Below are 61,437 nucleotides of genomic sequence, written 5' to 3'. Positions count from 1 at the left end.
TATGTGTATATGTTGTATTTATAAACATTAATCAAATCGGTATTCTACTTAACCAAATTTTTATTTGATTCCTCAACTGCCAGAATAATCAACAGATTACTTGATTACAAAAGTAAACGTTTCCAACATTCCTAATTAACACAAACACAATAATAATTAAAGCTGCAAGCAGCCTCGGGCGGCCCTCGCAGCAAGCGCCGCTCCGGCCTATTGGCCACCGCGGGGGTTCCGGCCACCGCAGAAGCTCTCGCTCGGTTTCCAGAGCCGCAGCCCGCTCCCCACCGCAGAAGCTCTGCCGCAGTTTCCAGCACCGCCGCCCGCTAGCCACCGCAGAAGCTGTCGCGCATTTTCCACGCCCGTCCACCAGGCGACACGCGTGAATGCGTTCGGCAGCGCTCCCCGTCGACCGTCAAAAAATCTGGCGCAGATCGGTCGATGCATCGAGGAGACACAGCCGATGTATTAACTTAGGGGGCGCAGTGGAGCCAAATTACATTTCAAACCCGTTGGGCTCTTTAGAGGTGAACAAAGGTCATACATATCCAGTTTGGCGCCAATCGGATGATCCATGTGTGAATTAGAGCCAAACGTATGAATATGGCGAGGGACTGATATTCGCCATTTGGCCACGCCCACACGGTTCAGCCAGCAGCGAGCATTGACAGAGTTTATCATCCGAATCATCTTGATTAGGTCAAGAGAGCCATAAACGGAGCTTTCCAAGGAAAAAAACGGCACTTCCTGTTCTGAGGGGGCGGGGCTTAGATGACGTCATAATATGATGACATAGGGTCGTTAAGGATCCCACCAGGGTCACTCGTGCAAAGTTTGGTGCAGAAGCTATCGACCGTTCACAGTAAAATACAAGACTTCCTGTTGTCAGAGGGCGTGGCCTACGTAATGTCATCATTTGACCATTGGATATTATTCTACACAAGAGGATGATCAATAACTCAAACTTTGGTGTCTCTGTGAGTTTTTGTGTTAGAATTACAAATTATTTAATTTTTTCCTCTTTAATTCAACATTGAACTGTCATTCCGTAGGGCAATGCTGCCCTCTGGTGTCGAATTACTGAAATTACTGAAATGGTTTCATTATTTCAGTAATTCGACACCAGAGGGCAGCATTGCCCTACACATGACAAAATAATCCCCTTTGTAATTGACTGTGTAACATATTACACAGTCAATCACAGGGGATCTTTGAGCCTTGCTAAACCCCCTTCAACATGCTCCAAAACTCACCAATTTGATAACTTTAAATCAAACATGCCTTATGATCAGACTGACCAAGTTTGAAGTCGATCAATCGAAATCCCTAGGAGGAGTTTGATCAAATACGAAGGCTGTAAACGTCAAAATCGAGGTCAAATGAACTTCAATCTAAAATGGCCGACTTCCTGTTGGGTTTAGAGCATGGCTCTAAGAGACTTTTTCGTACGTCCTGACAAGATACACATGTGTACCAAGTTTCGTAATTCTAAGTTAAAGCATGTCTTGGGGCTGATTTTTTAAAATATTCTATGGGGCCCTATAGAGAAATTAGGCCACGCCCTCGAAGGTTCGCTGAGGATTCCTGTTTGAGGATGGATAAGGAAGCATCCTAGTGAGTTTGGAGCAGCTCACCCCGAAACTGTGGAATTCAGAGCCAAACGAAATTCGACGGCGTTCGCAACGCTGCCACGCCCACCTGCTTCATCGCAGCCAGTCAGGGCTTGAATCCACAACACACCAACATGTTTTCTGTCTCTGGACACAGTTTCATGTTGATTAGGTCAAAGGGCTAAGATAGCGACCGTTCACAGTAAAACATGACACTTCCTGTTCTCAGGGGGCGTGGCCTAAGTTATGTCATCATTTCACCACAGGGTATTTTAGGACACCCGATGACGATCAATCACTGAACGTTTGGTGCCTCTATGTGTTTTTGTATAGGAAATATAAGAGTTTCGTGTTTCATGGCGAGTAGGTGAACTTTGACCCTTGCTAACCCCCCTTCAGCAAGCTCTTACAGCCACCGTTTTGATAACTTTAAATCAAACATGCCTTATGATCAGACTGACCGAGTTTGAAGCCGATCAATCGAAATCCCTAGGAGGAGTTCGATCAAATACGAAGGCTGTAAACGTCAAAGTCGAGGTCCAAAATGGACCTTCAATACAAAATGGCCGACTTCCTGTTGGGTTTCGACCATGGCTCTAAGAGACTTTTTTGTACGTCCTGATAAGATACACATGTGTACCAAGTTTCGTAATTCTAGGTTAAAGCATGGCTTGGGGCTGTTCATTTAAAATACTCTAGGGGGCCCTATAGAGAAATTAGGCCACGCCCACCAAATTTTGTTATGAATTCCTGTCGGTGGGTGGACAATGCTCCTCCATGGGCTGCCACCTTATCGTGGTGGAGGGGTTTGAGTGCCCCAATGATCCTAGGAGCTATGCTGTCTGGGGCTTCATGCCCCTGGTAGGGTCACCCAAGGCAGACAGGTCCTAGGTGAGGGACCAGACAAAGTGCAGCCCGAAGACCCCAATGATGAAGGAAAACCTTGGACTTGGTGTTCCCTCGCCCGGACGCGGGTCACCGGGGCCCCACTCTTGAGCCAGGCCTGGAGGGGGGGCACGATGGCGAGCGTCTGGTGGCCGGGCTTTTACCCATGGAGCCCGGCCGGGCTCAGCCCGAAGAGGAAACATGGGCCCCCCCTCCCATGGGCCCACCACCCGTGGGAGGGGCCAAAGGGGTCGGGTGCACTGTGTGATGGGTGGCGGCCAAGGGAGGGGACCCTGGCGGTCCGATCCTCGGTTGCAGAAACTGGCTCTTGGGACGTGGAATGTCACCTCTCTGGTGGGGAAGGAGCCGGAGCTAGTGCGTGAGGTCGAGAGGTTCCGGCTAGAAATAGTCGGTCTCACCTCGACGCATGGCTCTGGTTCTGGAACCAGTCTCCTTGAGAGGGGCTGGACATACTTCCACTCTGGAGTTGCCCAGGGAGAGAGACGTCGGGCAGGAGTGGGCATACTTGTTGCTCCCCATCTCGGCGCCTGTACGTTGGGGTTTACCCCGGTGAACGAGAGGGTAGGATCCCTCCGCCTACGGGTGGGGGGACGGGTTCTGACTGTCGTTTGTGCTTACGGGCCGAACGACAGTTCAGATTACCCACCCTTTTTGGAGTCCTTAGAGGGGGTACTGGAGAGTGCTCCTCCTGGGGACTCCCTTGTTCTGCTGGGGGACTTCAACGCTCACGTGGGCAACGACAGTGAGACCTGGAGGGGCGTGGTTGGGAGGAACGGCCCACCCGACCTGAACTCGAGCGGTGTTCTGTTGCTGGACTTCTGTGCTCGCCATGGATTGTCCATAACGAACACCATGTTCAAGCATAAGGGTGTCCATATGTGCACTTGGCACCAGGACACCCTAGGCCGCAGTTCGATGATCGACTTTGTCATCGTTTCATCGGATCTGCGGCCGTATGTCTTGGACACTCGGGTGAAGAGAGGTGCGGAGCTGTCCACTGACCACTACCTGGTGGTGAGTTGGCTCCGGTGGCGGGGGCGAAAGCCGGTCAGACCTGGCAGGCCCAAACGTGTTGTGAGGGTCTGCTGGGAACGTCTGGCGGAATCCCCTGTGAGACGGAGCTTTAACTCCCATCTCCGGCAAAACTTCGAACACGTCCCGGGGGAGGTGGGGGACATGGAGTCTGAGTGGACCGTGTTCCGTGCCTCCATTGTCGAGGCGGCCGATCGGAGCTGTGGCCGCAAGGTTGTCGGTGCCTGTCGCGGCGGCAACCCTCGAACCCGTTGGTGGACACCTTCGGTGAGGGATGCCGTCAGGCTGAAGAAGGAGTCCTATCGAGCCTTTTTGGCCTGTGGGACTCCGGAAGCAGCTGATGGGTACCGGCGGGCGAAGCGGCATGCGGCTCGGGCGGTTGCTGAGGCAAAAACTCGGGTGTGGGAGGAGTTTGGAGAGGCCATGGAGAAAGACTTCCGCACGGCTTCGAGGCGATTCTGGTCCACCATCCGGCGTCTCAGGGGGGGGAAGCGGTGCAGCACCAACACTGTTTATAGTGGGGATGGTGTGCTGCTGACCTCTACTCGGGACGTTGTGGGCCGGTGGGCAGAGTACTTCGAAGACCTCCTCAATCCCACCAACATGCCTTCCACTGAGGAAGCGGAGCCTGGGGACTCTGGGTTGGGCTCTCCAATCTCTGGGGGCGAGGTCGCCGAGGTGGTTAAAAAGCTCCTCGGTGGCAAGGCCCCGGGGGTGGATGAGATCCGCCCGGAGTTCCTTAAGGCTCTGGATGTTGTAGGGTTGTGTTGGTTGACGCGACTCTGCAATATCGCATGGACATCGGGGGCAGTTCCCCTGGATTGGCAGACTGGGGTGGTGGTCCCCCTGTTCAAAAAGGGGGACCGGAGGGTGTGCTCCAATTATAGAGGGGTCACACTCTTAAGCCTCCCTGGCAAGGTCTATTCAGGGGTCCTGGAGAGGAGGGTCCGTCGGATAGTCGAACCTCGGATTCAGGAAGAGCAGTGTGGTTTTCGTCCTGGTCGTGGAACACTGGACCAGCTCTACACCCTCAGCAGGGTCCTGGAGGGTGCATGGGAGTTCGCCCAACCAGTCTACATGTGTTTTGTGGACTTGGAGAAGGCGTTCGACCGTGTCCCTCGGGGAGCCCTGTGGGGGGTTCTCCGGGAGTATGGGGTACCGGGCCCTTTGATACGGGCTGTCAGGTCCCTGTATGACCGGTGTCAGAGTCTGGTCCGCATTGCCGGCAGTAAGTCGGGCTCGTTTCCGGTGAGAGTTGGACTCCGCCAGGGCTGCCCTTTGTCACCGATTCTGTTCATCACTTTCATGGACAGAATTTCTAGGCGCAGCCAAGGTGTTGAGGGGATCCGATTTGGTGGCCTCAGGATCTCATCTCTGCTTTTCGCAGACGATGTGGTCCTTTTGGCTTCATCAGATCGTGATCTGCAGCTCTCGCTGGATCGGTTCGCAGCCGAGTGTGAAGCGGCCGGGATGGGGATCAGTGCCTCCAAATCCGAGGCCATGGTCTTGAGCCGGAAAAGGGTAGAGTGCCTTCTCCGGGTCAGGGGGGGTGTCCTGCCCCAAGTGGAGGAGTTTAAGTATCTCGGGATCTTGTTCACGAATGGGGGAAGAAGGGAGCGGGAGATCGACAGGCGGATTGGCGCAGCGTCTGCTGTCAAGCGGGCGCTGTACCGGTCCGTCGTGGTGAAGAGAGAGCTGAGCCAAAAAGCGAAGCTCTCGATTTACCGGTCGATCTACGTTCCCACCCTCATCTATGGTCATGAGCTTTGGGTCATGACCGAAAGAACGAGATCGCGGATACAAGCGGCCGAAATGGGTTTTCTCCGTAGGGTGGCTGGGCTCTCCCTTAGAGATAGGGTGAGAAGCTCAGTCATCCGGGAGGGACTCAGAGTAGAGCCGCTGCTCCTTCACATCGAGAGGAGCCAGTTGAGGTGGCTTGGGCATCTGGTCAGGATGCCTCCTGGACGCCTCCGTGGTGAGGTGTTCCGGGCACGTCCCACCGGGAGGAGGCCCCGGGGAAGACCCAGGACACGCTGGAGGGACTATGTCTCTCGGCTGGCCTGGGAACGCCTCGGGATTCCCCCGGAGGAGCTGGAAGAAGTGGCTGGGGAGAGGGAAGTCTGGGCCTCCCTTCTGAAGCTGCTACCCCCGCGACCCGACCTCGGATAAGCGGAAGAAGATGGATGGATGGATGGATGGATGGATGGATGGATGGATGGATGGATGGGTGGACAATGATCCATCCTAGTGAGTTTGGTGCAGCTGGGCCCGAAATTGTGGAATTCAGAGCCAAACGAAATTCGACGGCGTTCGCAACGCCGCCACGCCCACCTGCTTTATCGCAGCCGGTCGGGGCTTCAATCCACAACACACCAACATGTCTTCTGTCTCTGGACACAGTTTCATGTTGATGAGGTCAAAGGGCTAAGATAGCGACCGTTCACAGTAAAACATGACACTTCCTGTTCTCAGGGGGCGTGGCCTAAGTGATGTCATCATTTGACCATAGGGTATTGTAGGGCACCCGATGACGATCAATCACTGAAAGTTTGGTGCCTCTATGTGTTTTTGTATAGGAAATATAAGAGTTTCGTGTTTCATGGCGAGTAGGTGAACTTTGACCCCTTTAACCCCCCTTCAACATGCTCCAAAACTCACCAGTTTGATAACTTTAAATCAGACATGCCTTATGATCAGACTGACCAAGTTTGAAGCCGATCAATCAAAATCCCTAGGAGGAGTTCGATCAAATACGAAGGCTGTAAACGTCAAAATCGAGGTAAAAAATGGACGTTCAATACAAAATGGCCGACTTCCTGTGATAGTTGGCTTATAACATTAAATGTAAGTTCTGAGTCTTTTGGTGAGCTCTACAAGTGTACCAAATTTCATGTCTCTACGATGAAGTACGTTCATACCATTGTGTCAACAGAAAATTGCTAGTTGCCGGCGTTGAGCAATTTTCTTTGCGATTTTTGCGACAACCTTAAAATTCTAAATTTTGAATTTTTCTAGTCGTGACCGCCAAGTTTGGTGAGTTTTTGAATATGATAAAGCCCCAAAAAGGCACACGAAGAGGTGGGAAGAATCGTAATAATAAACAGTACAGATACAATAGGCCTTCGCAGCGCTTTGCTGCTCGGGCCTAATAAACAGTACAGATACAATAGGCCTTCGCAGCGCTTTGCTGCTCGGGCCTAATAAAACAGTACAGATACAATAGGCCTTCGCAGCGCTTTGCTGCTCGGGCCTAATAAAACAGTACAGATACAATAGGCCTTCGCAGCGCTTTGCTGCTCGGGCCTAATAAAACAGTACAGATACAATAGGCCTTCGCAGCGCTTTGCTGCTCGGGCCTAATAAACAGCACAGATACAATAGGCCTTCGCAGCGCTTTGCTGCTCGGGCCTAATAATAAACAGCACAGATACAATAGGCCTTCGCAGCGCTTTGCTGCTCGGGCCTAATAAACAGCACAGATACAATAGGCCTTCGCAGCGCTTTGCTGCTCGGGCCTAAATATCTCTATAAAATCAATTAATGATTTGAGCTGTGTGCTCTGGCGCCCTCTTCTGGTCAGCATCACGATCACAGTTCATAAACCATCAGTTCCTCTCAACCAGAGTTTAAAGATTTTTGGTTCTGAACAATGAGAATACTATTTTTAAGGTTGCAGGATTGATTTAGGAGAGTTTTAATGCAAATACATCCAGAGATGATGCTTCTGTTGTTTTAAATTTACCGATGGTGACATGAGCTGCATTTCTCTATAACTGCGCAAATTGGAATTACAAAGATAAACTTGCTTAATGGAAACAAGGCAATTTTTGAAAAAAAATAAATAAATTGCCCTAGTCATGTGATCCACAACCGGATGTTGCTACTGAGGGAAAAGACGAAGACAACAGGAAGTGGTGGTGGAAGAAGGCATATCATGTTTTTTCTAATGACTTATCAAGAGAACAAACTAATTCACTTGCAATTTTAATTGTGTTTCTTATTTAATGGATAGGCTGCAATTGCAATTTTTTGTAAAAAAAATATTTGCGCCCATTTATAATGAAAACGCAGCTACAACCAGAAGACTGCGTCCTTCTAGTGGGGAGCCATTGAAAAAGGAATGTCTTGTCTTTTTATTCATGTTTTGAATGAATGAATGGATCAAGAGAAAAAACCTCCAGATGATATAAAACAGTTTTTATAAACTCTTATGTACAGGTTGTTAGTAACAGTGGTGAACAGAGAGGAGGCGATAGAAAAACACTAGTTCACTGAAAAAACACAAAATCTTACAAAGTAATTTTGTCTAGTTTCTTATGCAAATATTTCAGTTGCAACAAACTATTAGGGCAACTTTAAGAACATAAAACAAAAGTCATCACCAGTTTAGAGTTGCTTATGAACATTAATAACCGGAACATTAACCAACATATCTGATGTGTGGATGATTTACATGACGTAACATGTGATGTTACCATTTCCACAGGTGGTGACGCATTACGTGTTTATATTTGTTTGTTTTCATGATCCAAAGCAGCTTGAAAAGTCTTGTTGCTGAAATAAACTAAAATAAACTTGATTACTATTACAACCTTATACTAGTAATATGACTTCATTTTATTCACTTCTTTCGACTTAATTCTGGTAATGTTATGACTTTATTCCTGTATAATTTTGACTTTATTCTCATATTATTTCAGATTTATTCTTATAATTTTATGGCTTTATACCTGTAATATAATTCTTTTATAGTCCTAATACTCTGTCGTACTTGGTAGACTTAAGATAAAACAAAACTAAAAACTCACCAGTAACTTTTCAGTAAGATATAAGAGTTTGTTTTAAGTTAATAATTCCTTAATATTAATTTAAAAAGCACTAGTTACACTGGCGGACTGTTTTACTTATAATATGGGGAAAAAAATCTTGTTTTAAGTGAAATTATCTGCCAGTAGACCTACTAATTTTTCATCAGTGTTAAAGAATTAAGACTTAAAACAAGCTCCCTTATCTTGCTGAAAAGTTTCTGGTAAGTTAGTTTTGCCTTATTTCAAGTGCACTAAGATAATTACAGTAAAAACTAAACAGTAATACTTGTTAATATTTAGTGATTTTTGCAGTGTGAGCTCTCGTCAAACGAGCCTCATTAGAATAAAGGAACGCTCTGTGAAATTTTCAGAAGCCCAGCCGCTGGTCTTTGTCAAATTTACCTCCATCTTTCACATTATAATCTAAAATACTTGTTAATATTTTGCATTGTTCTCTGTCAGTAAAGGTTCGGTGTTAGGAGTCGGTCAGGGTCATACTCCAGAGGCAGATGGGACTGTGTCTGCTGTAAGGTCGTCCTCCCAGCACCAGCAGCGTGTCAGGCAGGTTCTTTAAGATGTCTCCGTCTTCCTGGTCGAGCAGCAGCTCGTCGGCGCAGCTCCACTGCCTCCTGAAGGCTTTATTCTCAAACGTCAAGCTGTTCTCCGTCAGCTGGGGATCAGGCTTAGTGTCGCTCTGTGCGTCCACGTCTGAAGACATTTTGCTGAATGTCTTCATCTCTATGTCCGAGTGGGAGTGGGAGACGGGGAAGCACTTGTTTTTGAAACGTCTGGGTTTGGCATCCTGCGGCGTCGGCTGCAGGGCCGATCCGGAGCCGCCGGTGTCGGGCTCGTAGCTGCGGCCGAGCCCGGCGCAGCAGTGGTGAATCCGGTCCGGAGCGTCGGAGCCTGGGAGCGAGGCCACCTGGCTCCAGGTGTGGGAGGAGAAGCTGTACCTCCACAGGCTCCTGCTGGGAAAACCCTGGCTTTCACCGCCTCCGAACAGCAGCATGCTGTCCCTGTAGGCCACGGCGGCGTGGCCCATCAGCCGAGGGGGGCCCGGCCTGCGGAGCACAGGAACAGGAGCCTCCATTAATCAATTACTAAATTAGTCGACAGTTATTTCAATAATCTAATCATTGTGATTAATCCTTTCAGCCCCACAATGTATGCACAGCATTGATGCGTATGAAGAAAGAGAAGTTCTGTTATTATACACAGTGGGACTAGAGTATAATCCAACCTTTAGTTACTTTGATAGTTTAATAAATCAGACAAGCTGTTAACAAACACCAAACTATTTGGAAGACCAAACACCTCCAGCTAAATGTTTGCTTACTTTGCATTAGCCACTAGGGAGAGGCCACAGGAGATTCAAAGATTTATCAAACATGCACTGCAAGAATACATGGGTTTAATTTAACATTAATATTTAACTTTAATTTATTTGGTAGGAAAAATAACATTTCTGTAAATGTGACAGAATTAGCCAAAAGGATATTTATTTTCATCTGTTGTCCCTGGAAAAATCTCAATTTGTCCTGCTAAAAACAAACAAGGTTAAAATGACTTAACTATGCAACAGACATGGATGACTGGAGTCCAAAAGTACAAAATGTAGCTTCATTTAACATCTGGTCCTCTTTGGTAAGTAAAATCTCCTGAGTTTACTTTCATCATTTTATCCAAAGTGTGCAGGAATCCGACTGATATGATGACTTTGATGGAAAGTCAAAAACCTCAGACTTTTCGTTAAAGCCGGATATCAATCTGGCCTAAAACCTTCGCAGAATAAAAGCCTGGCTTCAAGTTTTAGCGACAGGAAACCTTGGCGCTCACTTGAGGCAGGTCCATGTGTGATTGGTGCTGTTCCACCTCCAGAAGTCCCTTTGCTCCCGCAGACCCTTCAGGCCTCCAAACAGGAACATGCAGTTCTGGTAGGCCACGGCGGAGTGATTGTGTCTGGGCCCAGGAACGGACGCTCCCCGATCAGAACCGCTGAGGCCAGACCAAGCCGTCGTATCTGTCCGAGACAAACACAGATTGACAAAACATCTGATTTAACTCTCTTCAGAAATCCTGGAAATTACTAAAAAGCTGATTAAAAATGCTAATTTTTCTTTTTTTTAATTCTAGTTTGGAAAAACTTACTGAGGTTTAAACTCCAAAACTCCTGCAGGGATCCCTTTATGTCCATGAAGCCTCCGTAGACGAGCATGGCAGAGCCGAGCACCACGGCGCTGTGTCCTTTCCGGTTGCTCGGCCTTTGATTCTGGGAACACAAACATCACGACGACGTTAAGACATCAGTCATCAATGAAACATTGATGAAAAATGAAAAATGTTTTTTATATTCTACTGGCATAATCTGAAAACTGACAAAAAATGCTACAAAACTGAAAAATAAATAAAAACTCTACCTTCAATTTGAGTATTCAGTATTTATCAGGACAAAAACCTGATAAATACTTTCTATGAAATCTTAAGTTCTCTTCTGGATTTGGACTGGAAGAAAGTTGAACATTCGTTTATTGAATTTATTTTGGATTTATCTGTTTTACACCAGTTTCGAGCTGAAAAGCTCAGCAACAAACCAAGACTCACTGGATCCAACCTAACTGAAAATTGGTAATTATTGGTAATTATGTTAAAAGTTAATTGGACCCTGCAAACCTGTAGTGATTCCCTGAGACTGCGTCTCCGACTGTCTGACAAACACAGAGCTGAAGTCTGTTTTGGAGCTACGCAAAACTTTTGACAGGAAGTGAAACACAGTGATAAACTAAAGGTTTTTTAAAACTGATAGTCTGGTAGTCTTGCTTCAACTAGGGACTAAAATTGCGTTACATTCTCAATTTTCAGTTGCTGTAGTTCTCTTTTTCACTGCACTGAGTGAAGTGAACCAAACCCTTTTCCCCTCCTCGCCTCTGGAGGCGCTGCACCAACAACCACTGAAGGAAACGACAGAAGACACTGTGGGCAACTTTCGTCTTCACTAAATGTAAACAAAATGAAGTAGCATCAGATTTTAGTGGAAGTAAGATTTCTTTTGTCTTAGGTAGAAAACCACAAGCCATTTTTCCAGCTAGCGCTAAGCTAACATGTTTGTTTTGGTTGCTTCATTTTCTGGTCGTCTTCCAGTTGTTAAAGTTGCTTTTCTAAACTCTGATTGTACATGAGGTCAGTTTTAGAGCAGCAGTTTTTTCTCTCTCACTAGAGCAGCATGTTTTTTTGTTTTTCCTATTTTGAAATGTGACCAAAAGAAATGGCCGGGTCAGTTAGCATGCTGTATTTATCCGCCAGGGAAACAGGAAACTTTTGTTTTGAGATGCCAGTAAATGTGGCAATGGTAATTTAACTAAACATTTCTCACTGTGATTCTTTCCCACCAGAAGAATGTAATCTAATTAAAATGAAGATTATTTTATTGAGATAGTGTGTGACAATAAAGCTGATTTACCTGAGGGGAGCTGGTCTTCCCCTGGCAGGGAACCCACTTCTGATTTACTGGAACAAACAGAAAATAGAGCAAACCAGTTAAAAAAAACCTCATTAGAAAACATGTAGAAGAAGAAAAACAAGCTGCAGAATTTGTAATAGTGTTCTCTAATAGTTAGCCTTAAAGTTAAAGTATGTTGCAGACTGTTTTCTATAATACATTACATGCATATATGCAGGAAGCAGGTCCGGAAACATTCAACTTCCTGTTCACTGCTGTTAAATCATTGCACTTTGTTACTAAAGTCTCGTCCACACAAAGCCAGATATCTGGGAAATTAATATATTTTTATGTGTTTTGACCTTTCATCCACATAAAAACTGTTCAATGTCACTAAAAACAATTATTTAGAAAAGCTCCAACCAAAGTGGAGAGTTGTGAAAACTCTGTATTTGTGTTTGTGTGAAGATGAGAAAAAAACAAATAATGTGCTAACATATCCACAATGTTGTTTTGTGTTTTACTAACTTTATATTGTGATATTCTATTTAAAAATAGTTTAGGGTGTTTTATAGTTTAAGACTGGCCTAAATCTCTCCTTAGAAACAACATGTATTGAACCAGGTAAATAAAAGCTAAAAATAGCAGGGGTTGAATGTTTTTTAGTGTTTTGAGGCTACAGCCAGCATGCACAAGAGTTTTTGGAAACTAGAATCTTTGTTAACAGCTTGAAGATCAGCAGAGGGTAAAATCATCGTCCTGAGTGAAACTCACCGACATCAAACACCCACAGGGGGCATCGCTGCCCAGTGTACGCAGAATCCCACATGCCTCCAAACACATACAGGAAACCCTGAAGAGGCCCAGAAACCAGTTAGCAAGTTATATCTGCTTCATGTTGGCACGGTTTAAACGAAATGAATAAAAAATGTTTGAAGTTTGGACCTTATGAGCCACCATAGAGTGCTGCTCCAGCTCCTCTGGAGCAGCTTCGCCTGAGCAGCTCAGCCTGGTCCATTCATCTAACACTGAAACAAAATGAACAGAACAAAACGATTTATTTTGTTTGCTCAGCTTTTCTTTAATATCTTTCTAAAACTCTGTTGTGTTTATTTTTACAGTACAGGAGCATCTGTATTTCAACACAGTAGCATCAAAAAATAATTTTATTTTTTTGAATCTGCTTTGCTTCAAAATCCTCTCAAAGCTGCTGATATCTCTTTTGCTTGTTAACGTTTACTATCTAATAATAACAATAAGATCACCACATTTTTATTTTATTATACTTTGTTCTGGCATAAACCTTTATTTATTCATTTTTTATTTCTCTCCCTGTCTGTCTCACTTCTACTCAAAATATCCTTGACCCTAGGTTAGTCAAAGAATATTAGAAAAAGAAAATAATATGCAAATCAGAAAATAACTGCAAAGATTAAAGGAAAAAAAGTACAGCAAAACCCACCAGTTAAACAATTTAAATGTTTTTGTTTTGACACCATTTGATAATGTTCTGTTCTTGATCGGACTGTATCCATGGAAATACATACCTCCTTTTTTGTTTGTTTATTTTCGTTGCCGTTATTTATTCTCTTATCTGATTATGTATTTTGTAGATTGATACTTTTTTTTGTTTGTCTGTAATGTTTTGTTGGTTTTAAATTCACTAATCGGTGAAGAAAAAAAAACATTTTTTTTACTGTAATGTTAGGATTTTTTTAGCTGCATTCTGTGCAACAAATGATCAACCATACACTAAGGGAATGCTACATTGTTGCATTTTAGGAACTAAAATGTTTATTTTCTTATTTAGAAAAGGAAATGAGTTACATATTTTGAGGTATTTCTAGTAAAGTATAAAATAAGCTTAAGTGTTTGGATGAAAAATCTGCAGAATGTGCCAGTTTTTTTTTATCTGGTTAATCGATTAATTGTCAGAATAATAGTTAGTTGCAGGTTTAGACATGATCCATGTGTCAGTGTTTCTCACCCAAAAGAGTCATAAATTTCTTTAGAACTTCCTATAACAATCCAGAGACAATTTGATAACGATCTGAGGATTTTTCTGCAAGTTGGAGCACTTTAAGGCTGAAATGATTAATCGTGATTAATCAATCATGGCTACAAGTTGTGACTCGGTTTGGACCTGTGGTCAGGAAGCTCCATATATCTAAACCTCACCGTGTCCAAGTTCTCAGAAAGCAGGTGGAAAAACTCATTTTTACCAGAAGTGAGAATATGATGATGAGATGCAACTTTTTAAACTTTGAATGTTTGATAGAAACTATTACTACTCATCAGTAGCCAGGTAAATTCCTGACGCTGTGGTTCTGTTGTACATGAAAGGCCCTTACCAATGCTGTACTTCCAGAAGTCTCCCAGGCAGCCGTTGTCTCTTCCCCCCAGGACGTAGACGGCCCCGTCGTAGCTGCAGCAGGCGTGCTTGTAGCGGTCAGAAGGACAGGGACTGCTCTGAGGGAGCGCCGTCCACAGGCAGGGGTTACCTGGCATCTTTCAGCCCATCCGGGTCGGCATCTACAGAAAAAGAAAACAAAGAATCCACACTGATTCTAGAAATGTGATGACACCACTATTACTCAGGAGTATGGCTGAGATCAAACTACCTAGCAACTTCATGTAAAGCCCCAATGGGATGATGACACACCCAATGCACGGCGTTATGGCGTGGTTGCCATGGTTGCAGTTTGTTAGGTCATTCACCTGAGATGTTTCGACTCAGAGCCGCACTCCAGGGAAAATATCTCCAGCCACAAAGTTCTTCGACAGCCAACCGTCCCTCCTCTACACTTCTACCTAAACTAGGGCTGAAACGATTAATTGTGATTAATTGGTTATTTTCTTATTTGGAAAAGAAAGTGAATATTTTGTTTATTTGCATCTTTTAAAGTTTTTCTAAGAATAATTGTTAGAATAATCAACTACTAGAATAATTGTTAATCATCATTAATAATGATGAGCTGAAACGATTAATCGTGATTAATCGTTTATTGAAATAATTGTCACCTAATTTAGTAATCGATTCATTGTTATCTGGAGCATACGACGCAAAAAAAAGCCATTTTGCTTAAACAAAACAAAACTCAGAATAGTAAAGCCAAAACTGTACAAAAATATATACATTTCGCATTTAAAATAAAATACAAAAATATATCTGTGTAAATAAATTCTATGTAAAACTCCACAAGTGACAGTTTTAGCTTCAGCTGGTTCAAATTCTGATTATTTAAACACATCTCTTAGTAATAAAGAATGACTCTCAGTACATGAGCTTTGTGCAAATTGTAATCTAGGGATGATGTAAAACCTAAAACCAAAGATGTAATGTAAAAAACCAAAGATGTAATGTAAAAAACCAAAGATGTAATGTAAAAAACAAAAAACTAAACATAAACAAGAGTCTCCAGGCAAAAACTGACCCAGAAACATGGCTGAATGAAGACAAGCTGTATCTTTTTTTGTTGTTGCATTTTTCTAAATTGGTTGAATAATTTTTTTTTCCGACAGGGTGGTGGCTGATACGCTCCAACACCTGAGCCATTCAGTCGATTAATAATTTAAGATATTGTAGAATGTGATCCAGGTGGCGTGAAACACCACACAGCGACGCGCAGCATCATAAAATAATAACAGTGGTAACAGGAAATTCATTGTCACAGATGTTTTCATATGGAGCAATTTGGTTTATTATCTGTATTCAGCATTATTCAGATAAAATATAACAGTTCTGTTTCTCTTTTTGTAAATTTCTGCCAATATTTTACTCATAAAAATTTTTTTTTGAGTTGATTTCAACTTGTTCGGCTGGCGGTCTTTCTGTTTACTCAACAGATCTGTTTTTGGTTTTCTAAAATTTCAGCAACTTGATTAAATTTTGAGTTTTCTTCTGTTGATTTTAACTTTGTCACACTGCATTTTGTATGGAAATGCAGATTTTTCTTGTTAACACAGTTTTTTTTTTTTTTTTTACAGTTGTTTCCATTATGTCATAAATATACTCTGTTTGCAAAGCCTGTTTGGCAGTGGAAAAACGTGTTTTTTTGTGGTTCTATTTTTGGTTTGTCATGTTTCAACAGACAACTGATGAATTTGTAAACATTTGTCACTGTCACTTTTACAGCTATTACAGTAAATACTGCAAAACATTGTCTTACCCTTAGTATCGGCGATAACCGATTTACAAAATCGGTTTAGAAAATCGGTAATCAGAGATCGGCTACAAAATCTCAGATTGGTGCATTTATATTTTAACTTTCATTTAAGTTTGTATAATTTTGTAATCTTTACATTTCGTCACATTTTGAAGATAACGTCGTTTATTCCAGTTAAAACGTGTTAAAGCGAACAAACAACATACCAGTTTACCGTAACTATCGTTAAAGAAACACCGGTTAGAAACCTTCATATGCGGTTAACAGTTCTGTTAAACAGCGGTCCTCTGTGACGCCCTAAAGAGGCAGGACCATCATTTTAGTTGGAAAACTGTTTGCTATGTCGTACAAACACAATACAACACTCATTTCTATCTGTCTCAACTCACATAAGTCTCCCAAGTTTAATAAAAATGTTAATTTCTGTCCATTTAACAAACTCCACACAGGAGGAAATGAGATCTGGAGGGATCCCCTGCGACCGTTAGTCTGTTTTTTACGTAAATAAAACTTTTTGAACATCGTCTTTTCTCACAAAACCTTTTTACACATTACGTTAAAAGACAGTCGTTGGTACAGACATAAAGAATACATTTATATTTCACTCTTACGTTAACTTTCCAGGACGTCTTCTTGGTCTTCTTCTTCTTCTTCTCGTCTTCTCGTCTTCGACTCTCGGATCTGAATCTGAACGTGAACATTTGATGCTTTCAATGACCCCTCGGAAAGTTTCCCTCTCCAACTAAAGATTAGAAAATATAGCGACAAAAACTTTCGTGGTTGGTTACATCGAAGCAGAATCATTATCACGAAGGTTTTGTGTACCTTCTGTCAGCCATAATCAACCAGTTTACTATCAAGCACTTAATAAACACATATGTAAATTTAATAGGCTGGTTCTGTTGCATTTGTCTTCCAACAGACCCAAACACTTTTAAGTAGCCCTATAACAATGTTATAAAACGGTAAGTAACTAACTGATGTCGCGCAACCTTTAAAAAGCAGCAGTTTCAGCGTTTTAAGATGAAATTCCGAGTTTTACAACAGCAGTGAAGGCAGCTTCAGCTGAGGGGGCGTTCATGGAACAGAACCTGGCATGTTTAAACAAACTTCCATGTTAATTCACAGCATGTCTCTGCTAAGATGCTGTGGTTGAGACATGTTTGAACATAAGGACGTGTTATGACAAAAACTGCGTGAACTTCGAGCCCCATTAACATTTTGTGAGTGTTTATTTTACAACTACAAGGAATGACCACGAAGAAGCCATGCGATTTGCTCTGCAAATGTTTTACTTTTAATGTTCTGTTGGGACACAATTAAAAATCTGGATACAACCGTATGGTAAAGCCTCATTAACCGAATCCCAATGTTTTGTTCCAGTTTTCTCACTGATTCTTATTTTGATTTATGTCTGGAACAGAGGCGTATCCAAAGTATGGCCTGTGGGCCATTTGTGGCCCCCAAACCCAGCTTGTAAAAAGAAAAGTATAAATTTGTTTATTGAAGTTTTTATGTTTAATCACTGAAAAATTATTATTATTAACATAATTATCTTGCAATGGAAATGTTAAGAACAACACAAAGTATTCATCTTTTTACAACCAAGCTTTTATAATAATTCTTTCAACACTCCTCGTGCCGTTCATCCATAGCTACTGATTAACATCGTTTAGTTCACATTTTATTGAAGTAACTTTTAAAAAACACAACTTGTTTTCTGAGAACATTTATTCTATCAAAAACTTGTTTTCAGCCGAAATCCTGTGGGGTAGAAGTCTTCGCACCCCTAAAGAAATATTTTTTAAGTAAATGTAAATATAAGCACTTTTTTAATAAAAAGCCATTTTTTTCTTTTGTCAATGAGTCATTCAAAAATCAGAATTTAGGAAAAACAGGAACATGGTGGTTGACTTATGCTGGGGAGGGAACTGAAAAGGAATCGACTGTCAGCAAAATTAGATATTTGTAAGGCAACTTATTAAGTCCTACTAACAAAAATAACAAATGTAAGAACATTTTAAAAAAAGAAATTAGCCAAATTTAGATGCTTGAAGCCCATAGAAAAGTATTTTTTCACAAATCTAAACTTCTGCAGATGAAAATTAATTCTGAGTTTAAACATTCAGACATTACTGATGAAGCAGATTCACAATTCGACCAGGTGTTTGCTAATTGATGCTGGTTAGTCTGAAGGAGCTGATTGGGGGTCAATATTGTGATTGATCCGCCGCCTCTACTTATTAAACGACGGATTCCACTGTGGTGGAAGATAAATTTTGATTCTTATTATTGCTCATAGATATGGACCTGAGATTATCCTCCTGTAATAATACATTTATTTATTCAAAAGTCTTGTTATATGTCTTTTTCAATTCTGATGGGTGAGGTAATTTTTATTAACTCAACAAAAAATGTTATATTGTTGTTGAGTTAATGTACAAATCTACATGCTCTTAAAAATAAAAAGTAAATATTTGTTGCATTTGATGTCCAAACATCAACTTTCCATCATAGATTTTGAAATAATTCTGCCTGTAAAGGAGAATATCTCATCACAGTTGATCAATGTTTAGATAAAGAAGTTTATTAAGATCTTACATTCATATCAAAACAGGAGCAATACAACAAAAATAGATTTTTATGACAACAAATTCACAATTTCTCTGAGCAAACAGTTGATAAGCTACATTTTGTACAATCATCTCATTGTCCTATTAAGTTCCAATATATCAGGATAAATCTTCTCTGAATATTTAGCTACTGAACTATAAAATAGAAAATTTCAAAGCAAAAAACACAAAATTTCACCAAGTATTTTTGTCTAATTTCTAGTTCAGTACCTTAGTACACAAAACTATCTTACGCGTAACTTTTTGGCAAGATATATTTATGTTTTAAGTAAATAATTCCTTAATATTCATTAAAGTTTTGTTAATACTAGTTTTTCCCTTAGTATTAATAAAAAAACTAGCAAATTTTTTATTAATACTAAGGAAATATTTTTTATTTATTTCCAAAACATATTCCTATATCTTGCTTGAAAGTTATTTGTAGGTTAGTTTTGTCTTATTTCAAGTGTACTAAGGTATTTGCACTAGAAAATACTTGGTAAAATGTAGGTTTTGCAGTGTAGCTGGAGCTGTTTTTAAATATCTACATGAATAAATTAAAAGAAAGCAGGACATCAAGCTCAAACAAAGACTGGGTCAGTCAGGGGCGCCACGCACCGTCTAACTGTTGCATTTTTCCTTTGCATCACGCATTTCAACCTCTAGGGGGCGGTGTGTGTTCACAGTCCAGTGATAGTAGCGTCTTCAGGAGGTCTAAAGATTTCTGCAGCATGTTGGAGTCTCACTGGTTTATGTAGTAGGTTCCCTTCAGTTCGTTGGAATCGAAGGCTTTGTTATCCAGATCGTAGCTCGTCTTTTTAAACTCGTCTTCTTCTCTTCTGGGCTCATCGTCTGCGCCGCCACCTTTTCCACAACACTTCTTGTACGCTTGATAGGCTGCGGAGGGAAGCACGCACAGTGAGAAGCTGATCTGCAGGGCAAAAACATTTGCTTCAAGCTATAAGACTGCAGCTAGCAACTATATTAATAAACGATTAATCAATTATTCTGACGATTAATCAATTATTCTGACAATTATTCAAGTGATCTGATTAAAAAAAATAGCACAATGTGCATATTTTTCATTTAACTGTTTAAAATTATCTTATACATTAATTGAGATACATAAAAAATGCAAATATACAAATAACTGAACTTCTTTTTTAGGTAAAAAAACGAGAAAAAATGTATTCCTTAAAATGCTAAAATGTAGTATTTGTAGCAAAGGATGCATCTGCAGATAGATAAACCCTCTTTTCGATTTACCATCGATGTAGAGCTGATCTGATTATCACATGATAAATTATTTAGTCAAAAAGATGTTAACGGTTTTTGTGTTTTTACAGTATTTGAGCTAGCTGAAGCTAAAACTGCCACTCGAAGAGTTCTGGGTTGAAAATATTTACAGATGAAGGATTTTTTCCTCTTAAATGCAAAATACATAGTTTTTGCATTGTTTCAGTTTAATTACTGCTCCTTGTACTTCTATTTGACAAATCACATGTTTTAGTCTGTATACTCTAGTACAGTGGTTCTCAAACGTTTTTCAGTGATGTACCCCCTTAAAAATATATTTTTAGTCAAGTACCCCCTGACACGGGCAAAACATTTTTGGAATTAAAAAGAGGTACAGTGCTGTAAAATCACTGTCTGATTTATTAAAGCCAAACAACTTATATCAGTGAACCTGACAAATACATTCATATTGCAAACATTGCATGGTAAAACAAAAAAGAAAAACAGAAGACGGTGACCACCAGGAAGGTATAAAACCAGTCAAACCGTTTTATTTTAAAGGATATTGAAACTAAATACTGAATATAAAATTCAGTGCATGAACAACACACATTTATATTTTATCGAACTTTTTACAAAATAATTTTTCCCAAGACTTATTATGAGGAGCCTACTGATTTTTTAAAGATATTTTGAAAAGCTTCACGTACCCCCTGCAGTACCTCCACGTACCCCCAGGGGTACACGTACCCCCATTTGAGAACCACTGGTCTAGTAAATAATTATTTAATTACTTAGTCTATTTCAAAAAGCGATTAATTCTGATTCATCCGATTGTTTCCAAGGTTTTTCTATAAAGATTCACTGAAACATTTTCTGAGACAATGTTTGAATTTTGGAAAAGTCAAACATTTGAAAGAAAACATTAAGAATTTGTTGGACTAATCTCAAATTTTCTAGAAAGAATTCATGAACATTTCAGAATTTGTGACTTTTCAGCCCGATTCCAAGCCAGTTTCCCTGTGAGACACTCACCGCTCACAGCACAGACGGCCGCAGCCAGCTGGAAGATGCTGTAGATGAGGGGGAAGGCAAACATGACCTCCAGCTCTGCAGGGCTAAAAGACAACTGGACGATGGTGCTGCACAACTGGGAGTTCTGGAAACCAGTTTCAAGTGCAATTGTTCGACATCTGAGAAAAAGAATAAACAATGAGCTACCTCAAAAATATCAAAACCTGTCATTACTGGGCTGAGCAGGACTAGTTCCCTTTCTTGCTCACCTGTACCAGGGCTGACCCACGAACCGGGCCAAAAGGAAACCAAGGAAAAAGCCAATGAAGGGGTAGATGGTTCCAATTATCCACAAGGAGGGAGCAATGACCCAGGAGGATTGGTAGAGGACGCCTCCAACCACGGCAATGATTATGATGAGAGCAAAACCCGCGATGGAACCAACCTGTTGAAAACCGCCGCAAGAAAAATTCACCAAGTCTGTCCTGGAATTTCCAAATAGATCATCAGAGCGGAAATCTAAAACGTTCCCACCTTCAGGATCTTTTTCGCATATTGAGGCCACTTGGTTTTCACAAAAATCCCGACTGCAATGGGTATAAGAAGGGCTGCGAGTGTGATCCCTGAGCAAACACAGACAAAATGTCGGAAACAAATAACAACGCATTCAAAATGTGAGTAAGGTCCGTGAGCGTACCGATGCTGTCGAACGGGATCTTTATGGTGTCGCTGGAAGTCCAGACGCTGGTGTAAACGAACAGGCAGAGCGGCATCATGCCCAAAGCCAAGATGGAGGAGCAGGTCGTCATGCTGATGCTGCAGAGGCGGAAAGCGGAGATCACGTTTAGATTTACGACACCGGACACAACGAGACGATTTGATAAACTGAGGGGGAAAAGTTCTGGACTTCACTCATGTTGGCACTGAAGAACTAAGGAGTAAATATCAAACTGATGATTTTTGTCTAATTGATTATAAATTGGCTCAAGTTCACAGTGAAGAGTTGAAGTTAAAAAACAAAAAACAGAAGCAAGCTTCCAACCTGGAACACATTCAAGTACTTTCTGAAGTTCACAGAATGCAGACCAGACCAGAAATAATTATTCCAGCTTCGTTTTGGCGCCCCCATGTGGTGAATAACCACTTTTTGACCACTGGTTCCAACCTCAAACCTTCTCCACTTTTAGAACCAGACGCAGTATCAGGATTTATGGTCAAAAGGTCTAAAAACACAAAATATCCACTGAAAAGATTTTTAAGTTCCAACTTAAAAAAATATAGTTAATTTGTTACATGTAACTGAAATATATTTGTCAAACTTACTTTATTTCTATTTTTTAACATGACAACTTAACATATTTACTTGGATAAACATAATTTGATTACTTTTAAAAACTTTTTAAAAAATTTGGATCACCTGTTTTCTTTTTTACCTGTACCTATAAAACTGTACAGGAAATGAGAATAAATAAAAATGTAGTAGTAAAAAAAATACAGCTCATAGTGCAAATATCTTATTTATTGAAGTGAGACTAATATTAATAACATTTCAGCAACTTACAAGACATTTTGTTCATGTTGTAAGCGAAATAATCTGCCAGTAGGAATAGTTTCTAAGATACCAGAGATGTGTGTACTTAAAGCTGTAGTATCCTTTAGAAGTTTTTTTTAAAAACCTATTTGTTGAAACCGTCATCATGACAGTAAAGTATGAGACAGAAAAATCTGTGAAAAACATTGAGCCAACTAGAAACAACCAATCAGAGCCTTAGCGCTGTTGATCGCCCTCATCCACTCCCTGTTCTGAATGCTAAGGCTAGTTAGCATAGCTAATGTTAACGGCTGATAAACAATTCTCCTGTAACTGTAATTTTAACAAAATCTGCAGGTGTGTGTCTGTGTCTGGTGGACTTTTGGTTAAAAAGTGTTTGTTTTTCATTCAGTGTGTAGAAAATCCAGAAGTCTTACTAAAGTAAGAGTAGAAATACTTCATAATAAAATTACTCAAGGAAAAGAGCATTTTTCAAAAAAGCTACTTAAGTAAATGTGACCAACTCTGGCAATGTCCAGTCTGATTTAATCTACACATAACTTGAAATCAAAGTAATCTGGGATGTTTCCAGCCGTGTCTCACCTCAGGTCCATGTCTCCGTCCAGCCAGTAGCAGATGATGTTGGAGCTGGATCCTCCCGGACAGCAGCCCATGACGATGATGACGATGGCCTGCACCGGGAGCACCCCGAAAGCCAAGGACAGCGCAAAAGCCGTGAATGGCATGATGCCGAACTGGCAGAGGAAGCCGATGAAGATGCCCCAGGGCCGCCTGATGTGGCCCCACAGCTTGGAGGCGTCCACAGTGCAGCCCATGGAGAACATGACCAGCGCCAGCATCACCGTGAGCACAGTGCTCAGCACCACGCCCAGGATGGCGTTGAAGCTGTTGGGAGGGACGAGGCAGTTCGGCCCGGAGCAGACCGTGGCCAGAGCGTCGCAGGTCATCGTCGCCATGTTGGATAACGCGGCGGTTAGATCCTGGTCCAGAGGAAGATGGTGAAAGTGAGGGGACGACTCCTCTTCTCTGCTTTTTATGCCCACAGCTCAGAGAAATAAAGCTGGGAGGGATAATCACGGAAGAAAAAAATAAAAAATTAACCAATACCTAAAGTTTTATGGGGTCAGTGTTCAGAGGATGGCGCGTATAAAAAGAAATCCAACTGAAACATGGAATGTGATTGCTCTGCCTGCAACCTTTTATTGCCTCCTGGATAATTAAAACTTTATTGGGCAGCTTTGCTGCAGCATCATCATCCTCAGCTGCCAGCAAAGATGCTTTGCACATTTTAACCGCAAGGGATTAGGATGGCGTATTAGGGCCACTGTAGATTAAAAAGAGGAGTACATTTCTGCCAAAAAAACTCAGAAATTTTCTACAAACAAGAAGGAGATTTCTGAGTTTGAAAAGTAGAAAATTTGACAGAAAAAACCTCAAATTTCGAGATCATTCTCAGAAATATTTAACAAAAAACACCTGTGAAATGTTGAGATTAATCTAAGAATTTTCTTTTAGAAAAACTTGGAACTATCTGAACTTGAAACGTTGAAAATTTGCAAGAAAAAAACTCAAATTTTGAGATTATTCTCAGAAATATTCAAGAAAAAAAAACATGGAAATTTTTCAATTTGAAATACTTAGAAATCTGGGATTCATCTCAGAACATTTTTGAAAATATGTGGAAATTTCTCTTTGAAAAGTTGAAAAAAAGTCAAAAATTGAGAGTGTTCCCAAGATTTGGAAGAAGAAAACTTGGACATTTCTCAATTTGAAAAGTGGGTAATTTGTTAAAATGTCAGAAATCTTTAGATTATTAGCATGTCGGTGTATTTTATTGTCCAAACTAAAGCAGGATTAGGGAACTTAAAAGTGTGTGAGAAATAGAGAACTAAATTTTTGCCAAACAATTTTGGGACTAATCTAAGACATTTTCTGGAAATAAGTGGAAAATCCTGAATTCAATGTTGAAAAGTTTTGACTTTTGAAACTCAGAAAATTAAAAAAAGTATTTATTTTTTACTTTTGAAAAAAATCCAAGTTTTTCTTCCTAGAAAATTTCTGAGATTATTTTAAAAATGTCTTTTTTGGCAAAAATATACTCCTCTTTTTATTTTTTTAATCTACAATTGCTGTAATTTGCTTTGTAAGGAATAGCATGTCTTTGTACTTTAATAGAAAGTTACCTCCTCCAGCTTAAGGTTTTTATTTTAATATTAAATTTTTTACAATGGGTGTTGTTCAATCAAGATATTTTCATATGTAGAAATGATTTACGTTTATTTTTACAAGATTAAGTGAGAAAAAAGTGAATCAAAATACAAAGAGCAGACTCAGCTTGAGGTATTTTTGTATTTCCTACTCAAACATTGTGGATTTGGTTTGTTTGTCTTGTAAACTGGAATAAGAGAAAAACTTTTTTTTGGATACAATAGGAAAATCATTATTCTGCAGATTCCCTACTCCTCCCTTTGAGTTTGACAGACAAATAATCAAAACACGTGACTTTACCACTAATAACTTGTGGCACACAGAGTTTACAACATTTCTAAAAACCATAAAAAATCCCCATGGATGAAAATATATTTGGCATAACCGCCCAGTCCTGTAAAACAAACTATTCAAGGTTTGAACTGGAATTTTATTACATTTTACATAATCAGAGTTAATCAATACCTCAATTGATTAAAATTGAGGTATTTGGAAATTTGGACTGAACTGGAATATTATTACGTTTTACATAATCAGAGTTAAAGTTCTGAGCTGTATTTTAGATTTTAGAGCCTAAACTGGTGATTTCACACACACACTAGATTTGCTTATGTTAAATTTTTAAAAATGTTTGGATGATTTGTGCCCGGTTTTATCTCAGTGTGTGCCGTTTATATCTCTAAACATTAGAATTATGTCTGCTTTTAATGTAGGAATAAAAGTTTCTGTGCAAACAAAAGACTTTAATTTACTTCTATTTTAAAACTAATTCAAAAGAAAATGTTCAACATGTAAATAACACGTGACCAGCAAAAGGTTCTGTCACTGTTTTATTTTCTGAATGTCACATTTTTCAGCTCCATTTTTAGTTTTTATGCTACTTTATGTTCAAATAAGTACCAAATACTTCATAAAAGTAGTTTAAGACACTTATTTGAAAGTAATGAACATTCAGGATTTTTTTTTTTTACCTGTAAAACAATAAAATTACTCTTTTTTTGAGAAAAGTGAGATTTTTAAAAGCCAAATTAAAGGGCAGAAATCACTTATCAGAGCTAGAAAATTTATAAATCTCAAATGCATACAAATAAATAATTAAAATTTAAAAAATTGAGTCAGTCCCAACAAAACAAAATGGCATTTCTACCACGTGTGGCTGAAATCTCTCAGAGAAATCATGAAATAGACAAAACAAATATGCAATTTTAATGAGAATATGTTAATTTAGTGTCTGGCAAGAGAAAATGAAACATAAATATCAAATTAATTGCAAATATCAGCAATGCTTTTGCAGCCAATCTGGCTGAACTCAAACGTTTTAGTTAGATAATCCGTTTTGTACTGAAAACAAACATACCATTTATGTTTGCAATGATATAAATGTTTGTTTTCCATCCTCCCATAATAATTTCTAGTTTCACAAGGTTGTAAAACAATAAAAGGAAAAAACATCCAAGAAGGAGTTTTATAGATGTTCAATAAGCTGCACATGCCAGGTGTGGAAACAATAAAAAAATTCAATACGACTTATATAAAAGCATTAAAACGCTTCTTCAAATTCAAGTGCACCAAAGTTTTAGTCAGATATTTAAAGGGAACCATAATCTTAACAAATCTACAGAACGTTCTTACCTTCATGAGCGGAGAGACCAGCTGCTCCGGTCTGGAGGAGAGACGCCTAACTGTGTAGTTAAAGGACAACCAGGCAAGCAGTAACTGAAAAGTTCTTTAAAATCATTAAAACAACATGGAGCTGCAGATACAGAACACAAGCTGCCTCATTAACAAACCCAGTCCATAAATTAAACAAGTCATATGCATGAATTGCACACAATCTGTTATTCACAAGTTTTTATTTATCTTAATTAGTGATTTTCTGCTTACAGTGGCAGAAAATGTAACATTACTGTCAGAATTTTACAATCAATAAAAAATATGAGTAGAAATTTGGTCTGAAGGAAAATACCTAAAGGTTATTTTAATCTGGAAACGTATGTATATCCTAATTTAATGAATATGTCTGCATGCATAAAAAAATGGAAGAGGATTTTTCTTAAATAAAGATGATTAAGTCCACAGTTTGGTTTCATTTTGCTGTAATTTAGGTGAAAATGATAAAACAGAGAAATGACTAAGTTCTGTAGCCATAAATTGCACTAAAGTAAGACTAGAAGAACTTCAACATATTTTTACTCAGGTTAAACGTGATGTAAACAAACAAAAATATGAAGTTATGTTCAAATTCCGGCATTTTAGGGACTAAATTAATACAAATAATTACAAAATACTTTTCTAAACAATATTTTCAATCACACACTCAGTCTCAGTAGAAAATGTTTGTGTATTGTGTGTTAGAATAGGATATAAAGTTTTATCGTGCATTTAAAATGGTTCAACAGACTCAGCAGACAGAAAAAAACAACAAAGATTGGAAATAAACAAGAAGTCTCACTTTGACATAAACTATCTGAATGTGTGTCTGAATCTTATGCGTTTTTAGTTAAAACATGTATCCAGACATTTTACTCACATGAAAGCCGGCCATTTAAATGCACAACATACAGATAATATTAAGATAAAAATGTAAGTTATACGTGTTAAAAGTGGAAATTTTGCTTGTTAAAAAAATGTTTCCAACCTGTACTGCAGAAGAAATTTGCATAATTCTCTAATAATGATACATATGAGCACAAACATTCTTGTTGATTTTTTTTTTCATCGCAACATTTATTAATCTTTTTATGACGTCGTTAAAAATATCATTTATGTAATTGATCTTCCTGGTCAGCTGATGACGGCTCCTCTCTCTGGAGGGAAAACATGCTCACTACTGTGTGCATCGTTTAACCGGCCGCCATTACACGCTCACTCATAATGCCGCTCAAAATGTGCTTCTTCAACTCGCACTTTGGTCTCACCTGTTAAAAAGTCGGTGACGCGGGCTGGCGTTGCCGTGGTTACCCAGTGTTTTAAATGGACAAGCCATTAGGTTTGTGACAGGAACATAAAATCCAGAGAGTTATCGCTGGAGGAGGAGGGGGAAGTTTTACTGGCACGCGACTTTAACGAGAATATGGCGATGGCTTCAACAATTTCACCTCCTCATCATTTGCAGTAAAAACTACAATTAAAGGACAATTACAAAGCTTTCTGTGGTCAATCTGTTGGTTTAACAAACTGTTGCTCAACATCTAGTCAGACGTGCAGAAGAAAGAAGTTCCTACTCAACTGGAATCCAATTAGCCTTTTAGTATTTTTAGCATGTTTTTGCTAATCAAATCTTTACAATGAATATCATATTTTGTCAGATATTGACCCTTTGTAACTACATCACTTATTAATGTCGGAAGTGAGGGACGGGAGTATTAAACAGAGCGACTGAACTTGTTCGAGTCGAGCCAATTTGTCTGTGAACGTAACAGTTGGGGTTCACAGACGGCGGTGTTTAGAAACAGTTAGCTTAGAAACCGACCCACAGCTCCTCCCTCCTGACGCGTTGATCAAATTACTCAAAATGCTTCCAAAATGTTTGAATGTTTAAGACATTTTTGTCAAATTACTAAAGCCATCCGTATCATCAACCAACATACGAGCCAGGAACAAATAACAATAGCTACAATCGTTTTCACCATCCGTTGTTGAGCATAGCCCATTGCATTCGTACAGTTCTTTTCATTAATACTAGCAATCGCAGGTTTTTCCATAAACATTCACTCAAACATACTTCAGTCCCACTTTATGTAACCTTCTTCCATAAATGACTGAAGCTAAAATTGAGTTGCTTTTGATCCTTTTTTCAGTTTTTTTGCTGTTAACTTTTCAGAATGGCTACATTCACAAGAAAGCTACCAAAATAAAAGCATATAACCTCAACAGTACAATAAACAAAGGTAACTTTACTCAGTTGACCTTTACCATTTGAATTTTATTGTTGGCAAAGATGTCATGGCTCTTCCTATGGAGTTGCTCACAGTGCACAAAGTTTCCAGTAAGCTTCATAGCATAGCGTCTTCACAACCAAGTTGGCTCATTACATAGCCAAACGTTAGCGAAAAGGTAAAACCAGATATAATCACTACCCAGAGTTGATGATTATAGATGAGGGTTGGAATGTTGGTCAACTGATAAACCGAGAGCTTCGTCTTTCGGCTCTATTCTCTTAACCACAACAGACCAATACGTACTAATTTATCAGTTGTTTTTCTCCATTTTTCCCTCATTTGTGAACAAGACCTGAGATATTTAGGACGCATTCAAACCAGCCTCGTTTACTCTGTTTTAATCCAACTCCAGTCCGTTTGCCTAGAAAGTCCGGTTCGTTTGGGGAAATGTGAATACACAATTGAACTCTGATGTGGTTAAGTCTCGGTTCGGTTGAAGTGATCTATTGCGTGGTTTGAATGTATATGTGAACGCCAAGCGGACTGGAGACCACTCCAACAGCAAGAGGTGGACTGCACGCAGTGCATTCTGGGTAAATACAACCAAAACAAACATGTTAGCCTAGCGCTAGCAGGAAAATGGCTTGTTATCTTTTACCAAAGACAAAAGAGAAATCCTACAACTGCTAAAATCTGATCCCACTCCACTTTTGTTTACATTTTGTGAAGAAGGAAGTTGAGCTCAGTGTCTTCTTCAGAGGTTTTTGTGTTGCTTCCTTCGGTGGTTCTTGGTGCAGCGCCCCCACAGGTGAGGAGGGGAGCAGGTTTTTCGATTAGTTTGGGTCGTTTGGTACAGTGCAGTGTGAAAGAGAACCAAAGCAGCTGAAAATGCAACAAATGTTGCAAATTTGGTTCCGACTGAACCGAGTTTACCGGACTATCAGGTGTAACTTGGGGCAGGACTTTGACACTCTACTCTTTAAAGGTTCAGGATAATGGACAATCCACATGGGCTCATTTTCATCCCTCCTTGATAAGAGTAACTTTTAGAAATTCATCACATACACTTGATTTTAGTGTTTCAGTTACTCTAAAGATTTAATCCTAACTTATTTTTCCAAATCAGTAAAAAAACTTTGATTTTTTTTCCTTTTAAGTTGAATTTCAAGCAGAGACCATAAAACATTCACATTGCTGTATAATGTGACTCATTCCTTTATGTAGATGAACCTCTACAGGGGTCAATGTCTATCAGTGGAAAGTCTCCATATCTTTTTCTTAACTTTGTCCGCAGTCCTCCTGCGAGACGATCCAGTCAGTCGGATAAATTCCCAAAATGTTTTATCTCCTCTTCCTTGTGGGTGTATCAGATCAGATCGTTATCTGAGGGCAGATCTCCCAAGATAACAGCCAAGCCAACACACAAACCTTTGCACACCTAGTTACACAACAAAAGCAGCAGATACTTAAAGTTTACTGCAAACTGAATAAAGGACAGGGGCGATGGAGACGAAAACATAAAAGCTGGCAACTCACATAAAATCTGATAAGACTGTCTTTGAGGAATGATCTTTTTCCTCGTTCCGCTGAGTGACAAACCAAACACGCCTTTATGTTTCAGCAAATTCAGATACGCAATCAGGAGGCTTTTGATCCTTTACTACTGGAAATATTTCCATTACTAATTTACAAGAACTTAATTAAAAGTGTTATTAAAGTTTTACTAGGCTTTTAAAGTTGAAGACTGTTACACTCAAGGTTCGGGGGCCAAATCTGGCTTACCATAGCTTTTTAAGTGGCCATCTGGACTCCAGAGTTAAAACCTTATATGCTTAAATTTTATTTTATCAATCAGGTTTTTTTTTTTTGCTTGCTGCCAAATCAAATCAATCAGTCCCTCCAGTTTTTCTCAAATTCACAAAGTGTCAGTGTGCATTAATTGCTAATTTTCCTCTAAGAATGGTCAAAAACGTTGGGTTAACAGATGCTAACTCCCACCTGCAGGTGGCAGTGTTCCTTCCTTCCTCTCCACTGCTGCCTCCGGCATAAAACAAAAAAAATCAGATTTACGGTCATACGTAAGCGCAAATGTCGCAAAATTCTTTGCAAAGACTTTTAATTTATCTACAGAAAAATGAAAATCCAAGAAAAACAATCATTAACTTCTGGAGTGACAGATCAGTGTAAAAAGATATTGAAAGCAGTACTCATCGAATGCACACAGTTAAGAATAAAAGTTTTAATCTAGACCTAATTTGACCCAAACAGCACATATAGGAGACTTGGTCAATCAGGAGTTATGTTTAGAAAATTAGGTACAATAAAGGAGAGCATTGAGTTATTATTCAATAAGATTAGCTACCATAACTATGCAGATGATACTCAGCTCTACCAGGTGACTCTGAACCCATCCAATCACTGAACGGATGTTTAAAACCAAACACACTGACGTTATTATGTTTGGACCGACAGAGGAACAATCTAGAGTCAACGCACAGCTTCAGTTACTGCAGCTGGAAACTAGAGATCAGGCTGAACTCCGACCTGAACCTTCGGAGTTACATAAAGACAGTTACAAAGTCAGCCTTCTATCACCTGAAGAACATTTCCGGGATTACAGGACTAATGTTTCAGCCAGATCTAGAGAAACTCGTCCAGCAGCAGCAACTGTTACCGTTTCTACACAGATCAGAGAACGGACTTTAAAATATTTCTGTTACTTTATAAACGGCTTAGCAGTAAAATACACTAAAGATCTGCTGGTTCTGGTTCTGTTGTGCATCAGAACCAGAACCAAACATGGAGAAGCAGCATTTAGCTTCTATGCACCACAAATCTGGAACAAAATGTCTAGAAAACTGCAAAACAGACGAAACACTGAGTAACTTAGTTGCTTTTGAACCATAACAAATGGAACATTAACCAACATATTTGATGTATTTTGCACTTGACAAAATGTTATTAGTTTCTCAATTGGTGACTATTTTTGTGTTTTTATGATATAAAGCTCTTTGTCTTGTAGATTGAATGAGTGAAGGCCACTTGAGCAGGGAATTTGGTTTTGGTTAAACGTGGCCATGATGTGCATTTACCAGCCATCGGGGGTGGAAAGAAATTATTGTACCCAAATTTTGGAACCAGTGGATATAAGTATTGCTGTGTATGGTGCCAAATTCATGCCAAAACTTGACAGGAGCAAGATTTTAATTCCCCACTAATGAGTATTAACTCTTACATGCTTAAGAGACATTAGGAAAGTGTAGAAAGCAATAACATGTCCATGATTGGTCACTTTCAGCTATCTATCGCTAGATGAGTTTTATAAATTTATCACATAAAGATACATGCTTCATTTTTACAGTGCCATATATATGAACGGTTTACAACATTACTTGGTTTGGAAAAAGAACAATGTTGTAGTTTAACAGGTTAGCGAGTTTGGTGGCTAATAGTTTAAGCTAACATTTAGTTGCCATCTGATAAAGGAATCAGCTTGAATCCATGCTGCTAACTTTGGACCATCAATGTGACTGTATTATTGTTTAAAACTTGTATTTCTATTTGCTTTGCAGAGCACTGCACTTTTTCTTGTTGATATTGTTGTAGGCTTTGCTTTGTGAGTTTGTGATTAGCTAGTAATCTGCAACAATAGTGACTGATTTCAGCTGATTCATAAATTAAACGGACCAACCAAGAAAGCTGCTGGTTGAGAGAAAATGGAAAGAGAGATGAAAGATATAAAACTGAAAGATGGAAGTCTTTATTCAGCCTGTAAAGGTGTAACACATAACAACATGTCTTAATGGTTTTAACTTCTTTTGTTTACTACTGTTGCGTAATGAGTTGCCTGCACTACACAAGTTTTATTTGATCATAAAACTTATGAAACACATTACTTAATCCCTGAATGGTAAAAGGTTTTTATTTTACACATCACTTCTAGGTAAAGTGCTTAGTTTTTTATATTTCATTTTAATTGTGCTTTTATGAACATTATTTAAAAGCTGCACATGTTTCCCTACAGTTTTTTGACCTTGGCTGCTAACATGTGAAACACTGAAACTGCCTCTGCTTTACATAAATAACCCGTAGAGATCCCTGCTGTCTGGGCTAAACATTAAAAAGGTTTACTGTGATGCATGTTGCATTTTATTCCATACAGTCTTGAACCACAGCATTTCACCAACATCAGCTAAAATATGATTATGTTCTTAGCCGCCGATCCAACAGGGTGGACAATGAAAAACAGATGTTTCTATTTGGAGAAACCTGCACTTTGTATCCTCGAGAAACTCGCAAAGTTATAAAATACAAGAGGAAACTTACGCAGCATAATAAAGCAATCAGAGCAACAACTAAAATAACATCTCATGATGTCCTTTTTGAATATTAAATGATTGATAATTTGATCAATTACTGAGTACTTGAGTAAACTTTTTTACTAAATACTTTTTTACTCTTGGACGGCTACTTTTTACTTTGAGTAAAAATATGTTGAAGCAGTGCTACTTTTACTTGAGTACAATTTCTGGGTTCTCTATGCACCGCTGATTATATCTGGCAGGACATTAATAAGATTTTTAATTCAAGAAAATGTGAAAAACAATCCATCAAATACCAAACATATCATTTAAAGATTTTATTAGAAAGAAAACCGGAGCAGCAGCAGTATAATTTAGGACGTGTGAACAGAAAACAGAAAAAAGCCTCTGCAAGGTCATGATTCAGTGAAACTCTCTGGTGTTCTATCAACTTTTTGATGTCTCTCTCAGCCTGGTGCTTCCTGTCACATGTGTAATGAAGCATCTCAGCAGGTGGATTCCCCAATAATTAACAGAGCTGTGAAAAAAGAAAGGAATGAAAAGGTACATTGAGTTCAGTCTTAGTGGTAACTTATTAAGTCCTTTTCATGAACTCAGAAGGTGGAACCCTGAAGTGGGTAAGTGCAGCACCAGGACAGTTTATGGTGAACACATACAGTCAGAAAATCTATATTTTGAAAAGAACAATCTTTTCAAAATATAGACTTTTATCTCAATAGAAATGTACAAATTCGTCCAGAAAACCAGCAATAACTAGATTAAGTAATCCTGGTAAGACAAAATTTAAGACTTGTGATTAACATATTTAGGCTAACTTCCTTTTTTAAATTAATTCAAGTCATTTTAAGTCCATAATTTTAGATACATGAATTTAAGACTTTTTAAGGATGAGGGGAAATCCTTATATACACCGTCTTACTGCCTGCGTCATTCAATCAAACCCTCTTCATCGCTAGTAATGCATTCTGTGCCATTTATGAGGCATTATCGGTGCCCTTTGACCTTTTGATTGACTGTCAGATGCTTCCGTAACTGTCTGATGACAACACTTATTCTACCTGGAGGACATTCAAGACCTGATTCGCTATTGCTGGCCTGCATGTGGACCAAATTACATTCTGCATGTTTGCTATAAATCCAAATGTAAATTTTGCAGAATTGATGAACATCTTTAGTAGTTTTACTAATGTTGCAGCAACTGAAAAGTGTGTGTGTGTGTGTGTGTGTGTGTGTGTGTGTGTGTGTGAGGAGAGAAAGTAAAAGCATCACCTGATCAGAAAAGGTTGGGGGAAGCAGCTGCTGGTCTGAGTGTTGATCACATCCTGAAGTTTCAGCAGGTTGGTCAGCAGCGCCCCCTGCCCACATTTATCTATCTTCGTCACCACCATCTGAACCGCAACATGTTCAGCAGTTTAGTCTTTTAAAATCCTCCAAAAAAATACAACATTCGCTCTTCAAAATTAAAAATTAGTCAGGCAATAATAACAGATTGACAGTTAAATAAAAAATAGAGAAAGTTTGCTGTAAGAGCTTAAAAACAATAAACATTTTTACTTTTTAATTAATTACAATTTCCTTCCAAGACAAAATTAGTCTTGGAAGTCTTGGAATTATTATATTTTTAATAATTCTATTAGCTTTTAGTTATTTGATGTTCAAAATATTTTTGCGCACTTGCACTAGCTGCCCACTAGATGGCAGAGTATGCAGCGATAAAGTCAATGAAGTCACCCCAACTACTGCTGTACAATAAGGAGAACTTTTAATTATTGATTATGATTAATACACATACACGCAGAGCTTAATAACCTGACAGCGTGAATAATTGAACGCTGACTCCCTCCAGAGTGCCGGTGCTTCGTTATTCCATCGCGGTTCTGGGTGTTTTTAAATAGCTGAGTGGGAACGTTCAGCATTAATTCACTGTGGACACGATGAGCATCTGGGAGAAGGATGAGTGGAAGCTAAGAAGGAGGGAAAAAGGGGTTAAAGCCCCATGAAACACTGCAAGGTCCAACATCGGACAGTTCGGACTCCGACGTTTCCAGAGATGGTTTAAGGATTTTTATGGATCAGTTATTGATGCAAATCTTTTATGATTTCTGTATTAGATTGAAATACAGCTATGTCAGAGTGGAAGAACCACAGTTTTGGTTCTGTTGGACTCTGTTGACCATAGTTTAAGAGCTGAGTCAGACTCTCTGGACCAGTACTGGACTGGTTTGGGTCTTATATAAAGAATAGGGACTTGTTTGTGTCAACAGGTAACTTCTCATCAGAACGGACAGAAATCACATGCGGGGTACCACAAGGTTCAATCCCGGGGCCCCTCCTACTTAATATCTCCATACTCCCACTGGCTCAGGTTATATCAAGTTACCATATCTATGTAGATGATACACAGCTCTATATCACAATGTAAACAGGCGACAATGGACACACTGAAGTCAATGTTTAAACAATAAATGTGTAGAGGTGCCACAACTTTCTCCAGCTGAACAGAAAAAAAACTCAGGCTCTGTTTGGACCTAAAGAGGAACAACGTAGAGTTTAAAAATTAGCAATCAGGCCTGAAATCTGGGTGTAGTGATGAACTCTGACCTGAACCTTCAGAGCCACATAAAGACAGTTAAAAGGTTGGCCTTTGAGTCATATTAAAATACATTGATCACTCATCATTGTATTTTATATTTTCTTGATGATGGTATTTGATAAAAAGTTTATTGCTTGTTTCATAATTCATTCTTGTAATGTGTTTTTATGGTTTATGCTGAAATGTGGTTTACAAATAAACTTTACTTGACTTATGTTGGAGCTAAATGTTAGATATTTGTTTAATTTAACTCCAAAAGACGAAAACGTGAGATTTTTTTACCACATATGGACATTTGGTCTCCTCACACATCTCCAGGGCAATCTGGTCGGCTGTCTGCAGACCAACACTGCCGTCCACCAACAGGAATGTCCTGACTAGACTGGAAGAAACCAGACATCAGCAAATTAATCACACCACTCACCAGAAATAAAATACAAATATGGCTCTTCACTGATGGATTTTTAAATCACTTCTTTCAGGAAACAAATAAATTCTCACAACATAAAACAGCAATGAGCTGCAGCACCACCTGGTGGATAAAACCACAAACACCGAGTGATGAAATAAAATGTCTATCACGGCAAAGAATAAAAGATCTCAGCTTTGTTTGACACAATACTTGGATTTACATGTTAGACCAGCACTCACTTTTTCCTGGTGTAAAGATAAGGCTCCACCATGTCAACAAAGTCTCTGGGCGCTCTGTGTCCGTAACCCGGCATGTCCACCAAGGTGAACGCTTTGCCCACTTTGAAAAAGTTCATCTTCTTGGTGTGGCCCTGAAGGAAGGAAAGCCAAATGCTTGAAAACTCAAAATAAGAGGTTATTTACATCCAACCTTCGTTTGAGTTTATTATTTTGTCGCTACAGCAGCAATTCTTTTCTAATGTTTACTGATTTACTGTATGTTGTGTTCTATGAGTTTTATTTTGGTGTTTGTGTGACGTAAAGCACTTTGAACTGCCTTGTTGCTGAAATATGCTGTACAAATAAACTTGGTTGACTGATGGATTAAAAAACAGTGGCAACTCAAGATTTGAAACAATGACACCGTTGACAGGACAGAATAGCCATTGTGTGTTTTTCTTTCATTTTTTTCCCGAAAAGCTTCAGTAAACTAAAATATGACAGATTTGATTAGATCAATACCTTACATTCTTGGTTCAGAGTCAAATGATCAACCTTGTAATTCTCAGCAGTGACAGTTTATTGCCAGACAGAAGTAATCAACCTGTCTGAGCAGAAACAAAGGGAAGCTGAAAGGTTCTAGATGAAGTTTCTCCGGCGAACTCACTGGAGTTTTGGAGACTCGGACTTCCACCTCCGGAGTCAGGGAAAACAGAGCTTTGATGAGCGACGACTTCCCCACGTTGCTCCTGCCGATGAAACACACCTGAAAACACAAACTGAGGTGAATCACTTCGACTCTGCACTGCATCCCAATAACCCAGAAATGACCAAAAAGCCCTGCTGATGTATTTTTGTGGTTTTTACTCCCATCAGAGTATCGTCTCTGGACGCGACTCGGACTCATCTGTCTCGCCGACAGCTCACAGACGGATGGAGCGGGAACCGACCCGGAATGCTGTCCGGTCTGAACGATGCTAAATCTGCACATTTATCATCAGCTGCCTGCGCCTGCTTACTAATGCATGAGGCTGCAGGGACTGGAGAGATATTATGGTAGATTTTTTACAGACTTGGTCTATATTTCTAGAAGATAGCAGGAAGTTTCGCTCTTCTGTTCTTCTGCCGTCCAGCTGTGCTGGTTTTTATTCTCTGACATAATCTACAGCTTCATTGATTTTATATTAAAAAAATGTATTTACAGGCAGGATTCAATGATAAAAAGCAATCCTGGAACTGAATTATTATTATGTTAATCTCAGTTACTGTTTTTGTTTTTACTCAAATGTATGACGGTATATTACAGCCATTCTATATCTAAATAAGAGACAACATTTTAGGCGGCGTGCCAACCTCTGGCTGTTTCAGAGCGGGAGCGTGGTCCATCCTCTCTGCAGAGACGTAGTAATCGATCCGGTGAGACGGTGAAGAATAGAAGAGCTTCTCCGCCTCCATCATGTCCTCCACAGAGGGATGAAACAGCAGAAACTGCATCCTGTCCACTGACCTGAAAAATGACTCCAGCTGATTAACAAACATCACCCAGCAGAGAGTTTGGGTTGAATGTATCACAGAATCTCATCTGAGCACCTGTCCAGGTGCGCCTCCAGGCCGCTGAAGGGGTACAGCAGGCTCTGCATCTTCTTGGGAGGAAGTGAGGTTGCGTTTCGAAGCGAGGACAGTTTGTGGACGCTTCGACCGGCGAGGTGAACTGGAGCTCTGGACCGAAGCCACAGAGCGACCTGGAGACAAAACGTCATCCTTAGCTGACCTCAGATCTGCCTGCAAGCTGAGAGAAACACACACAGATCAGTGTTTACAAGTCTGTTACAATGAAGTCAGGCTCAAACATAGTATTTGATGCTATTGGTACATTTTTTATTAAACAATCAAAGTGTCTTTCCTCATCACATCCAAGCAAAAATAAGTAGAATATTTAAATCACCCAGATTCTGCTAGACATGAATTTCTCCAGCAATAATCAATCAACTAAATTAACTGACGTTTCTTTGAACAATATTAACTCCAGTGCCAGGAGGTCAGACGTTCAGATTTACACCTGCTACTTTCATTCACTGTTATTCTGGTATATTTTCTGAAACTCTTCTGACACAAAATGATGCTATTTTCATAAGATTACATATTATGCATCTTTTTTTTTTTACAAATGGTTTTCATAAGTGCCATTATTAAGTTCAGTCCTTATCAGAAATGAAAACTGATCCCCTTTTTTCTGTATTTTGTGTTATTTTAGCCTGACAGTAGCAGAAAGTTTCAGTAACACTGATTGCAGTGAAATCTGAGGACGTTGTAATTTCTGCTAAATTTTAAATCTACCTGGATATCCTATGTAACTAACCCAAACATCTCGTCTAATTTCGTCCATTTTAAGTTTTAATTTGACCCTGATTTCACACAAACTCGTCTATAAGTCATGTTAATTGTATATTTCGACGCCACGTGTTTAAACTATAGCACCGTTACCTTTTTAAAAGCTTCTCTCATTTCTTGTTTCTCTGTTAGATCTCCTTTATTCTAACATAGCGATGTTAGAATAACAGAAAACTCAACATTAAATCCCTTATTTGAACAGTTTGGTAACAAAACACAGGTAATATACAGAGCGAAGCAAAAACTTACGAATGAAATCCTTTGTTCCATAAAAAAGATAAACTCCCTTATCGAGATTCTTCCCTCTTTATGTCATAATTCAATAACAACAACAAAAAACAGAACAAAAATGTTTTTAAAGCAGGTAGTTTTCACTGTTCCCCACCATCACTGCTCCATGTTTACAAAATGACTCTTCTTCGTCGTCGCTTATTGGCCGGTAGCGCCTTACCGCCACCTACTGGGCGAAAGTGTTAACACACCTTAGAGAAAGTTAAATCTCCATGAAAAACCGATGTATTCTATTCAAGAGTGACCTGATTTGAGATTGGATTCTTCTTTGTCCACAAAAAGAAAATTTTTAATTCCATCTAAAAAAAAAAAAAAAAGAAAGAAAAGAAGAAAAAGGCAGCAGACAATTATTTTTCACCTTTGGACTTATTGAGATGGATAAATCACTCAGTCTTACATTAATTACATTTGTTTTCTGGTCTCAAAATCCCTGATAATTCTAATACATTGCTTTAAAACATATTAACTGTATGTCTACAGCTCAGGGTATATGATTTTAGTAGCTGTTTAACAAGAAATTTGTTAAACAATTATCAAATTGTGATACTAGTTTATAGTATCACAATTTGAATAGAACAGAAGAGAAACAGCCTTTATTTCCCCACAAAGAGGATATTTAATAGCAGCAACAGATATAAAGGTTCACACAAAAAGATTCTTAGTGTTAAAAACAATATTTTAAAAAACAATATTAACAATAATATATACCGTACAAGACTAACATATTTTACAATGCCTTGCTAAAGTAGTTGTAACCGTTTTGACATATTATTAACACAAACATTCAATTTATTTTGCTTTTATGTGACACACTGAAAGAAAACAATGGAAACGTGTGAAATGAAAGACAAAAGAATCTGAAAAGTGCAACCCAAAAATTCACTGTTTGTTGGAAAAGTTTCACATTCCAGCAGGAAAACGACCCTGAACATCCAACCAAAGCGACATTGGAATGATTTACATTCACGTTTATTCAGATGTCTAGTCAAAGTTCAGACCTAAGTGTAGGAGCCATATATACATTTTTGGAACCTAATACAAAATGTTATTTGTGTTTGTGTATTTCCTCTGTTATTTGAAAAAGATAAGCGTCTTAATTGTATTGTGTTTGAGCTTATGACATGGTGCCTTTTGATTGGTTAGTGACTAATTAGTGTATCCAAGACGAAAGTACTAGCTCTTTGCAGAAGTCTGGCACCTGGAGAGTAACACACTCTTTTGACCGTCACTTTCTATTTGTTTTGAATCTGTTTGTTATTTTTATGTTCTTTTAAGTTAAGTAAAGACTGAAAGATGACCGTCGGATTCAAGACCTCTTTTTTTTCTAGAAGAAACGTGTCGCGTATGAAAGAGCTTTAAGGGGCTAGACTAGTGAGAGCTTGCCGCACTTACATCAAGTCAAAAGAGTATTTTCTCATGGGAGGACTCTTTCAAGACTAAGTAAAAACGAAAAGAGGACTTTCAGACGAACGGAGATTCAATTCTGAGGGAAACGACGGAGTTGAAATAATACAATCCGTAAGTACTAAGTTGTTATCAAGGGCGACATAAGCTTCCCCCGCATCAGCTCGGTTGCTAAGCTAACTTGCTAACTAAGCCAGCACGTGTCAACTAGATAAATCCCGTGAACGACGGATAAGAAATCCTGCACATAAAGAAACTCTGTCACACATGTTTGTGAACTTTTTAGAAGAGTAAGAAGCTGTTTGGAGACTCACAGTTTATGTGTGAAGATTTAAAGTAAAATAAAACGGGACTAAATGGCTGACGATAGTGATGTTGCGCAGGTTGGACAGAAGAGGGAGCCAAAGCCCACAGAACGAGCTCGAGATGACAAAATCACTAGATTAAAAGGAGAAAGAAGAGGAAAGCTTTCACAGTTGACAAAAGAGAAGAATAACATTGAAAGATTGAAACAGAATGAATGCAATGCTGATTTCATAAATGAAGAATCTTTTCCAATGTTTGTCAAATGTCTGCGAGAGTATGAACGCATTAATTACGAACTATGTGAACTGATAAGTGAAGATGATAAACGTGAAGACCAAGATGTGTTCGAGGGTAGACATTCTGAGTTTAAACTTTTCTTACAAAGCGTTAAAGAATGGATAAAAGATGTCAAATGCTCTCCTGAGGAAGATGTACATCCACACGACAGTGTTTCAAAGGCTAACTCAGTTGCAAGCTGCACATCGCAAGGATCAAGTACAAGTACAATGCGGCTGAAAATTAAAGCAGAACGTGAAGCGCTTTTAGCAAAAGCAGCAGCGATGAAAAGGAAAGAAGCAATTGAAGTAGAAGAAGCCCGTCTCAAGTTTAAAAAAGAGCAACTAGAAATTGAAATGAAGCTTGCCATTTCAGATGCAAAATTAAAGGTGTATGAAGAGAATGAAGATGCTCAAAGGTCTGAGATTAATTCCTTACAAGCTATTTCAAGACTTAAAGTTGAATCTGTTCATTCTTCAAGCAAATCAGAAAGGCAAGAAATGTTCTCAGATGATGAACAACAGGCAAATATTGATCCTCCAGTATCAAGGAAGCCTCACTTAAAAGGCATTTCAACACATGCTCAATGTTCTGATTCATTTCCGGATGATCTGTACCAGGTTCTGCAGCAACAAAATCACCATACTGAGATGCTCATAAAACAACATAGTATATCTCGACTTCCTCATAGAGAAATTCCAGTATTTACAGGTGACCCACTTTCATATAGATCGTTCATAAGAGCTTTTGAACATGCTATTGAGAACCAAACTGACAGTCAACAAGATCGGCTATATTATCTAGAACAGTTCACGGGCGGAGAACCACTAGATCTTGTACGCAGCTGTGAGCACATGAAGCCAGACAGAGCTTACAGAGAAGCAAGGGCTTTGCTTGATCAACACTATGGAGATGAGTTGACCATTGCCACTGCATATATTAAAAAGGCTATGGAATGGCCTCAGATAAAACCAGATGACAGAAAAGGACTGAATGCATTTGCACTATTTCTGATTGGATGTTCTAACACAGTGAATGATGTAGACTACATGAGTGAAATGAACAATCCAACCAACATGAAAAGCATCTTGTACAAACTACCATATAAACTGAAAGAAAAATGGAGAAGCCATGCTTACAGCATTCAAGAAAGAAAAGGAACGCGGGCCAAATTTCCTGATCTTGTAGAGTTCATCTATCAACAAGCAAAGGTTGCTAATGATCCGCTTTTTGGAGATATTCTTGATGTCACACCAGCTAACCAGAGCAGCTCAAAGAAAAAGTCTGACCAACTAAAAGGCCTTTCAAAGAGAAGCAGTTTTGCCGTGAATATATCCTGCACCGAAAAGGATACCATCAAGAGTCAACGTGATATAACAACTTCTTCAGTCAAGACCATCAGTGCTTTTCAAAGTCCATGTCTTTATTGTAAGAACAGCCATGCTTTGAGTGTTTGTAACAAAATTAAAGAAAAGCCTTCGAAAGACAGAATACAGTTTCTGAAGTCACATGGTCTTTGTTTTGGATGTCTAACTGCAGGTCATCTATACAAAGCTTGTAGAAAAAAGGCCTCATGTTCCGAGTGTTCTTTTAAGCACCCAACTATTCTACATGTGGTGAAGCAGAATGTTGTGTCAGAAGAAAACGTGGTTGACAACCCACAAAACACAAGCGAAGTTACAAGTGCTCTTGTGTCCACTGGAGCCAAAAAAGGTGAAGTCACTGGGGCCGGAGAAAATGAATGCATACTTCCCAGTGTGCCTGTGCAGATAAGACACAAGAAAAACAGAACCATCATCAAGACATATGCATTCCTGGATCAAGGTAGCACAGCAACTTTTTGCACTGAGGATCTGGCCACAAAGTTGAATGTACGAGGAAAAAAGAAAGAAATCCTTCTTCGAACAATGACACAGGAACAGAAAGTCTGTAGTTATGTCCTTACAGATTTAGAGGTTTGTGGACTTGACGAACAAGACTTCATCATGTTGCCAGATGTGTACACTCAACCAGACATTCCTGCAACAAAGGGTAACATACCAAAAGAGCAAGATTTGGAGAGATGGCCTTACCTGAAACAAGTTCATCTTCCAAGACTAGAGTCAGATATTGGACTTCTCATTGGTGCTAATGCGCACAAGGCTATGGAGCCATGGAAGATTGTCAACAGCCAGAATGACGGACCATATGCCGTGAAAACAGCCCTAGGTTGGGTGGTAAATGGACCAGTCAGCAGATGTCAAGATAGTGAATCACGTGTCACTGAAAAACAAGATTTTCTTGTCAATCGTATATCTGTATTGAACATTGAAGACATGCTGGAGAAGCAATATAATGCAGATTTCCCAGAGCGACAGTATGAGGACAAACAAGAACTGTCTCAGCAGGATAAGCAGTTCATGCATGCTGTATCTACATCAGCGCAATTCATCAATGGTCATTATTGCATCAAGTTGCCTTTGAAAAATGACAATGTGATATTGCCACGCAATCGTGGTATTGCTGAACAAAGGCTTAACTCTTTGAAGAAGAAGCTGAGTAGAAATTCAGACTTTTGTCAAGACTACAAAGCTTTCATGGACAACATATTGAAAAAAGGTTATGCTGTAAGAGTCCCTGAAGAACAGCTGAGTCGCAGTGATGGTCGAGTATGGTTCATTCCACACCATGGAGTGTACCATCCAAAAAAGAAAAAACTGCGAGTTGTGTTTGACTGTACCGCTTCTTACCAGGGAGTTTCATTGAACAATCAATTACTGCAAGGACCTGATCTCATGAACACTCTTATTGGAGTTTTACTCAGATTTAGACAGGAGCCCGTCGCCATGATGGCAGATATTGAATCTATGTTCTATCAAGTCAGAGTTCCAGACGAAGATGCAGACTTGCTGCGTTTTCTTTGGTGGCCAGATGGTGACGAAACTAAAGAAGCGGCAGAATACAGAATGTGCGTGCACCTGTTTGGAGCCACGTCATCACCCAGTTGTGCTTCATATGCACTGAGAAGAACTGCTGAAGATGGAAATACAAATACATCAGCAGAAGCGACACAGACAGTTCTGAAGAACTTCTACATGGATGACTGTCTAAAGTCAGTGCCAACAGAAGAAGAAGCAGTTAAACTAGCAAAAGAACTGATGACATTGTGTGAAAGTGGTGGGTTCCATTTGACTAAGTGGATGAGCAATAATAAAGCTCTGTTGTACTCCATTCCTGACAGTGAAAGAGCACCTGTTGTTAAAGATTTGGATTTGCAACACAATGAGCTTCCTGTAGAACGAGCTTTGGGCGTGCAGTGGTGCACAAGTTCTGATAGCTTCAAGTTCAAAATTCAGCTGCCAAACAAGCCATGCACAAGAAGAGGCATTTTATCTGTTGCCAGCTCTGTGTACGATCCTTTAGGATTTTTGGCACCACTTCTTCTACCTGTTAAACTTATTCTGAGAGAGCTTTGCAAAGAGAAGCGAGGATGGGATGAAGAAATCTCAGAACAGTCATGCCGGACATGGCTAAGATGGTTGTCAGATCTCGACAAGCTTTCTGAACTCAGTGTGAGCAGATGTGTAAAGCCTGCTACATTTGGACCCCCAAAGTCTGCACAAATTCATCTCTTTTCCGACGCTAGCCAGGATGGATATGGAGTTGTGTCATATCTTTTGTTGACTAATGAACGAGGTGAAACACAAGTGTCATTCCTGATAGGTAAATCCAGGGTAGCACCTCTTAAACAAATGACAATTCCCAGAATGGAATTAACAGCAGCAGTGGTTGCAGTCAAAGTGGATCGGATGCTGACAGAAGAACTTCAACTACCACTGAAGAAATCAGTCTTCTGGACCGACAGTACCACAGTACTGAGCTACATTGAAAATGACAGCATTCGCTTCAAAACGTTTGTGGCAAACCGGATCTCTTTGATCAGGGAACTGACAGACCGATCTCAGTGGAAATATGTGAGCAGTTCACAAAATCCAGCGGATCTGGCATCAAGAGGTTTGAAAATTGAAAGCTTCATCAAAAGTGTAAGTTGGTTTCAAGGACCAAGTTTCCTGTTAAATGAAGAGCATTGGCCAAAACAACCTAAACATTCTAGGCTAATGGAACAGAATGAAGTAAGAACAACAGTTGCAACGACGTGTGCAAAACCATGGAAAAACGATGAGACAATGAGTCGACTTATCGAGCATTATTCCAGCTGGCATAAGCTCAAAAAGGCCGTTGCCTGGATTTTGCGCCTGAAAGAGACTCTGAGATACCTGAGTAAAAAGAGAAAAGAAACTGTACTAAAGGTGCAGCAATCTGAAAAAGATCCAGAGAAAGTTGAGATTTTAGTTGAACAACAGATGATCACATTTAAAAGAAAGTTGGAAAAGAAAATGCTCACTGTTGAAGATTTGTCCAAAGCTGAAACAGAGTTGGTCAAGTTCAGTCAAAGACAAACTTATGCAGTTGAAATCAGAACTTTGGAGCATGGAAGCGCACAGGTGGGCAGAACCAGTTCAACCTCCAGATTAGATCCATACCTACAAGATGGTGTTTTGAGAGTAGGGGGACGTCTGAATAGATTGAAAATGTCAGAAGAGACCAAGCATCCTGCCATTCTGCATAGACATCACAGAATAGCCAACCTCATTCTGCATCATATTCACCAAGTGACAGGACATGGTGGCAGAAATCATGTTTTGGCCAGAATGCGACAAAAATATTGGATACCAGCAGCCAATACAGCTGTTAGAAAGGTAATCTCGGAGTGCAACCTCTGCAGAAGACTGCATGCAAAACCAGGGCAACAAAAAATGGCAGATCTGCCACCCGACCGTCTGCTTCCTGATAAACCACCTTTTACCAACACAGGTGTGGATTATTTTGGTCCTTTTGAGGTCAAAAGAGGGCGTGTCAAGGTCAAACGTTATGGAGTGCTTTTCACATGTCTAACTGTCAGAGCTGTACATATTGAAGTTGCCCAGTCACTCGATACAGATTCATGTATTAACGCTCTGCGTCGTTTTCAAAGCAGAAGAGGACAAGTTTCCATCATTCGCTCTGACAATGGAACAAATTTTGTTGGAGCAGAGAGAGAGTTAAGGGAGGCATTGAAAGAGCTGGACCACTCTCGCATTAATGACGCCATGATGCAAAAAGGAGTACAGTGGATTTTCAATTCACCTGCTGCATCTCATCATGGAGGAGTCTGGGAACGTCAGATACGTACTGTTAGAAAGGTCATAAGTTCCGTTGTTAAGCAACAGATACTGGATGATGAAGGACTGCAGACTCTTTTATGTGAAGTTGAGAGTATCATCAATGGAAGACCCTTAACCATGAACACAGACGATCCTAATGATCTCGAGCCTCTTACGCCAAACCATCTGCTTCTGCTGAAGGGACAACCTACCTTTTCTCCTGGTACGTTTGTCAAGGAGGATGTCTATTCTCGCCGTCGATGGAGACAAGTCCAGTATATGGCAGATTTGTTCTGGCGAAGATGGTCACAGGAGTACCTGCCTCTATTGCAGGAACGACAAAAATGGCTTGGCCTAAAACGAAACTTCAAGGTCGGAGATGTCGTACTAGTCGCTGATTCATCCTCTCAGAGACATTCTTGGATGTTGGGTAGAATCGTCAACGTCATGCCAGACTCCAAAGGAACGGTTCGGAGCGCAGAAGTCAAGACGAAGACAAGCATCATCCAAAGGCCGATTACAAAATTGTGCTTATTGCAAGGAGAATGAAACAATAGAGAATTTATTAAAAGATTGTTTTTGTAACCAAGTAAAACAAAAACAAAAAAACAAGGTTTTGTTCAGATATTTGACTATTTATGGCTCCATTTTAAGTTGAGTTTGTAATTGATATGCTAATACATAGTCAATTAGGGGCCGGAAAATGTAGGAGCCATATATACATTTTTGGAACCTAATACAAAATGTTATTTGTGTTTGTGTATTTCCTCTGTTATTTGAAAAAGATAAGCGTCTTAATTGTATTGTGTTTGAGCTTATGACATGGTGCCTTTTGATTGGTTAGTGACTAATTAGTGTATCCAAGACGAAAGTACTAGCTCTTTGCAGAAGTCTGGCACCTGGAGAGTAACACACTCTTTTGACCGTCACTTTCTATTTGTTTTGAATCTGTTTGTTATTTTTATGTTCTTTTAAGTTAAGTAAAGACTGAAAGATGACCGTCGGATTCAAGACCTCTTTTTTTCTAGAAGAAACGTGTCGCGTATGAAAGAGCTTTAAGGGGCTAGACTAGTGAGAGCTTGCCGCACTTACACTAAGCTTGAAGTGTTTTGTAAATAATTTTTAAAGGAACACTTCATGTCTAGTTTTAAAAGTAGACACCAAAATGTCAGCAAGGTTCTCCACATTTGTACTGGAGGTCAAATTAATCCCAATGACATTTTGTTAGTGCTAGTCAGATAAAGCTTTTCTGACTCTTATGGAAGAGGAATAGTGCCACTAAAAAATTTACTATTTCTCAAACTTTTCACTTTTGATCTCAATATTTTTGATTTTTTTTCTCAGAACTCTGAAATTTTTCTTAAAATTTCTGGGGTTTTTTCTTCCAATATTTAGATTTTTTTCTCTGAATTTTATGTTTTTTTCTCTGAACTCTGACATGTTTTCTCAGCACTAAGAAGTGAGATCTGAAAAAAATACACAATCAATTTTGCGTAATTTTAAAATAAATCTACAAAAAAACTTCATAAAATACACAGAGGTCTTTGAGTCATGACACTTAAAAAAAAAAAAATCTATTTTTTAAGCACAAAAAAACTTTCTTACAGATTTTTTCCCACCTGTCTCTCATGCATTTTGCCAAACTGAGACCAAGTGATGAAATCTTTGCTCTACTCTAACCTGGCGTGGGTATTTAGAGCTAAATTTACGACGGGAGTCCTCTTTTACACCCCGCTCCATCCTTCATGTTGATGCATGGCTGCAGGAGCGGCCGTCCCGTTTTCTGGAACGTGAGCCGCTCCCATCCTGGGGTGAAGGTACCGCTCTGCTCCGCCCCGACCCAGACGGCTTCCATCACCCGCTCTGTGGATTATGGAGGATTACAACACTGACGTGGAAGAGGAGGCCGCCAAAGAAATGTCTCCTAAATCTGGTGATAGGAGGTGGCAGAGATAGGAGCAGCTGCTGACATCCTTCTTCCTCTGGATTCCTTCACTCTGAATCTACAAGAAAAATTATCACTTTTTAACAATAATCCTCCTCCTTCCGCCTCATTTTCTCCCAAACATCGTTATTATTTTCTCTTTTCTCTTAATATCTATCTTGTTTTATCAATACTAGGTGCAGATTTTAAAGCAGGGGTGTTCAAAGTGTGGCTCAGGAGCCATTTGCGGCCCCCAGAATATTTTGGGGGGTCCTTGATCACATCTTAAGAATTGGTTTGCAAGTTGAAAATGTTGTTAGAACAAAATGTCCCTTTATGCCAGACAATTTAAAGGAGATAAAATGCAAAACACAAAGTATTCATCTTGGTTTCTGCCTTTAATTTAATTTACTTTTAAGTTATAACAGGGAACAAAAATCTCCAGTGACTTTTACTAAAATACAGATTTAATATAATAAACTTCACAGACTACAGCAAGAGTGAGAAAATCCTGTTCTTGTTGCTGGAAAGACAAAAAAATTGAGAAAAAAATAATCAACCTGAAAACTTTAGAAAATAGTTTGCCTGTTTATTTTTATTTTAAATCTACAATAATTTATGCATCACTCGTCTACAGAAATCTGAGTGCTTTGCTTATTTCATTAAAATATTGTGGGGGATTAGGTGCACACTAATATAAAAAAATTAATGAAAAAGAAAAATTATGAGAATGATATATAACTAACATGATAATAAAGTTGTAATAATGTGAGAATAAAGTCATAGCCTTTATGACTTCAGTCTTATAATTACATTTTTATCAGCTTATTTTTTACTTTTATTAATACAAATAAACATTTTTTATGAGAATAAAGTTGAAATAATGAGAATAAAATCAAAATAAAATGAGAATTAAGTCATAATATTACTAGAATAAAGATGTAGTATTTTGACTTTATTCTCATCATTTTAATACTTAATTTAATACTTTAAAAAATTTATTTCTTAGTTTGGTTTGTAATTTAGCAGTTACAGATAAAAAATATATATATAATTTTTGCAATTATAATCAAAGAGAAAAACACTAAAAGTTTTCTGAACCCCGCAGTAATTTCATCTTGACATTTTTTGGCCTCCAGACCAAAAAGTTTTAACAAATAGAACTGATGTAATGCGTAGAAACGTCCACGTGGTGGCAGTGCAGACCACTAAAAGCGTTCCCGGTGAATTGAATATCTGCCTTCACCGCTTTGTGCCAGTCCTCCTGCTGCTCCGTCTGGCTTTTATGACCTGAAGTGATTCATAGTATGTTCACTGAACAAATTAATTCACAGATAAGCTGTTCCAGCTCTCATATCCTTTGGAAACACAGTCACACTGACATTATGTCACCATATGACATTTTTAGCAGTTTAGCTAATTTATTAGCAAACTAAGAACAGCTAGCCGCTAGTTAGCTCATAATTAGCCATATAGCAACGGTTATTTTAAAGAATGAATAAGTAAACTCTGTAAGAAGTATCAAATTTTGATTTAAATAAAGTCACACAAAACGGTGAGCACTATCGGTGGTGTTGGACTCAAAGTTTTTTGACTAAAAATAAAAAAGGACCCGTATAACAACCATTTTGCACACAAAATGAAATGTAGTCAGAACTTGTTTAGACATCAACACTTTATATGGCTTTTAATGACACCATATTAATTCATATGCTTTGGAAAACTGTCAAATATTTAAAAGCCATTTGGAAAACAATCTCTTTCCTGTGCTGAACATGTCACTGCATGTGACATTTGTGATGTTTGGAGCTAAACACATTTTGGGTATTATTGCCAGAAGAACAACATTTAAGTCTATTTTCTTTTAAAACTACATTTTTTAACAGTTTTGTCAACTAGAAAACATGTGGCTCAGATGAAGTGACATGTTCAAATGAAACCAGGGAGCAGGAAGAAAGCTGTAGAGGTGATTTAGCAAATTAAAGTCTTTGAGCTACATTAGTTTCCCCCCTTTTTATTGTCTGACAGCAGGGGGAACCTGCAGGTTTTTCTTCTCTGTCCACTGTTTACGAGGCTTTTAGCACCGCAGGAGCACGGATGAAACCTTTAAACCCCCACATCAGCCAGGTTTTTAAAAGGCACTTGTGTGAGAAACGAGACAGTGAGGGATTTATGGCCGGGCAGATAAATGAGGGACAGAAAGGAGGCGGAGGGCGGCCGCAGCTCTGTCCCACCACTCCAGCATCCCATCCTTCACCGCGAGCCGCGGGATCAAATGCCAAACCGATCAATCGTCCAGCAAGCAGACATCTGCAGTATGGGTCAGGATGGCATTTACCTCCACAGGGGGGCATGTCGATAAAATAAAAAGAGATATCAACCCTGCAAACAAGCTCAGCATTAAGCATCATCGCCATCTTTCTTTGTGTTGCTTTTCTCTTCGCTTTTCATCGTGGGATTCACTCTCTTTCAAAAAACAATAAATGAATTAAAAGAAAAAAAATCCAATCAAATCAAATCATTAAATATCTAAAAATGACATCATCAGAGGGACCAAATTGTAAAGTTGGTGGAGTTTTTGGTATTTTAAGGACAAAAATGACAATAAAATAATGTAAGTTACAAAAAATAACAAAATCAGACAAAAGTAAAAAAAAAATTGAAATCAATTTCTTTCGATAAAAAACTTCTGAAACTTTAACAGAAACTGCAGTGTGTCTGTCTGTTGAATTTTGGTTAAAACATGTTTGTTTTTCACTCAGTGGGTAGAGAATCTATTGTACTAAAGTACGAGTAGAGATATGTCATAATAAAACTACTCAAGTAAGTAAAAATACTCCTGAAGTAATTTATTTTAGTAAATGTAATGACAGACTCAGTAAATCGAACCAGAAAGTATCTTTTCCCAACAAACCTTTGGTTTGATTTGAGCCTAAAATCACTGGGATCAGACTTTTTTAAAAGAACAAATGTGTAGAAAAACCGTCCAGCTGCCGCCACCCACACATGCCTCCACAAAAGCATCAACAATGATAATCAGCGAATTATCATAGCGTTGAACCTGAGTGACCTTTCAGAACCATTAAGCAGTTCATTTCCATGCTAACTAGTGAGGCGCTGCTCCACCCCCCACGCCCAGCCTCTGATGCCTCCCACCGCCGCCTGACAGCGCCACAATGACCCGACCTCCGCCCCGCTCCTCCCTTTCTGTTGGTCCTGCAGGATGAAGTGCAGAGGAGTTTATCAAGCCGAGAGGGCGACCTGTCGGCGTGCCTCACTCAGACACCCCGGGCTGTCAGGCCGTGAAGACAACCGGAGTCTGACGCAGAGGCCGGACCGGTTCTGCGGTCCATCTGGCTGAGCTGAAGGCTGTCAGGAGCAACACCTGTGGAAAACATCCTCCGTCTCTGCAGCACAAAAACACCAAATATTACCAAGTTATTTATAGTTCCAGCATCTCTGTTCAATTGAAATAAGACAAAAATAAGCTAAAGGCAACTTTTCAGCAAGATATCTGAGCTGTTTTAAGTTAATATTGATGAGAAAATCCATTAGTTGATATTTTTTCCCATCTTATAAGTGAAACAATTTGACAGTAAATTGTAATTTTTCAACACTCAAAGCTTTTTTGCATAGATGAAGCTTTTCGTCTTAAACATACTAAAACTAAATTGTGTGACAAATAAAAAAGTGATTTAATTAATTGCTGCTGCTTGTGGCACAATGCATTGTGGGATACCATGCTGGTGAGTCTTCACCGTCACATAAACTAAAGCTAATTTTAAAAATGTTTGGACCTCAAAAGGGCGTCGACTTATTATTAAAACTAAATTTAATCCCCGAAATTCACCAGATTAAGCTTATTTGAGTGTTAGCAAACCTTGACCAAAGTAAAGTTATTTTCACTCATCCTTTTTAATTAAATAAAATCTTACATTTTACAGTGAAACTGCAGCTGAAACTCAAACATACGTCAAATTTGGAAAGCAGCTTTGAATGAGAACTGCAAGCAGCATAAATCTCACCGTTCTTATGCTCTTCCTTAAGCATCTCCCATGAATACAGCATAAATATTTTGGCAGGTGCCGCTTGGAGGGACATTGCAGCACAAGCACCAAGGGATATCGATTTTCCTTTTAACAGCCAAGAACCTTGGCTTCGAATGGCATCAATACGTGGAGGAAGAGGAGGCGGAGCAGGGAGGGACGACCTTGAGTCAGGAAGCAATCTGGATAAACAAGACAGTGGGAAGAAAACCAAACTCTGAGGACAACATGGCGGTGAAACCCAGGGGTCAGAAAAAACGCCTGAAACGTGAAATAAAAATGGTAAAGTATGGTGGAGTCTGCAGTAAAAATAAAATCATAATACCCCGTGCTTGACATTTAATCCGTACTGTACACAGTTTCTTTAATTAATATATTTATTTTGGTGTATTTACTCTATTTCCCTGAAAGTCTGTGCCAAAAAAATCAACCTATTCACAATTTTCACCAAAGTATTGGTCAAATTATTTAAAAAATATCTGGCAAAATAGAAAGACACTAAATAAAAAAATGAAATATTTTTAAATTGACTTGAATTGAAATCTTGTTGAATTTTATATAATTTATGGAGTTTAGAAGAGATTTTCAAGATTTTGTTTAATCGAATAGTAATCCAGGACATATGGCTGAAAAACGTCTCCCTGATGTAGGAGATCCATGATTACTGATTAGTTTTTGGTTTTAAATAGAACATTTTTGTTTATTTTTAAGCAGTTATGAGGAACAGTGGCGAAACCTTAAACTGCTGCTGCGGAAGTTACTCAGCAGGTCGTTGCTAGGTAACCAAAGTTACTCAGCAGGTCGTTGCTAGGTAATCAAAGTTACTCAGCAGGTTGTTGCTAGGTAACCAAAGTTACTCTACAGGTCGTTGCTAGGAAACCAAAGTCACTCAGCTGGTCATTGCTAGGTAACCAAAGTTACTCAGCAGGTCGTTGCTAGGTAATCAGTTATTCAGTAGGTCGTTGCTAGGTAACCAAAGTTACTCTACAGGTCGTTGCTAGGTAACCAAAGTTACTCAGCTGGTCGTTGCTAGGTAACCAAAGAATGAGTTAGTTGATTCCACCAACCTAGCTTAGCTAGCTGTGAGAGATTGAGCAACTAGTCTTTCCTCTGCCTACATCTCCCAGAATGCTGTGCGGTTCTGTATCAGAGTTTGTGAATATCTTAAATATTGAAATTTGAATATTCTATCAGATGTATTATCTACCGATATTGATAAAAAAAATGGGATTGGGAATTACTGAAAAAGTTATGAAACACTAGAAAAAAGAAAGAAATGAACGTAGAAAGTTAAAACAAATTGTACAGGACGACCAAGAAGAATTGGAAACAGTGGAAATGACGCTTAGAGATAAATCCACTGAAAAATGAAATCTATCCTAAGAATATTTCAGAAGAAAAAACAATCAAAGAAGCCACTGAGTTAGAAAAACAGAAAGATGTACAACTATTTAGTTTGGGATTTTCTTGGCAAATCTGATGGTTTGAGTAGAGAACCTCTCATTCCATTTGGTTGTGGTCACGGTTCACACATTTTAAGATTTATTTGATCCTTTATGTTTCCTCACTGTTGGGGAAGATCCCTGACAAATAACAGAAATCATAAAAAGTAATCCTACTCATTTACTGCCTTCAAAAAAGAGGCAAACAGGAACGTAAGGGAGGTTTATAAAGCAAAACCTTCAACACATGAGCAACAATAAATTCAAGTGTAAAACATTTCAGACCCCAGGAGTGGAGATCCCAGCAAATTTTCCCCCGGATCAGACTGTGCAATGCTTAAAAATAATGAAAGAATCCCCCAAAAAACCAAACAAAGCAGCAATAATGCAAATAGAATATCAGATCATAAAAAGTTCAGTTTTACAAAAAGTACAGACCTCAACCTGAGTGAAAACCTTTAGAAACGCACAGATACAGAAATATCATACAAATGTGAATGCCAATTGCTCTGGAGACCGTTCCAAAAGCAGGAAGTTGTCAACAGCAGGGCATTCTGGGTAAATACAAGCAAAACAAACAGCCTGTGCCAGAAGCACAAGCTGTACCAGCTAATTTGCACATGTGCTACAGAAAATACTTCCAGACAGGGTATTTTTGTTCCCTTTTGCTTTTTGGATGTCATTTTAATTATAAAGATATATGACTTATAGAGAATCATAAGAAATAAATATAAAAATGGTTTAACCGCATTGAGCAAGAAAATCAAGAACATATGTGCTGGTGTAGAATAACCAAACGAGAGAAAAAACATTCATAAAATAGTGTTTCCCATGAACACCAAATTATGGTAATTAGAAAAATAAAGGTACTTTTTGTCCACCAGGGGGCACTTTGACTGTTTGCTACTAGCTAACAGTTTGTTGTTAGCTAGTAGCTAGACTGGCTAGACAATACGAGCTACACGTTAACAGTTGTGTGAGTCCAACACACAATTCCACTTCTGATCTTTGAACTAAATTATGACAATTATTATTCATTAATAGTATTTTAACATTGTCCAGGTCAATAGGTTCTCTTATAACAGGTAATATTTTGATGAATATAAATAAGCGGTGCAGATCATGCAGTTACACACGCAAATCTAGAGCTAGCACGAGAAATAACTCCTGGTCTTTCACCAAAGACAAAACAGAAATGCTACAACCACTAAAATCTGACACCACTCCATTTTTGTTTACATTTTGTGACAAAAGTGCTTTTCATGTCATTTCCTCCAGCGGTTTTTGGTGCAGCGCCCCCACAGGCGAGGAGGGGAACACATTTTTCAAATTGTTTTGATTGTTAAACACAGTGCAGAGTGAAAGAGAACCGCACCAGCTGGAAATGAAATAAATGTTTCAATCTTGGTCCCCAATCAGACCGAATCTACCGGCCTATCAGGTGTGAACACTCTAAAAGTCAGACTATTTATTAAAAGCTGGTTTTGTTTTTTGAACTTCTGGAACTTGAGGAATGACCTCGGGTTCAGGGACTGTTGCATTATTTAACCTAATCCAAAAACTGTCTGCAGCAGTTTTAAATGATGAGCCTGAAAGCTGCGTTGTGTTTGCAGCCGATGACCTAAATGTACACACTTCCAGACTTGCTTATTCCCTTCATGTGAGCTTGTTTCTTCATCAGCGTGGCGCTGAAACGCGAGCGCAGCGGCGTGCGTTCACGCCCGTCCTCTGCTGGTTATCAGCTCAGCAGCTGTGGGAGGTAAACTTCAGATTTATTAGGTCAGGTTTGAGGATTAAGACCGCTCCGAAGCACTGCCACTTCCAGTGCCGTCGTTCCTCTGCTGCTCCCTCTCCCTCTCACTCACACACACACACACACACACACACACACACACACACACGCACCCCCCCCCCACACACACACACACTTTCACATACAATCACAATCCTCTTTGTGTTTCTGTCTTTCTCTCTTTCATTCCACAGAGATGATTTATTTTGTTCTTCCCTTCTCCTCCTGCAGTCTTCATCCGCCCCCGAGGTCAGCGCCGAGCTCCATCACTCTGTCTGGATTCTTAATCCCCACACTGGAGACGCCCGTGCCAATACAGAAGAATAACAGATTAAAAAACACATCTCGGGCCCCCGAATGTCTCCCGTTTCTCTCCCTCTCCTCTGTCCTCACAACAGATAAGTGGAAAAATAAACTCGGGGAGGCTAAGCCGGAGTGGAGAGGCGAGTCATCGACCCGGGGATGACAGAGAAGCTTCCAGCGCGGTGGTTAATGAAGGTGATGCAGCAAAGCAAGGCCCTCTGCAGAGACTCCTTCCTTTGAGTTATAACACCAAAGCTTTGAGAGGCGACCTGAATGCAAGCAGGATACTTTCCACTTGGCTGCAATTGTCTAAGAAAGAAATATGGCTGACCCTGAGGCTTAAATATAAGCAGCAGCAAGAAACTAAAAGGAGGTTTATTGTTAACTTGTCCTCTGAAGTCAATGGAAGTATTATGGGTGATGTACACAGAGAACAAAAGGGGGGAAAGAAAAAAAAATATCTTCAAACTGTAACGATTACATTCTCAGAGTAGCACTGATCCAAGACCAGCTTTTCTGTAACTTCTCCTGGTGTCTGCATGGCTTTATAGCCCAACCAGCAACCTTCAATAAAACCTTCTGCAGGCCTTTGTGAGGAGACAAAGCAGGGGGTGTGGGACAACTACAGGGGGGATAATGGCTGCGTCAGTTTCAGACTGCTGTCCTCATAAAAGCGGAACCAGGAGGAGACCGAAGAATGTGGATATGTGTGTATATACACGCACACACACACACACACAGGCAGGCAGGCATGGTGTTGTCAATATGGCAGCTTTTCTACTGCACTGCTCTCGACATTCCAATCCAAGAGGAACCATGTCCCTTTGAAACGACTCAATTAATCATTCTGCGATGTCTTACTGTACTTCTAAAATAAGTTAAATAAGCAGAGTCTGAATAGATATTTAAGATTACTGTAAAATACAGCAAAATATAAAAAAAGTCCAATTCAATCATGTTTTTCGTTCATATTAATGAATGTTCATCAGGGGAGTTCCACAAGGCTGTATTCTTGGTCCCTTTCAGAAAACGAACAAGGAAGAGCCTGAAGAATGTGAGTGTGTGTGCATACACATAAGTGTGTGTACACATATTTGTGTATGCACACACACGCAGGCTGAATCATGGTCTTTACTGCTCAAAAATCAGTTACTTTAAATTTAATCAGAGGGTTACGCGGTTCAGTTTTAATCAGAAATGCAGACTAACGACTCAGTTAATTATTCTGCAATGACTTACTGTGCTTCTAAAATACTTCAATTAAAACATATGAGCCAGTAGAGTCCAAAGAAATGTCTAATATTATTGTAAATTACTGCACAATATGAGAAAACGTCTCATTTAATCAAGTTTTTTATCCGCATGAATAAATATTTATCCATGGAGTTCCACAAGGCTCTATTGTTGGTCACCAGACAAATGTGGAATTTATTTCCCCTTAAAAAAAAAAAAAAACAGTTGGAGTTCCTAAACTTTAGTTTGGCATGTTAAACTTTTAACACATTTTTTACCAATGGCAGTATGTAGATAGGGTGTTGTAATTTCATATTTATTACAGCTAATATACTTACAGATAAAGATGAAAACAATTACTTAACGTCTTAAATCACACCAAGTCAGGCCTGAATTTAAACCTTCTTAATAAAAACATCCATTTGCCAGTAAATGCTGACACCTGGGGGAATTTAAAGGGACAGTCATGTTTTTGAGTTGTGGGAGAAAGCTGAAAACATGAAAACGCCACTCAGAACAGCCTCTAGGTCAAGTTTTATGGATGAAAGGATGATCACCGTCCTTCCTCCTCCTCTTCCCTGCTTCATCCCATCTCAAAGAACATCTTAAGACCCTGAAAACGAGTCATCTGTCCCCCCAGCGGCTTCTCTTCTGCTCCAAACGGCCTCTGATGGCTCATCGAGACCCGCTGGACTCTGACAGCACATTGTGCGCTATTGGCTATCGGCGCCACAGCTGCCCACATGGGGCCCTTCAACCCCATCAGTGGAGCAGGTGGGGGTCAGTGCTGCGCGATGAGGTCATCTGTGTGGGAGACAATGAGGAGGCAAAGGGGAGGAGAGGAGAGAAAGATACGCAGGAGGAGCAGAGGTGAAAAACTGTTTAGATATTCTTAAAAATGAAGATGGAGGAATTTCGCCAAGGTGGAAAGAGGAAAGAAGCAGTAGATAAATATGTGCAAAACTTTGTCTATATTCTGCTAATGTAAAAAAAAGACATTTTTGCAATTGTGGTGTTTACAATAAATAAGCAATACAATTAAAATCACATCACATGATAAGTTCTTAAACCTACAATGGCTCACTAAGAGTACTGGAAAATTGTACTCAAGTAAGAGTAGAAGTATTTCAGCATATATTTACTCAAGTAAAAGTAAAAAGTAAAGAGTAGTAAAAATACTCCTAAATATATACTCCTCTCTCTCTCTCTCTCTGTCTATATATATATATGTATATATATATATATGTATATATATACATATATATATATAGACAGAGAGAGAGAGACAGAGAGGAGTATATATTTAGAAGTATTTATATATTTAGGAATATATATATATATATATATACATATTGTCAAGAGAAGTGGAGTTTTGATGACTACACTGAGCCCTCTGTGAAAACTGAGGATGAAGAATCTGCATCTTCACATCCCAGACGAACCTCTTCTCTTTCTAGTGGATGAGGACGGCGAACTGCAGGAGGGTGATGGACTCCCAGCATGTGAAAGGTCTGACCTCGTGGAGGGGGTGTCAAGAAAATCCGAGCTCATCCCACTTCCCCATGCTGGAGATTTTAGTTTAACAGTAATAATAAATAAAGTTATCTTTAAAATGAATCACTCAAGTGACATCAAGGCCCAACATTAGACTTAGGTGTCAATAAAATAAATCTAGTTGTGTGTGTTGTTTTTGTCTCATGCAAACTTTGCTTTAATTCTACTTTTTTCTATCTAATCATAAGAAATCATAGTCAGTCAGAGAGATTCATGAAACAGGAAAAGCAGGTTTCCTGGAAAAAGAGGAAGTTTCCAGCCTGCAGATTTATAAAAATAGCTGAGACTATTTTAAAGCATGAAAGTTTTAAAAAATTAAATCTAAACATTTTGAGTACTTTGATAAGATTCAAAGTAAAATACTTATATTAATATTGATTTACTTGTAATAACACTTACACTTATATTTGTGAGAACACCTACAAGAAAAACAAGTAACTGTAACTTTGGTATAAAATAATTAGAATCATGTATTATTCTTGGTTTCTGTTCAGAAAAACATCTGTAATAACTCACATTAAAATTATAATAAGTATAATTAATAAGTTATGGTTATAAAATTATAAATGAATGCTAAATCAGAGAAGCTAAAGAAAATAAATGTGAGATAAATGTGATTTTGACATTAAACTTGAAATGGTGTAAAAAGGTGTAACTGCAATTAAACATCACTGATATGTTGGAGGTAGATGGTAGGTGAAAGGTGACAGGAAGGGAAAAAGGGGAACTAACAGGAGAGCAGAGATGATCAGCACCTTATATGGAAACAGGAGGTTGAGCAACCCTGAGACATTGGCACAGACATCATGACATGATGTCTCTTAAGACAGTGACGGATATGAGATCATCTGTCTAAGCAGACAGATAAACCCTATATAAGGTGGGTGCAAAAGAGGAACCGTTCGTTGGATCCTCCGGGCAGCTTCGAGCCAAGATCGAGATGGACAAAGAACTCTGCAGCTGAAGAAGAGCCGGGGCCACGGAGCCGGAGACTGTCCTGCACATGGAGACCAACCCGTCAGGCCCACAATCTGTGGCTTCGAATCGCACTTCTCTCATCGGCTGGGTTCTGACCCCAAAGACAAAGATGAAGACAAAGACAAGGAAGAAGAACTGGTGCCTTTTTTCCTGCCAGCACCAAGTCCTGTGTGACCTCACCATCCATGCGGAGAAGAAGTTCATCGGACCTACAGAGATCCCTGCCTTCGTCGATCAACTTCCTCCTCCTGCTGCCACACCTTCTTCGTCGTCGTGCCAGGTCTGGGGTTCGAGGCGCCAAACTCTGTCCGTCTCGCTCTAAGGTTCCTTTTTTAGTTCTCAGTGTCAGCAGTAGGGAAAGATAGACTAGATGACTGATTTTACTTATTTGATTATTTCTGCTACTGAATTAAGCTGTACTGACCCTTGCAAAAATGCCTTACTAATAAAATATTTAGCATAAAGAAAATCTAAAAGATGTTGTGGACATTCAGTTAATGAGTCACCTTAAAGTTCTTTGATGGTTGTAAAATAGCTATGATGTTTGATTCTGGAGAGGAAAAAGTGGAAAATGTTTTTAGGTTGCTGGTAGCCCATATTTAAAACATCATCCTTGGGACTCGCCCGAGTTACTAAAACCTACCTGGTTCAATAACAAATGCAAGTTGTAAAATAGAGAACGAGCGACCGTTAACAGGTGTGCTCTGTGAAACTAGTTGGCTGTAGGCTGCTCAGTCTGGCTAATTCACAGGGGGAAGAAGGGTGGGACACCTGGATGTAGGCCGTCAGATAACCAGGCGAATCGTTTCTCGAAACCAGCTTAAACAGAGTTTACTTCAGTTCTGGACAGGGTAAATCCCAGCAGATTTAGGAAACTCAACGGACCCGTTAGACGGAGAGCTGGTAGCACATCTCCCCTCTCAGAAGAGGAAGTACGAGAGTGAGAGAGTAGAGACAGAAAGGAGGGGGGGGGGGTGTTGCGCAACAACAAGTGCAGTATATATATGTATATATATATACATATATATATATATATACATATATATATATATATGATATTTAGAGATTCATCTCAGACATTTCCCAGAAAATCACTTAAATTTCTGAGCTCCACAAATCAAAAGATTTGCAAGAAATGTGTTTAGATTAATCTCGGAAATTTAAAAAAGTCAAAAATTGTGGCCTTCTGAAACTAAAAATGTTCAAAAATAATAATAATAAAAAAACTACTAACTTACAAGTAACTTTTCACCAAGATATATATAAGGTTCTTTTAAGTTAATAATTCCTTAATACTGATGAAAAAGTTCTACTGGCAGATTATTTCACTCATAAGACATTTTCCCATATTATAATTGAAATAATCTACGAGTGGAATTATACGTTTTCATCAAAACAAACTTCAATGTATTGCTGAAAAGTTGCGTGTGAGTTAGTTTTGTCTAAAAACTAGACCTAAATTCTTGGAAAGATTTTGTGTTTTTGCAGAGTACTGGTCAGGGTTGGAAGAGATGTGATTGTAAGATGACAGAGCAATAGGGATCTGACACATCTGCTGCTCTCAGGGTGCAGATATAAGCAAACCAGATTGTCTAAAGCAGCTGCAGTAATTTTGTTCATGTTTTCCATCTTAATAAGATCCTGAGGTTATAAGCGTTCCCAAATGAAACAGATAATGGATGACAGCACAAGCCCTTTTGCGACACAGCAGACTAATGATTTATGATGCAAGCAGAAGGAAACTATTTGAGTCTCTCAGTTTCAAATGAATCTTGTTAATCAATTTAAGCTGCGAAGCGGATTCTCTGGGACTTGTGAAGAGAAAGCGAACAAAAGATTTCTAACTCCCATCCGACGATCGGACTCCTCAGGGAGTTCTGGTCTCCGTCCAGCAGGGGGTGCTCTAACTCCAAAGAGAGCTGTCCGGGATGCGTGCTGCTCACACAGCAGGGAAATGCCACTGAAATCTGATTTCCCCACCCTCCTGCAATTAATAGTTTATATTTGATCAGGATGTTTTTACAGCTGATAGTCCGGTGGATTCAGTTCGATTGGGGACCAAATTGACAACATTTGTTACATTTCCAGCTGCTGTGGTTCAATTCTGTGTCAAACCAATTAAACCCTTTAACAAACATGTTCCCCTTCTCACCTGTGGGGGCGCTACACTATGAACCACTCAAGGAAATGTCATGAAACATCCAACGAAGACACTGAGAGCAACTTCCTTCTTCAAGGAATGTAAACAAAAATGGAGTCAGATTTTAGCAGTTGTAAGATTTCTCTTTTGTTGTTAACTAAAGACCATGAGTCC

The 61,437-nt window shown here is 39.3% G+C and overlaps 3 protein-coding genes across 8 annotated transcripts; all 3 read right to left on the bottom strand.

The window, feature by feature from the left end:
- Window positions 1-7,722: 7,722 nt before the first annotated feature.
- Window positions 7,723-16,689, bottom strand: klhdc3l (kelch domain containing 3-like). 3 transcript variants are annotated; one of them, XM_028024316.1, is made up of 9 exons: window positions 16,564-16,689; window positions 14,408-14,608; window positions 14,138-14,318; window positions 12,732-12,814; window positions 12,561-12,639; window positions 11,808-11,854; window positions 10,499-10,619; window positions 10,187-10,370; window positions 7,723-9,411 (listed from the first exon to the last, which is right to left on the bottom strand). In XM_028024316.1, the coding sequence occupies exons 3-9, from the start codon at window positions 14,292-14,294 to the stop codon at window positions 8,826-8,828; spliced, it is 1,257 nt and encodes a 418-aa protein (XP_027880117.1). In that variant the 5' UTR covers window positions 14,295-14,318; window positions 14,408-14,608; window positions 16,564-16,689; the 3' UTR covers window positions 7,723-8,825. The 3 variants fall into 3 exon arrangements, with proteins under 3 accessions (XP_027880117.1, XP_027880119.1, XP_027880118.1); XM_028024318.1 differs by having other exon boundaries at window positions 14,505-14,608; XM_028024317.1 differs by lacking the exon at window positions 14,408-14,608 and having other exon boundaries at window positions 16,564-16,674.
- Window positions 16,690-18,517: 1,828 nt separating this feature from the next.
- Window positions 18,518-29,040, bottom strand: slc10a2 (solute carrier family 10 member 2). Of its 2 annotated transcripts, XM_028024502.1 has the most exons (7): window positions 26,207-29,040; window positions 22,949-23,426; window positions 21,512-21,630; window positions 21,349-21,437; window positions 21,084-21,259; window positions 20,836-20,993; window positions 18,518-19,461 (listed from the first exon to the last, which is right to left on the bottom strand). In XM_028024502.1, exons 2-7 carry the CDS (start codon window positions 23,320-23,322, stop codon window positions 19,307-19,309), a joined length of 1,071 nt encoding a protein of 356 aa, XP_027880303.1. In that variant the 5' UTR covers window positions 23,323-23,426; window positions 26,207-29,040; the 3' UTR covers window positions 18,518-19,306. The 2 variants fall into 2 exon arrangements, with proteins under 2 accessions (XP_027880303.1, XP_027880304.1); XM_028024503.1 differs by lacking the exon at window positions 26,207-29,040 and having other exon boundaries at window positions 22,949-23,711.
- Window positions 29,041-33,079: 4,039 nt separating this feature from the next.
- On the bottom strand, window positions 33,080-38,848 carry gtpbp8 (GTP binding protein 8). Of its 3 annotated transcripts, none has more exons than XM_028024387.1 (8): window positions 38,777-38,848; window positions 37,591-37,789; window positions 37,354-37,507; window positions 36,668-36,766; window positions 36,022-36,152; window positions 35,653-35,752; window positions 34,047-34,165; window positions 33,080-33,294 (listed from the first exon to the last, which is right to left on the bottom strand). In XM_028024387.1, exons 2-8 carry the CDS (start codon window positions 37,758-37,760, stop codon window positions 33,204-33,206), a joined length of 864 nt encoding a protein of 287 aa, XP_027880188.1. In that variant the 5' UTR covers window positions 37,761-37,789; window positions 38,777-38,848; the 3' UTR covers window positions 33,080-33,203. The 3 variants fall into 3 exon arrangements, with proteins under 3 accessions (XP_027880188.1, XP_027880187.1, XP_027880186.1); XM_028024386.1 differs by having other exon boundaries at window positions 38,641-38,826; XM_028024385.1 differs by having other exon boundaries at window positions 37,591-37,742; window positions 38,641-38,826.
- Window positions 38,849-61,437: the final 22,589 nt, after the last annotated feature.

The sequence above is a fragment of the Xiphophorus couchianus genome, chromosome 7 (genome assembly GCF_001444195.1).
Source record: "Xiphophorus couchianus chromosome 7, X_couchianus-1.0, whole genome shotgun sequence".
In the NCBI taxonomy this organism is placed as follows: Eukaryota; Metazoa; Chordata; class Actinopteri; order Cyprinodontiformes; family Poeciliidae; genus Xiphophorus; species Xiphophorus couchianus.
Note: the sequence above shows the minus strand (reverse complement) of the source record. Positions and strands in the feature narration are given on the sequence as shown.

What these genes read in the sequence shown, in the direction of transcription:
- klhdc3l (XM_028024316.1), bottom strand. Translation starts at nt 14,294, where the DNA reads ATGCCAGGTAACCCCTGCCTGTGGACGGCGCTCCCTCAGAGCAGTCCC. An exon ending in CCTGTGGGTGTTTGATGTCG is followed by an intron (nt 11,855 to 12,560) that starts GTGAGTTTCACT and finishes TGTTTGTTCCAG; the next exon opens with TAAATCAGAAGTGGGTTCCC. An exon ending in GTTTTGGAGTTTAAACCTCA is followed by an intron (nt 10,371 to 10,498) that starts GTAAGTTTTTCC and finishes TGTCTCGGACAG; the next exon opens with ATACGACGGCTTGGTCTGGC.
- slc10a2 (XM_028024502.1), bottom strand. Translation starts at nt 23,322, where the DNA reads ATGGCGACGATGACCTGCGACGCTCTGGCCACGGTCTGCTCCGGGCCG. An exon ending in ATGCGAAAAAGATCCTGAAG is followed by an intron (nt 21,260 to 21,348) that starts GTGGGAACGTTT and finishes GGTTTTCAACAG; the next exon opens with GTTGGTTCCATCGCGGGTTT. An exon ending in GTGGGTCAGCCCTGGTACAG is followed by an intron (nt 20,994 to 21,083) that starts GTGAGCAAGAAA and finishes TCTTTTTCTCAG; the next exon opens with ATGTCGAACAATTGCACTTG.
- gtpbp8 (XM_028024385.1), bottom strand. Translation starts at nt 38,661, where the DNA reads ATGGAACAAAGGATTTCATTC. An exon ending in TGGAACAAAGGATTTCATTC is followed by an intron (nt 37,743 to 38,640) that starts GTAAGTTTTTGC and finishes TTTTGTCTCCAG; the next exon opens with GTCGCTCTGTGGCTTCGGTC. An exon ending in TATCTTTACACCAGGAAAAA is followed by an intron (nt 35,753 to 36,021) that starts GTGAGTGCTGGT and finishes GGTTTCTTCCAG; the next exon opens with TCTAGTCAGGACATTCCTGT.